At 36.3% G+C, this 72,089-nt stretch overlaps 3 protein-coding genes across 15 annotated transcripts; 1 reads left to right on the top strand and 2 right to left on the bottom strand.

Moving 5' to 3' along the window:
- Positions 1-12,695: 12,695 nt before the first annotated feature.
- LOC148869819 (uncharacterized) lies at positions 12,696-13,085 on the bottom strand. The gene has a single exon (XM_088969938.1). It carries the CDS (start codon positions 13,083-13,085, stop codon positions 12,696-12,698), a length of 390 nt encoding a protein of 129 aa, XP_088826064.1.
- Positions 13,086-19,978: 6,893 nt separating this feature from the next.
- LOC148869818 (acidic endochitinase-like) lies at positions 19,979-20,973 on the top strand. Its single transcript, XM_088972057.1, has one exon. It carries the CDS (start codon positions 20,005-20,007, stop codon positions 20,875-20,877), a length of 873 nt encoding a protein of 290 aa, XP_088828183.1. The 5' UTR covers positions 19,979-20,004; the 3' UTR covers positions 20,878-20,973.
- A 1,668-nt stretch (positions 20,974-22,641) lies between these two features.
- On the bottom strand, positions 22,642-63,183 carry ATG18B (autophagy 18 B-like protein). 13 transcript variants are annotated; one of them, XM_088972045.1, is made up of 13 exons: positions 62,893-63,047; positions 62,569-62,642; positions 61,093-61,212; positions 60,623-60,651; positions 45,268-45,341; positions 45,017-45,126; positions 42,563-42,654; positions 38,727-38,839; positions 37,084-37,203; positions 36,417-36,562; positions 27,205-27,318; positions 26,758-26,829; positions 22,642-23,282 (listed from the first exon to the last, which is right to left on the bottom strand). In XM_088972045.1, exons 3-13 carry the CDS (start codon positions 61,200-61,202, stop codon positions 23,141-23,143), a joined length of 1,122 nt encoding a protein of 373 aa, XP_088828171.1. In that variant the 5' UTR covers positions 61,203-61,212; positions 62,569-62,642; positions 62,893-63,047; the 3' UTR covers positions 22,642-23,140. The 13 variants fall into 13 exon arrangements, with proteins under 13 accessions (XP_088828171.1, XP_088828170.1, XP_088828182.1 ...); XM_088972044.1 differs by having other exon boundaries at positions 36,417-36,565; positions 62,893-63,044; XM_088972056.1 differs by lacking the exon at positions 60,623-60,651.
- Positions 63,184-72,089: the final 8,906 nt, after the last annotated feature.

The raw sequence follows: 72,089 nt of genomic DNA, 5'->3' as shown, positions 1-72,089 counted from the left end.
TGGTCAGAAAATCGTGCGTTTTTTACTTTTTTCGCGGAATTACCGATCAATCAATCATCGATCCGTCTTTGACAAGGTCGTACGTCCCTTCTAATCTGCTCCAACCAATCTGAACTTGACTTCATATTTGTGTGTATAATATTTAAATAATGTAAATTCATATAAGTAGTCAGTACTCATACATCCACGCATCCATAAATGTTCATATTTTATATATTTACACAATTGCAAGTATTTATGTATGCACATATTTATTATATATATATTTATATATACACATATTATATATATATATATATATATATATATATATATATATATATATTAGCGGGGATTCGCAATGGACGAACTTTGTTAAACGAAAGCTAAAAGCTAAGATATAATACAAATACATTGTTTTATATTTTAATTTTTCAAATAATTAATAATTATTTATAATTTTAATAATATTTTTTAAAATACAAAAATAATAATAATCAATTTCAGTAGGAGTATTGTTCATCAAGCCGATGAAACCAACAAACCTAACTCAATTCAATTCGAGTGGTTGATTTTCTAGTATTTTCGGTTGGATTTGGCTTAACAATTTCTTAATCTAATCAGGTCGGGTCAGTTTCGATTTAGCCGTTTGTAAACCGACCAAAATCGAATCAATCTGGCCATAGATATATATTAATATTTCATAATTTAAAAATAATTTTTAATATAGGAAAGTGGAAAAATTCCCACGTTTCTTTATTCTAAAATATTTTATATTGTAAATTTAAAATTTTAAACTTATTTTTTAATAATAGCACTATAATTTTTTTTTAAGTTTATCTTTTGAACTGACTACGGACCGCCCAAACCAAAAACCAACCCAAACCGGCTAGGTCTCTTCATAAAAAAGATGAAACTGGCCAACCGACCAACCAAACCCAACTTGGCCCAAATTGGTCGCTTTTTTGGGATTTCCAGTCAACTTTGGTTCAGCAATAGGGTCAGTTTCGTTTTGACCATTTGTAAACTAATCAACCAAAAATCTATAATAATATTTTATAATTAAAATTATAATTTTTATATATCATTGCAATTTTTAAATTTAAATTTAATTTTTTAAGTTTAAATATTTTGAACTGATTGACCAAACCGAAACCCAACCCAAACCAACTATGCCTCTTCATTAAACCGATGAAACTGGCCAAACTAACCAACCTGACCCAAGTCGACCTATGTTGGTCAATTTTTTAGTATTTTCAATTGGCTTTGGTTCAGCAACTTCCCAACCTGACCTGGTTGGGTTAGTTTTACTTTGGTCATTTCTTAGTCTAAAATATTTTATATTGTAAATTCGATTTTTTTAATAATACTAGTATAATTTTTTTAAATTTAAATTTAATTTTTTTATGTTTAAATCATTTGATTTCAACATTTTTTTCAGATTTTAAAATAATTATTCACTAATTATTTTGATTTCAACAATTTTTTTCAGAATTATTTTATGTAATTGTTTTCAATAATTATTCTCCCCAACTCTCGAAATATTCAGTAACTATTTTGAACTTTTGGGTTTCAAAATAGCTATTTTCATTTTCACTAATTATTTTAATTTCAGAATTTTCTGTATTTTCATATTTGAAAATAATTACTCAGTAACTATTTTAAATTTCAGTAACATTCAATATTTTCAGAATTTTTAATTAATCTGGTCATTATTCAATATCTTGTTTTTTTAAATCAAATTAATTACTTGCCACTTTTAGTAATTATTTTGAAATCTTAATTTCTAAAATTTTTGCATTTTCAAATTTCAAAATAATTATTCTATAGTTAATTTGAATTTCGATAGTTTTCAAAAATTTTAGTATTATTGTAAGTAATTATTTTCATTAATTATTACCTCTAATTATCGGAAATTTGAGTAACTATTTTGAATTTTCAGATTCCAAAATAATTACTCAGCAGTTATTTTGAATTTAAGTAATTTCCAAAATTTTCAGTTTTTTTAATTATTTTTATAATTATTCAACATCTTGAATTTTTAGGTCAGAATTTAATTAATTTTCATTTTAAGAAATTATTTTAGATTCTGAATTTCATAATTTCAGAATTTTCAGTATTTTCAAATTTCAAAATAGTTATTCTGTATTTAATTTGAAATTTAGTATTTTAAAATTAATTTAAGAAATAATTTCATTAATTCTTTTCACTAATTCTCGGAATTTTCAACATTTTTCAAGAATATATTTTGAATTTTCACATTTCAAAATTTTAGTAGCGTTCATTAAATAATTATAGTAATTATTTTTCGGTAATTAGTTTGAGAATTTTAAATAATAAATATGCTTTAATATTAATTACTTGAAAATGTTATATTTTGTTTTGATATTATAATATGAATTAAAAATAATCAATTTGTTTCATGACTTATTGAAGTAAAAATAATAATTATTGGAAAGGTAATTATTAAAAATACTAATTTCTAAAATAACTAAAAATAGAAGCTAAGACCAAAAAATATTAAAATTTGAATAAAAATATTAACATTACTGAATTACTAAAAATAATAATTAGTTACAATATAAAATCTGGGCGGGTTTTAAATTGTAATAAATTATTTCTGAACCGATGGTCTAGACCGGTTTTAGAATACGAAGTAAGAGTGGTTTAGTAGTTAAAACCAATCTAGACTGATTTTAAATATTCTTGTTTATAATGGGTCGGTGTCGGACTATCCAGAGTTTGACCTAAATCAACCATCATCTTAACCCGAACATGTAAACAACGTTGTTCGATATAGTGGACTAGTGGGAAAATAACCAACTCTATGGTGATTTATTAATTGTTCTTCATATCTGATGAGGGGAGATTTGGCCCTCCATTGACATCATGACATGCAGCATCTCAAAATAGCTAGATGACACCCCGACACCATGTAGGCGATGACTTGCCTTAGCCAAAATGATGGAGACCTACCTCTAGCTTAGAAACCTACTAGAGACTTGGAAACCTACCTTCGCCGATCTGACAACCTACCTATAGAGACCTACCTTCGTCAGCCTGGCGGCCTACCTTTGGAGACCTAGTGACCTACCTTTGGAGACACATGGCATCCAAGTAACACCTCGACATTGAGTAAGCAGATCACCCCAGTAGGTCGGCTAGTAGCACCTTGCCTATGGCTGACCTAAGTACCTTGGCTTGGCCGACCTAAAGGACCTTCGCTTGAGGAATGACCTCCTTTGGGTATAAGTGATGACCTACAAGGAATGCTTGCCGACCTATTACATTGATCTGTTATCAAGACCAATTTCTCTAGAGTAATAATGCTCGACCGTTAGGCCGACCTACCCACGCCAGAGTTATTCGGGCGAGCCATAATGCCTGCACAAATCATGTAACCGACGTAATAATTCAGCTAACTATGCAAAAATGGCTCCACGAGAATATGGGACCCGTTACAGGAGGTCTCTATTCCCTTACACCTATATAAAAGCACCATTTTCCTAAGAGAAGGTATGTGCAATTTAGTTTTCACAGTTCTCTATCTCTCTTACTTTTACTTTTCTAAAAAATCTCCAATTCATTGACGTAAGCATTGGAGTGCCCACCCTGGGTAAAGAAACTCGGGCACTCTAATATTGTTTCCCTGCAGGTCTCTCAGAAAATTGCACAACTCTCCAATATATAGCTCGGACATCTCCAGTTCATCCCAATACAACTCGGCTAATATTGTTTCCCTACAGGTCTCTCAGAAAATTATACAACTCTCCGTTATATAACTCGGACATCTCCAGCTTTGCCTAACACAGCTCGACCTAGACAAAGAAACCATCCAAATCAACTTCTGAGTCATCATCCCCCAAGGGAGCTGCCAGATCGTGCATCATAATATCCAATTCACCCCAAAAAGATGTGGGACAAAGTCACTGGCAATAATAGGTCGTGGCTGAAGTTTGATATTGAAAAAACGATGACTGAGAGTGTGAGATTGAAAAAACAATCAGGACTGGTTTGAACTTATACATAGTGGTGGGAAAACCGAATGTGGGGTGGGTGAGATTTTCTAACCATTCTACTCCAAAAAGACGTCTCATAGCGTCCCTGATAATAATAGACGGGACTGTGAGTTTGAGAATAAAAGGAGGACAAATTTCTTAAACCATTCCTACTATTTAACTAATTGATAAATTGTTTAATGACTGTTTTAAACCACCTTTAACGACAATAAGAGCCTGAAGCAGTGAATGCACAACCATTCTATTTTGTCCTTTTCCTCCTTACTTTCACTTAGAATAAGCGAACTGGCAATTATCTTTAAATGGAGGTTGAATGACGCTGCAGTGCAAGTGTTGTATGCTCACAGAATCCTCCTCACACCCTCCTTACAGATTAACCTACTCTTTGTCCAAGCTTCACCGGAATAAATAAGGACTATGATCTGATAATCCTAGGTGCTTCTGATTTCACTAGTAAATACGTGATAAGATAAGCTCTCAAGTTCCTCAATACACCTTCATCTCCCCTCAAAACCATTGCTATAGCAAGTTGGAATCTCCTCAAATGCATCGTTCCCCTCTCTCTCTACTTGCATCACCGAACAACCCTTTCATTCCTTCTTTTTGGGTTTTAGTTTTTCTTTTCTTTGTTTAAGATCAAACACTATTGCCGTTGCAATTTCCGGTAGCAACTATATTTCCGTGAATTTTCTTCACCGCCTATGAAAGAATTATGGGTTTCTGTATATTTGCAGTTGACAAATCGATATAGAAGATCTTTTGTGTCAACCTAAAAAATAAAAGAAGAGAGAGGGTTGGCTTGATTTCTGGGTTTGTGTGTCTTTTCGATTGTCGTTAATGGTGAGCATAGAATGTAATCTCCTATTTGCTCTCCCTTGCTTCTTAATTTCTGCTTTCTTAAACATTTTGTAATCCCCTATTCGACCACGTCATGTTCTCCTATTTATTTTGAAACTAACGGAATTAGGATGCTAACGGTGGTGTGGACTTTAGATTTTATCAAATTTGTTTAACCCCTCCTCCCTTTTCATTCCATTGTTCAATCGTTCCTACTCAAGTTCTCTTCTTCTCCCTCCCCTCTCCATCCACCGCCTCTTTATTGGAGATGAAGTTACATCTGATCCATTGCAAATCTCTCTCTCTCTCTCTCTCTCTCTCTCTCCTCCTCCATCCCCGCCAACATGCTGCGTCACAACATGAATCGCAATCCATGTCTTTCCTGGATGATAATACATCAGTTGTTAATCTCTACTAGAGAGGGTTGTGATTCGCGTCGCAAGGAAAAATAAAAGGAAAAAAATAGAACAAAGAATGTGAACTGCGACGAGTACAGCAGCGTCGATGGAGACAACTAAAAGAGAAACATTTGGTTTGTGGTTAGAAGCCTAAAGGGCTGGAAGACATTGAAATACTACCCATACCTCCACCCTATGATGCTGAAGATTATAAAAGCCAACAACTAAAAGCTTCTTTAGCTCCTGCTTCAAAATTCCAGACCATGAACTCCACGAGTTTAAATGGTAAGCTCTTACAATAACAGAGCTTGAGTTATATTTTAGCATCATGAATGACATTCAGAGCCTTGGGCCCACCGTACTAGTGTATTGGAGATACACCTCCATGTGTATCTCCTTACTGTTGTAGAATTCTGTTAACTCTTATCCTTAGGATAACAATTATCCTTGGTCCTTACGATAATTGTTATCCTAACTTGTTGTAATCCTCTTAACTTCTTTTCTCTGTAAAGCTCCATCTTTGATGGACTTCTTACTGTTGTAACTCCTCACATTATAAATAGAATGAGGTTGATGCATTCATCACTGGTCCTCAACTTTTTGTTCAATCTTTTATCATAACTTGGTATCAGAGTTTTCTTTGACTCTCATGGCTTCCAACAGCTTCAGTTTTGGTTCTCAAAACTCTTTGTTATCAATAACACCTTAGGTTCGAACTCAACCCAATCTAATGGAGTAAATTATCTCCCTATCAAGCTCAACAATGATAATTATTTGCTCTAGAAGGCCCAACTTTTTCTATTCTCTACACGAACCGATTAATGGGGTATGTAGACAGATCGGTTGTTGCCCCACCATAACATATACTAGATCCGAATGAAGGCAGTCAGGTGACTCTCAATCCAGCATACTCAGATTGGTTTAAGAAAGATCAATTGGTGCTCTCATGGATTATTGCGTAACTCACGGAGAATGTGTTTGAGCAAGTGATCGGACATCATTCATCACGCGATGTTTGGAATGTTCTCGTCAAGTCCTTCGCCAACTATTCACACTCCAGATTGCTTCAGTACAGAAGACAACTCTAGAGTCTCGAGAAACGATGTATGACTATTTCTGAATATGTTCAAAAAGCTAGATCTGTAGCTGATAGTATGTCTATAGTTGTTGAACCCATTAACACTAGCGACTTATTTCCTTACATACTTGGTGGATTGGGAGCTAAATCTGAATCTGTTGTGATTGCAATTACTAATAGGTCAGATATAGAGGACCTTGATGTTGATGATGTTTTAGGCATTCTTCTTGGCCATGAGGGTTGGTTAGAACAGAACGCCACTCCTATCGACTCCACCCCCCCCCCCCCCGCTACAAATATACACAGCTCCAGGGAATAATCATGGCAGAGGTGGGGCGTGGTTCTTCAAACAATCGTACAAACATTGGAGGAAGAGGGTGCAACAATTCCATTGTTTGACAACTATGCAATAAACCGAGACATGGGGTTGTGAAATGTCGTCGACGTTATGACCTAAATTTTAAGAATTTTAAGAGACAAAACCAACTACTTACAACATCAGCACCACTTCCACCCCTTCTTCTTTCGAACCAACCTAGTATCCAGATAGCAGTGTCGCGTATCACATGACACCCGATATCGAGAATATATAGATTCAGTCTGAGTATAGAGGAACTGATCAAGTTAAAGTGGAAAATGGTTCAGGTTTGGCAATTAATCATATTGGTTCGTCAACTATTAATACTACTACTCAGTAGTTTGCTTTAAACAATATTTTTCATGTGCCAGATTTGTCTAAAAAATTTGTTATGCGTTACAAGTTTGCTCGTGATAACAATTTATATTTTGAATTTCATGGTGTTTTTTTTTTGTAAAGGATTATATGGGGAAAACACTGATATGACGACCCAATAGAGATGGTATCTTCAATTTCCAGGAAACATGACTAGTATGAATAAACCTTCAGCCTTAGTCATTGAACGGGTTTCTGTCAATGATTGGCACAAGCGACTTGGACATCCGGCTATACAAGTTGTGAGGCAAGTCTGTGTCACAGTTCGGCTTACCATATGAAGGTCAACTTAATTTCGGCTCTAATATAGTTTGTGAATCTTGTCGAGTATGCAAAAGTCATAGGTTATCACTCCCCCCCCCCCATCTACAGTTATTTTTTATCTGTTATATTTGGTCTTTTTTTGATGTATGGGGACCAACCCCAATTTTATACTATGTGATTTTCATTGATGCTTATAGTAAAATTTCTTGGTTGTTTCCTTTGCAAAGGAAGCCAGATGTTTTTGATGTATATTTTTCATTTAAGTGTCATGTTTAACTTTCATTCAATACTAAAATCAAAGCCTTACAATCTGATTGGGGTGGAGAATATCAAAAACTCTATACATATTTGGACTCCGTTGGCATCACTCATCGGCTCACTTGCCCTCACACACATGAACAAAATGGGAATGTTGAACGAAAACATCACCACGTAATTGAAGCTACAACAATATATTTAATCAACCGACTTCTGAGTAGCACTTTCTATGACAAGTCTCCCTTTGAGGTTCTTTTTGGGTCTCCTTTGGACTATCAATTCCTTAAAAATTTTGGGTGCGCTTGCTATTCATTGCTTCGACCATACAATTGGCACAAGTTTGACTATCGCTCAAAGCAATGCATCTTCCTTGGCTACAACGATAAGCACAAAGGTTATCGGTGCTTACGTCCTTCTACTGGACGAGAATATATTTCATGCCTTGTTATTTTTGATTAACATAAATTCCTCGGCATACCTACGGTCTCTACATCAGATCAGATTCAACCAACCAGAATTTATTTATAGTCTCCCATCTCGTCTAGCGCAGCTCCCAGCACACCTCCATCCTTGGTTCCATTATCTTCACCATGGATTGAATCTACTTCAAATTCCATGACTCCTGACAGTTCTAGTAATACCTTGGCAACTTCAAATGGGTCCATCTCCCACGACATTGGACCTCGTGGCACATGTCCACTTCATGATATTCTTGATAATACTGTTCCTATAACACCTCAAAATTCTACAATTTCTCATCAACACACTATGGTTACTCGATCTATGGACGACTCCTTGCCTCATCGCTCCCATCTAACTACCAAGTATCCCTTACCTCAGTTGTTGTTGACTCAATTACATGATGAGAATGTTGAACCTTCTAGCTATTCCAAAGTGGTAAGATCTGTTCATTGGCATGAGGGTATGACAAAAGAGTTCAACACTCTCGTCAATAACGGTACTTGGAGTCTTGTACCATACTCCTCTCATATGCATGTAGTGAGAACCAAATGGATCTATAAGGTAAAACAGAAGGTCGATGGCACCATTAACCGGTACAAGGCCCGTTTGGTTGTACAAGGGTGTACTCAAGTTCCCAATGTTGATTTCATTGCTACATTCAACTTGGTTATGAAACCGGTAACCATCCATAGCATTCTCTCTCTTGCGGTCTCTCAACAATAGTGCATTCATCAAATTGATTTTGACAATGCCTTTCTTAATGGTGAACTTCAAGAAGACATATATGTTAAACAACTCTAGGGCTTCAAAGATCCCTCCAAACCATATCATGTATGCAAGTTAAACAAAGCACTATATGGACTTTGACAAGCCCCTCGGGCTTGGTACTCTCATCTCACTTGTCAACTAATCAAGATGGGTTTTTGGGCTTCTACGACTAATACTTCCTTGTTTGTGTATTGCTCAAAATCCATCACACTCCATCTTCTCATATATGTGGACAATGTGTTGCTTGTAGGAAACTCTAAGAATGATATCAACAACTGCATTATGGAAATCTCTCATCATTTATCTCTCAAGGATCTGGGACATGCTAACTTCTTTCTCGACACTATCACCGGTTTACTTCAGCTTGCTCATATGGATTTTGCTAAACGCATCTCTTCTCTTATGGCAGTCAACACTAAACTCTCTCAATATAGTGGTCACCCTCTTGATTATCCTACTAAGTATAGAAGCATCATAGGTGCCTTACAATATGTGGCCATCACCCATCCGGGGGTCTCCTTTGTAGTAAGAAAAGCATCTCAGTTTCTTTAGTCTCTAACAGACGAACATTGGTCAGCGATTAATCAGATCTTACGTTATCTTAAACACTTTGTCATGCATGGGCTGAACATGTCTCGAGGTTCTTCTTCTTCTTCTTCTCTCTCTCTCTCTTCATGCGTATTTTGACACAGATTCGGCCGGTTGTCTAGATGATTGGTGGTCTACAGGGAGGTTTTCCATTTATTTGGGTCCAAACCTGGTTGCTTAGAGTTCCTGCAAACAAGCTACAGCTAAAGGGGGGTTTGCCATTTCTCCTCTCTCCTCTGAGATCTCGGTGTCACTCTCTCTGAAGCTCCTACTATTTGGTGTGATAACATTGGTGCTACCTATCTTGAAGCCAATCTCGTATTTTGTGCTTGAACTTGAAACGTCGATGTTGACTTCCATTTTCTACGAGATCTAATTTTTGCTTGTCGGCTGTGTTCAGTTTATTTCATCCGGTAGCCAGATTTCTAACATACTAACTAAACCCCTCACTGATGATCGCTTCCACTCCTTACGAGACAAGCTCCATGTACTCGATGAGCATGGAGCTTGAGGGGGTGTATTGGAGATACACCTCCATGTGTATCTCCTTGCTACTATAGAATTCTGTTAACTCTTATGATAACAATTATCCTTGATCCTTAGGATAATTGTTATCCTAACTTGTCGTAATCCTCTTAGCTTCTTACCTCTTTAAATCTCCATCTTCGATGGACTTTAACTCCTCACATTATAAATAGAATAAGGCCGATGCATTCATCATCAATCCTCAACTTTCTATTCAATCTTTTATCATAACTCGGTGGAGGGGGAAAACACTAGATATCTTATGCCAAAAATGAAAAAACCAACCCAAACTGAAGTTTAGATCCTACAAACTTAACGTTGTTATATCTTCATATCTCGTTTATGGAAGATTAATTACCATCAGTTATGTTTCCAACTTTCCATTGCTTATAAAATTGCTTACATGTGTGCAGGAACAGATGAATTTGCTGAAATACCAAGAAGATGCAATGTGAGAAGCCGAAAGTAGAGCCTTCTAGCATATGAGGAGACCAACACGGAAAAGCCAAATAAACTCTTAGAAGAATTGATCAAGTGTTTGATAGAAATCTTACTAAAACTGAATCAAACACCAGCATCTCAGCTCGACTATGAAAGCTCATCTACCGTTCCTAAGTTTACTTTATCTTGCATCAACTCAAGAGGCTTCAAGCCCAGGACATCATTCAATTGTAAGGCACTCATGTCTTTCCTAGATGATAACACATCAATTGTTGATCCCTATGGGAGAGGGTTGCGATTCAGGTTGCGATGCAATGTGTCGGGGGAGGGAGGAGAAGAGAAGAGAGAGAGAGAGAGAGAGAGAGAGAGATTTGCAGTGGCTCATATGTAGCTTCGTTTACGATGAAGGGGTGGTGGGTGGAGAGGGGAGGGAGAAGAAGAGAACTCGGGCGGGAATGACCGAATTATGGAATGAAAAGGAAGGAGAGATTAAACAAATTTGATAAAATCTGAAGTCCACACCACCTGTTAGCATCCTAATTCCATTAGTTTCAAAATAAGTGGGATAACATGATGTGGTCGAATAGTATTGGACGGGGACAGATGATCCAAACTCCTTCACTCAAGCTGTCTTGTCCTCTACAGTCACTTTCCCATGAGTCCTCATCGTCTCTCTATCAGTCGCCATTCTTGTGAATCCTCCTAGGGGTCCACAGTTCGAATAACCGAACTACGCACAATTTTTGCAAATTCATCAGTACCACTGGTTTTTCCATTTCTCCATGCCAAAACCGAATCGATGCCACCGATTAAGTGGTTTTCCATTTTTGGTTTTTAACTGATTCTGTTTGTTGGTTTTTAATATTTATAATATATATTATATAAATATATGTATAATATTATATTATAAATAATAAATGATATATAATATATTATAAATATATATAATATATAATATATTTATAAATAGATTATTATAAAATAATATATGTATATATTTATATATATAATGAATATATATTTATATATCATATATAGAAAATATGTGACATATATTAAAAATATATATAATATACATATAAACATATATCAGTCGGTTCGGTTAAACGTCGGTTTTTTGTAGGTAATTCAATTTTTCGGTTTTTGATGGACACCCCTAAGTCTTCCAGCAGTTGGTTTGAAATAGAAGCCAAAGCTCCATTGGCTCGCCCCCTCACTCCCACTCCTATGTCAGTTTCCATTCCGGTGAGTCCTCTAGTTGCCGATTCTCCAGATCCCTCAAGCTTGCTTCATGCAAGATCATGCCCAATGGTGGATACCGAGGGATCTGAAAATAATTGTTTTTGGGGTCAAAACCGTAGTTTTTGAAATGCTAAAGCTCTGGCATTAGAAATGTGGGAGACTTACAGAAGTGGGACGAATGGGTTTTAAAAAAAATAAAATTATACATCGCGTGGAATTGCATATGTACGCATTTTGACAGAACATTAACGAACGCTAAGGCTAGAGGTAGAGCTAGTGTGAGAAAGGGTACAATTGTCAATTAATTTAACAGTATTTTAAGAAATTTGCTCTAGAAAAACATGACTGTGAATAAAAAAAAACATAACACAACACAAATTGAAAAAGATGCCCGACGACTGAGTCTGATTGCCCAAAAATGATGGAGAGGTTGTGCACCCTAACAAAGAAATAGAGTCGGTTATAGTTGGTTAAAACAACCACGCGGGTTAACATGTCAGGTCCCAGTTATCTTATGTTCTGTCTCTTTCCCCGTACGTGTCTGTGTGTGTGTCAGGTCTCATAAATAGATTGAGTTGGTTTTCTCGATTGCCTTGTTCCAGAAGTTTGTCACACTTCAAAAACAACTGAGGGCTAAGCTCCTGTATTCCAATTAAAGACTAAGTTGACAGTATATAAAAGCCAAATAAATAAATAATTGGTTTAGTAATTAAAACAAAATATGATTTGTGCCTTGGATCTTTTAACCCACCCAATACAACGAATTACGGGTGGCAAATGTAGCATGTTTTGCTAGAAACGAGGGTCTTGCATGCATTGCTACAAACGCATCAAATGTAATATTTTTTCTACATAATTACATTGCTCTTTATTGTCAAAAAAAGCCTTTTAGGAATGCTAGAAGAAAAAAGAAAAAAGGAAAAACGGATGTGAACACAATCACACGTCTCCCATTTAATTTAATTAAAAAACTGTAAAAAGAAAAAAAAAAAAAAAGAAGAACCAAGAAGTAAATTAAGTACTTCTTGGTCTCTGTACATCACCGAAAGAACTTCTCTCTCTTCTTTTCTTAACGGTTTTCTGACGGTTATAACCGTTGGTCGCTACTCCCGCTCGAGACGAGAAAGACTCCTCCAGAACCCAGTCTCGTAGAACCTGTCCCACATCTGCTTATCCAGCTCAATAACCTCCTTGGTCTTTGCAATTTCATCCAATTCCATTTGTGACACTATATGTATCTCAAACTCTGCTTCGTCGCACCCATAGGGGAAAACCTGCTGCTGAGATAACGGACTCCCTTTCTTTCTTTGTTGGCTTCTCTTCTTCATCGCTTTCCGGCAGAGACCGGCCGGTACCCTGTACACTGCCAGGACCAACATGTCCACCACACCACACGGGAAGCAGCAGCATACCGCCATGCATTCTGCTGCCGTCTCGCCGGCTAACTCGCTGAACCGTATTCTGCTGGCCGGTTGTCTAGTGAGTTTAGCCATGGTTTCTTGGCTGCGAGTTTGAAGCGGATCGGACAGGTTAATTTCGAGTTTATTCGGTGGGAGAATAGAACAAGGATTCAAGGCGACAGAAGAATACAAATGAAGCCGCTGAATACCTGAGAGTGAGTCTGAGGAATCAGAGAAAAAAAGCGTTGAGAGAAAGAAATGGCCGATTGAAGAGCCCCCCTCAAATCTATTAACTCAAGGAGAGGAGAGACGTGCTCGGATGTGATATCAGGGAGTGATATTACTCAAAAACTGATATCAGGCTCTCCTGAGTTACGTTGTCCGAAGGGGTGCTCTAACCGGCCACACTAGAGGGTGACGATTTTTCCCCATCTGCTCTCTTCCCCTTAAATATACCATCCAATTAACCCTATGAGCCTAACTGGTCAGAAAATCGTGCGTTTTTTACTTTTTTCGCGGAATTACCGATCAATCAATCATCGATCCGTCTTTGACAAGGTCGTACGTCCCTTCTAATCTGCTCCGACGACCAAGTATGAAGCGTGAAATTTGGTCTTTGTCAGGCACACCGAATGGAAAATGAAGTTTCTTTCGCAAATTCCTTGGTGTAGCAAAAAATTATCTTACTTTTTATGGTTGTATCCCTCCCTCCCTTTTGTTGACTTTTCATAAGGGAAAATTGACACGTAATTAATGAATTTACCTTTTAAATATCATATTTACCCTTGACAAGTATTTTTTAACCCATCATAAAATACAAAATACTTCATCATTTTACCTTGGAACATTAATGCTATGTGCGAAGCGGATCCTATGACCAATCCCCCCAGTGTAACGAGGTTCCTTGAGTGTTTTTTTCTCCTTTCCTACTCTCTCTTCCTCTTCTCTTTCTTCTCTCATCCTCCTTCCTCTCTCTCTCTCACTACCATCTCTCTGCAGTAAGTGAACAAGGGAGGAGGCATATCAGTTCGCCAGTGCTTCATTCTTTATTTCTACCCCTATCATTCTTTCTCTTTTTTTTTTTCTTTCTATCTTTCTCCCTTCTTTTGTCCCCTCTACCTCGCTATTGTAACTGAAACAAGTAACCAGTTAATCACCAGTCATCAAATCAGAGTTGAGCTTGAGTAAGCTAGAGCTCTTAAGTTCCTCCATGAGCATGCAGCCCCAGCTGCTGTTATCCACCACCAGAATTTCAAATCTAGTAACATTCTACTGGATCATAACTTCAAGGCCAAGGTTTCAAATTTTGTTTTATCATATTCAAACAAAATTTGTCAAGGGTAAATAAGGCATTTTTAAAACAACAGGGGAGATTTTTGTTACGATTAAAACATGTGGCAGATTTATATGATTGCCAAAACACACAGGAGAGGTTTTTGTATTTTACCATTTTTTTGTTTTTTTAGTTTCCTCATTTTTAAATTAAAAAAAAAAAAAAAACTCACGTGGCCAATAAACTTAAAGACTTTTGTCTCCTCTCATTAAATCACCATTAACTATCTCTCATCTTTCTCATTAACTCGTTTAATTATTTCTTATTATTAATTAATTATGCCATTAAATCTCTCTTTCAATAACTCAGGTCATTAATTCTCTCTCCTCTTCATTACTCCATTAAATTGCCTAAAACTCATTAACTTTATCTATATCTACATTCATTTTAATCTAACTATAATTTTATATACATTAAATATATTTATATTAAATTATAATTATCAATAAAAATAATAATTATATTGAAATGAAGATATTTGATGATATATTATTAGGCTAAATAATCTACTTCAATTTAAATGAGAATTAATTTTTAAGTTAATTAATTAAGTAATTTATATTTCAAAATAAATATTATTTAATTCACTCAACAAATAAAACCAATGTTTTAAAAGTCAACTTGGAGGATGAATAGTTTTTGCCTCTAGGTCAGGTCAATGGTTCAACTGTTCGGGTTGACAAATCAAACCATGACATATCATCCATCTATATATGTATAATATGATATAATATAATTACATTTTTTGTGTATATATTGTTTTAGGTTTAATTTGTACTTTTTATTATAGATTTTAATTTTTTTATAAATAAAAGAGTCAAAAATTGAAATTTGAGACCACAAATGAGTTTTTCTTTATATAATGGAGTTGCAAAGATCGCTAAAAGTTATCCAAAATTAAGAAAAACAGATCACCCCAATCATACAACTAAGCACATGACTAGATTAAAAGGGTCCTTTAGATCACCCATGACCCAATGACTAGATCAAAAGGGTCAATGGTTTAATCGTCTATGTCAAACAAGTTTTCACCAAATCAATGGTTTTTTACAAAATAATAGGTTTTAAGAACTCATAATTAGAAATAGGATTGAGTGATTGTTTGAATGGTTTAACCATCTAAATTAGGGACAAGTTGAAAACATTGAATAAAACATCATAAAAGTTATAATCCATTTATATATCATTTGAAATAATATAAATTACTTAATCATAATAAAATATTTTATTAAATTACTTAAATAAGATAAAAATTATTATTATTAAAAATACTCTTATTAATATAATAAAAACAAATAAATATTTAAAAAACAATAAGATAAATTAAAAACTAATATCCATTTAAAATTAATATAAAACTAATACAAGATTATCTAACAATTATTAGTTTTATAAATAAGTTTTACTAATGAGATTAAGTTCCATTGAAAAATAAAAATTAATATAATTAAATAAATTTAATAAGGATTAAAATAGAAAAAATAATAATAATTTATTAACCTTAAATATAGTTTATTAATTTAAAATCAATTTACATTTTATTTAAAAATAGGGAAAATTATAAAAACCTCATTGGTCTTTTTAACAATCATATGAATACCTCCTATATATGTTTTGACCTTAACAAAAACCCCCTATATTGTTTTGAAAAAAAGGTGCAAATACTTTCCTCCCATTAGAATTTGAAATAGAGAATGTTGATGTAATGCATTAATTTTCTTTAAACCAAGTTTACCCTTAATCAACTTTATATAGAAATAATTACGAACCAAAAATATTTTTACCTAAAAATAATACAAAAGGAATCATAAATCATAAAATTTTAAGAATTAATAAAAAAATTTAGCATTAAAATAGAAAAAAATAATACAAATTTATCTAGAGCATATGAAATTAGCCACTCTCACTAAAGTGTAACTTGAATTGTGATTTAATAAACTAGGCATAACACAAAAAATTGCTTCAATTGGACTTGAATGAACATCATTTAATTGGAAATGTCATAAAACTTCTTCCTTAATTTTTCTTAATAAAACCCATGCATTGCGCGGGTCCTAACAAGTTTATATATTAAAACGGAATGGTTTGACATGACATCTATCTTTTTTTACTTTTTGTATTTTAACTCTATGTAATTCAACATAGTTTATATTTATATATTAAAGTGACTCTTATGTTCCCAAAACTCCCATCAACCCCAATATATATTTCTTTTGTGAGACTATGAGAGAGACAATTGATCTTCTAAAATGTATTGCTTTTATGTTTTATCAATGCTTTTTTAATCTAACAACAATTGTTATAATCATGGTTTTCAAAATCAGACTGGACCGGAAAAACCGAGAACCGATCAGGTGACCAATTCCGATTTTCTTCAAAACTGGATTTTCCATAAAAACTGTTGATTTTGGTCAACAAATTGCTGACCCAGGCGGTTAACTGTTTGAACTGTTTTGACTGGTTTTCATTTTTAATTTTTTTTAAATATTTTTATTTTTTTGTCAGATCAGGCCAACTATTCGGTTCAAACGGTCCGACCGTTCAACCCGGTAATCGGACCCCTGACTGGTTCAATCTCCAGGTTGGTTTTAAAAACCATGGTTATAATAGCTCTTGAAACTCCCTATAAATATTAAACCCATTTCCCATGCTTCTTATCTTCTCACACTATCTCTTAAACTATGAGATGAACTGTTACAATGTCTTAAACAGAGAACAAGAAGAGGAAGGGAGGAGAAGATGAAGAAGAAAGAGAATAATAATAATAATAAATTGGTTACAAGTTTCTTTCCTTTGTTGAATACATCACGTTGGAATTATTTGTTGATTTATATCTACTTATTTTGCAAGATTTTTATATCACTCATAAAATTGATATTAAAAATTCTATAGAATGAGAATGAGACTATCGTTATGATCCTAGAGTTATATTCTTCACTCAGCAATGGCTGAAATAATAGTTCTAGGAAAGCAAGACCAATTTGTCATTAACGATGCCAATCTTCCTTTGTAGGTGTCTTCTCTTTTCTATTCCTTGGCACTATTGATTCAATTTCTTTCTACTTTGAAGGTGGTTGATTTAGCAAACTAGCAAAATGGTTTTATGACAAAATAATACGACACATAATCAATGGGTGCCTCGAGACTTTAGTGAAGGATCAAATGACAGTGATTGGCTTGGCATGCTTGAAGATGACATGGTTCTCTTACTTCAATTCACTTAATGAAGATGTCGTGGTTTTGAGTTTCCCTAAAACCCATTGATTGTTATTTGTTTTTTGCTTATTAATGACAAAATTTTATATATTGCACTACCAACACAAATACTTTAAGATGATATGTTTGTACAAGTTCTTCCATTTTGTAGTAATTCATTTGAATTATACATTTCAAATAATAAATTATTTACTTCATTTTTTCTAATTAATCTAATTTCACTTTGCATATTTTCATGATAAGATTTAAGTAAAACATCTACACTAATATCTTTTTTAATACGATCTAATATTATAGCTAAACAATGCAAAGGAGAAATAAAGAAAATGTGGAATTCCACCTATGTTGAACATCTAATACAAGTGTTTTAAATGTTTTTCTCATATAATTAAATTCTTATTTTCTTGTACCAAAAATTCTAATATGCGTAAGACTTTCTAATTTTAGAAATGTGTGGTGAAATAATATTTAAAGATTCATGTATACAAAAATTTAAAATATGACATGCACATATAATATGAAATAATTTTTATTTAACAATAGTTTTAATTGAGATTTTAAAATATTTATAGTATATTCATTATTACTAGCATTATCAAAACTAATATAAAAGAATTTATTTTCAATACAATAAATATGTAAAGTATTTAAAATACTTAAAACAATTATGGAGATAGTATGTGGCCATTAAGTCTTGTAAAACTTAAAATTATTTTTTTGCAAAAGCCATGATTCATCAATAAAATGCCTAGTGACACAAATATAACTAATACTATATTCGAAAGTCCAAATATCAGAAATAAGTGTAACTTTAAAATTAAGATTTGACAAAGTAGAAATTATATTTTATTTATTTGAATAAAATAATTTTATAGTTTCCATTTTTAAAGTATTTATAGAAACTTTTTTAAATTAAGGATTTACAAATTGATGTAAAAATCTTTTTGTCTTAGGATCTTCAAAACATAAAAAATGGTTGTTTTGTATGTATAATATATTTTACTAGTTCTTGTCTCAACTTTTTCTTGTGAATATTGAACATTACCAAAAAATACGTGCAATTTGTGTTTTATTTGCTTCATCAGTTTTTCTCAAATGTGATGTCATGTGTCTACCAAAATGGATGGTGCCGTCTTTTGCTCTGATAGCTAAAATCACTTTTACATTTTTGGCAAACTACTCTCATTCCCTTTCTCTTAACTTCTACAATAACATTTTCCAAACTTCACTAGTCTTTTCTTGCCTCTCCTAGTACACTAGGAGAACCTTCATCTGTAGTATCACTAGCACCAATATTGATGCTATCATTTTGTGATTGAACCTCATCAAAAACATAGGAAAAGGGAGTTTGAGAAGAACTAACCATTTTAATAAATGTGAAATATTAAAACCTTAAAATTTAGAAAAAAATATTGAAACTTAACTACTGCTTACCCAGATTTAGCATCCCAACTTGATATCAACTAATGAAGTTTCTAAGTCTTTTAAATTGTTAACTTGAAACACTTGAGACAGCCTCCTTGTTGAAACTTGAAATAAATTTAAGAATTAAGGACTAGGGAGTAAGAAACTAAGAGAATATGAGAGTGTATGCCATAGTATGAGCATTGTTGTGATAAGAATGAGGGTAAATCTCCCGCTCCCCACCCCACCCAAAAGAAATAAAAAACAAAAGCAGATGTTATGATTCCCAACGGCTATGTTCCCTTGGGCAGGCCGGCATGTACCAGCTCCGTGCTGGGCATCCATCCGGGCCATGTCGGGTTGGGGCCGTGGGCCAAGCCGACATGGGCCAATTTGCCATGCCACACATGCCGGATCCTGGGCCTCAAATCCCCTCACGTGGCATGGCTCAAGGTTTCGGGCCATGCGTGACATGACCCAGGTACTGTAACAAGTGGTTTGAACCGGCCCACGGGCAGCCCGACCCATTTTACAGCTTTTCTAGAGCTGATAGTTGAGTAATAAGCTATCTCCATCGGTATTTTCATCGTGTCAGACAACAATGCTTAAGATACAAAAATATTCGGTAATGACCCATCACCCATGTACAATCTAAGGGGAGGAGATGAGCTACAAACAAATTAATGGCGTGTACAATTTGGACCACTTTTTCATTCTAGAATGTTGAAATGGAAGACTTACACCAACGAATATTAAAGTCATTTGTTTTCTTCTTTGGTCATTGCCTTTATTTGTCGTAATCCCATTTGCAGTTGAGAAATTTTATCTACAAAACTGTATCAGTCATCATCTCCTATTGTGGAAATGTGAACACTTGGACTTCTTTAATGCTCCATGGCTCCATTAGTTGCTCCCCAATAGTCAAGGTTTTAAAGCTCCATGGCTCGATTAGCTGCAGTTTCTTCCACAGCCGTGTGGACCTTGGCAGCCCGACAGATATTTTCTACGCCTATAAAAGGCTGCACCTACCTTCGCTAGAACTCACTCCAGAAGCTAAACATGGCAGTATCATCACTACCATTGCTCTCTCTCTTCCTATTTGCTCTAGTTGCAGGGTCCCAAGCCGGAGGAATTGCCGTCTACTGGGGCCAAAACTCAGGCGAGGGAACCCTGGCCAACACTTGTGCAACAGGCAACTATCAGTTTGTCAACATAGCTTTCCTGGTTACTTTCGGCAATGGCCAGACTCCCCAGCTGAACTTAGCTGGCCATTGTAACCCAAGCATTAACGGTTGTACCGGATTAAGCAATGATATAAGAGCTTGCCAAAGTCGAGGCATCAAAGTACTGCTTTCCCTCGGAGGAGGCGTCGGAAGTTACACTCTTACCTCGCCGGAAGATGCCCGGCAGGTTGCCAACTACCTCTGGAACAACTTCTTAGGGGGACAATCGAATTCCCGTCCATTGGGCGGTGCCGTTTTAGATGGCATAGATTTCGACATTGAAGGTGGTGGAACTCAGTACTGGGACGTGCTTGCTACGAGCCTCAATGGGTTTAGCAGGCAAAGGAAGGTTTACTTGAGTGCAGCTCCACAGTGCCCCTTTCCAGATGCTCGGTTGGGTGGTGCCCTTAACACTGGCCTCTTCGATTATGTCTGGGTCCAGTTCTACAACAACCCTCCGTGTCAATACTCTGGAAATGCCAACAATCTCATACGTGCATGGAATCAGTGGACTTCTATTCGAGCTGGTAAGATCTTCTTGGGACTTCCTGCTTCTCCGAATGCGGCGGGCGGAGGCTTCATTCCGGCAGCTACGCTGGTGTCTCAGGTGCTTCCCTCAATCAGGTCTTCCCCAAAGTATGGAGGGGTGATGCTGTGGTCTAAATTTTATGATAACGGTTATAGTTCTTCTATCAAGAACAGCGTTTGAGGCCAGAAAATGAAATAAAGAAGAAATATATACGGTTGAGGTGATTTTCTAGTCTTATTCACCTCGCACTAAATAAATTACATTTCACTTGGTTCCCATCTGATCTCCATCTCCATGAACTATGCACTGCTATATACATGAAAAACCAATACTGCATTTGTACACATGGGAACTCCAATCTCTCTCTCTCTCTCCACACAAGAATCCGGATATCATGCACTCGATTTGTCTGTGGGGTGCACTACCAATCAAATTGAAACACGTTATAATTTGCACCAGAACCCGTCACATGTGCCAAAAATATAATTTTTTTGAACTTAGGCCTCCTTCATTTGTAACAGTGCATTTATCCATGTTTTTTCGATTTTCCAGATTCACAGGTAAATAACAAAATGACATTTCTATTCATAAAAGATAAATATTAAAATGGGCAAGGTGGTCTTATCATGTTTTGTAAAAGTTTCTCCTTATCCACCCAGAAGATGGATAAATTTTATCTATGAAAGTAAATGTAACTTTACTATGAGGCCCGTTGCTTAATACAAAAAAAACATGGAAAAGTATTTATCTTCTTCCCCAATTCGCCCCAACTCGACAACAAGAGAGTGGCTTTAGTCTTCATCAACACCCCTATTCCTCTCTTTTCATTTTTTCAACACTAAAAAACCACATGTAGTACGGGTCTGAAACAAAGATCACCATGAAGTCTCAACTAATTCCAGGATGAAATTATGGATCTAAATTTAATGGGTTTACCTGGTAGTTAGATCTGTTGGAACTGTAGGCACAACTACATTTTAAGGAAACTGTGCAAGGCCTTGGGATATTAAAGTATTAACAGAAGGAAATGAGTTGAGATTATTGAAAATGTATTTATCACAAAAATACAATAAATAATTACTAAAATTTGTTTATTATATTTTTCATTACTTCAATAATATTTAAAAAAAAGTAAAGTATTTATATTCTATATTCTTATTATCAAATATTATCAAATATATAATAATTATTTTTGTGGTTTAAATACAATTTTTTAAGTTATTACATAATTTCATTATTTAATCTATTTTTTGTTATTTAAATAACATTTAAAATATTATTTAGTTATTAAATTTATAAATATTTAAAAATTTACAATTTAGTTATTTAAATAATTTCTTTGTTAATTTTGCTAAATGTGAAGTTATGATTAATTCAAAGATAATGTAATCTATTATAATTATTTTTCAATTTTTAAGATTTTTAAAATTTATGACATAATTATGTTATTTAAAATATTTAAAATTTAGTTATGTTAAATATTTCTTTATTTCAAATATTAGTGATTTAAGTGTTAAAATTTTTCGTAATTTAAATTTTATTTATTTCAAAATTATTACATAATGATAATTATTAGGTACTTTTAATGTTTTGTTATTTAAAATATGCGTGTCACTTGGAGAGAGAGCCTGTAGACAGCACAGGCTGTCCAACGTGGATACAGAAGTTCTCATATGAATACACTGTAAAGCTCTGTTTGGATACAGGGGAACAGAAAGTAATAGAGAATCATACGCCTCCTGATCAGTTCGTCGGTTTTGAATGACTGTGACCCTGGGTGAATGTTTTCCACTAGAACTGAAGAAAACAGAGCAACAAAAGTTGCTAACTAGTTAAAAGAAGGGAAAACAGAAACAACGACTAACAGCAAGCCAAGGGTTGTTTACCAGTATGTATGATTTTTTATAAAAGGAAACAATTGCCATATCAGTGGAAACAACGACATAGTAATTATTTTTGCATTAAAAATAAAATCATAAATATTGATGAACACCCCCAAGTAGTGAAAGATTAAACAAAGAGTCCATACACAATCAATTGTCTTCCAATTTCTGTTTTTCCTTCCATGGAGGCTTAAGGCCTTTTACAATATATATAACACAACCACTAAATTGAATACACAGCCAAACTATAGCCTTGAGCTTAGATCAATATACAAAACAAATGGTAATAATACCTATTTCATTCTTCCATAGCTTGATGTCAGAAAGCAATCTACATTTCCTGCTGGTTTTAACCAATTGATCATGGGGGGGTGGGGGGGGGGGGGTGCACTTCTTGCAATATACCATTTTTCTTGCTAGAACCAGCTTGGATACATAATGAACGGTACAGATAAGCTAGGATAATTACTAAGAATATTTCTTGAATCTTACACATATTCACAGTTCTTCATGCACTTCAACAGGATGAAAAGAGTCGGAGAAAGTTCTTCATAATAATATCAAGCATCGGTTAATTTATCAGGAATTGCTGTTAACAGATTAAATTCACGCTCCAAACCCCACGAAGCTTCATTTGTATCATTGATACTTAAACTGTACTCCTGAAAGTATCCGTTGTATGTGATAATGGAAATACAAGCTCTGCAATCAAAGAAGCAATAACTCATTCATCAATAAAACCAAAAGCTTATGAACGTGTGAGCAACTGACGAACTACTGAATAGAAGAATATTTCCTAATGGAGAATGATAGATTTTGCTCACATGACATGTGAATATCATTTCTAAACTCCAATCCAAGAACCAACAGAAGACAACAGCGATGATACTAGGTGCACAACGGACCACAGAGAAGACCTTTTAGGTGGAAAAAAAGGTCAACTTTTGGCAGGAGGTCCATTGCATGATGTTAGATGATCCTAACCCACTACCAGTGCAGTACTGGAGCTAGGAAGGCCCCATGGCATTGTTAATCAAGAGTATGGGAATTCAAACAGGATAATAATAGATTTTACATGGTAAATGATGTACAGGTTAGAATTTTTACTTCTTACAGACAAAAATGCCCATTGTGTGGAAGGATTCAACTATTCAGAAACAAGTTCAATAGCCAAAAATTTGTTAAGTGGTTATCATATAAACTACCATACCGTTATTGATCCAGATTCATAACATAATTATAGTCCTTCAATTCGAAGAGAAGAAAATATTTTCTAAAATCCTGACAATCTAGAAAGGAGCCTTCTTTTAAATGAATGTGAGGTATTTGGGATTGAGCCCAAAAGACAGCAACAAAAGCAAGTATAGGTAAGCAGGATGTTGCTGAATCTAACCAAAAAGCAGGTGTATATGAATGTGAGGTATTTGTTTGGGTATGTTCAGTCGTCTAGTCTAGAGTGTGAAAGTTGTCAATTGGAAAAGTTGTTCTGCATTTGATATTGTTTACATTAATGTATGGGAGCCATATCATATTTGTTCCATGGATGGCTACCGTTATTTTCTTTTGTTCATGGATGACTACTCTCGTTTTTGTGATAAATAATAGATGACTAGTTTTGTTATTCCTGGATATATTTGATGACCTATTCTGGTGTAACAGTTCCATCAAATGGTTCTCACACAGTTTGGGGTGAGGACTAAGGTTTTCAGATCAAGCAATGCTAGAGAAGGATCTAGCCACATATTTATTGGAGCTTAAGGTGATTCATCAGAGCAATTGAAAGAGACAAAGAAATGATTTTATGTTACAAAGTTCTTGTCAAGGATTAAATCTGGGTATAAGTCATTCTTTTCTTTTTTGATTGGTAACTGAAAATTTTTTACAGAATTACAAGTATCCCCCTATTCTTAAATTACAACTGAAGCTAATACAAATAATCCCTCCCCACCCCTTGTTTGGCTAGGGTATCAACCAAAGCATTAGTTGACCTTTGTACAGGAACTGATTTTAATCCCTATGTCTTTTATTAACATTTGGACTTTTTAATTTCATTCCTATAGGATAAAATGACTTTCTTCTTTTCAAAAATCCAGCTTTCGATGACTATAGAGACCCCTTCAATGATTTTTTTTTTCACATTTAATTTGCTTGCCTGCTGAATTCCCTTCCTAATGGGACCTGAAAAGAGTGCAACAACATTCCCTTCCCCATTTCTAAAGACACCTCCAAGGTTCCCAATCCATTTTCTGGTGATGTCCATCTTTTATGTCGCACTATCTTTTTTGTAGTCATTCCTACCATTTCCTTGTTACTTCATTTGATGAGAGGAGTGAAAATATTTCTAAAGAGTTCACCCAATGAGCCACCCTGCAACCTTTCTTGCTCTTTAAACATTCTTGCATTTCTTTGTTCCCATAATGTCCAAATAATAGCAGCCCTTGTACATTGCCTTGTTCTTCCCCTCTTCTTCAGCCACGCCAATGTTAAAGGTGAGGATGAACTTGTCATACTTAACGGGATGACTCACCATTCCCAAACACAAGAAAACAAATGGATAGGAGATTGGTAACTGATAGCAAGACTCACCATTACCTTAGCAAAGGGAACACCAGTCGGGACATAAACACCTATTAGGCCTCCTTTTTTATAGCAAATCTGATGTAATGAAATATCTCTCAACAAAAAGCTCCAATCTTAGGTGGTATTGGTTTAAACCAAATTTCCTTCACGGGGAAGGGCTAGAAGAGGACTAGTGGAAGAGGTTAATACCCTGAAAAAAAAGGCAAACATGAAAGAGCCAAAAGGAGAATGAATCCAAATGCAATTATCAGTCTTGAGGTGATCCAAAAAAAGATGTTTCCAAGGATTTGCAACAGGCTCATCACAATGGAAAGCACTGAATCCCTTATACCCCTTCTAAACCCAAGGTTCCACTCAAACCCATTACCTAATGTTGTAGGAGTAAACAAAATTTGACAAAAGTTCACTTTACAGAGATGAGAAAGGCATAAAGGTTAAAAAACTGATCTCTCAGATTCTTGGCAGCACTGAATTATCCTCCAGTGAGGATATTTTGTTGACTTCAGATACTGGGATTATTAGTCACATACTACTGTACCTAACTTTTCTGCTTTAGCAGTTTCTGAAAGTAACGGTCAAGGCAATGGTGGTGATTTCCATGGAGGTTGTGGTGTTAGTAGTTGTGGAGGTAGTGATACAAGGGGAGGTTGTGACCATGGTAGAGCCACGAATGGCAAGTTTTATACTCAACTTATAAATTAGGGTGTCATAAAGCGAAGTAAAATTACACGTATACCCTAGCTAGATTACACAGAGTACACTTAAGAATATAAGACCACTCAAACAACAGACAGAAAACAAAAAAAATGCTGAAACGATATGTGCTGATATTGGCATAATAATCAGATGCTCCTAGAGCTTCCTTGGGTTCCTGATTTTGGTCTACTTCAATTTGGATTGATTCTCTAGATGGATATCTTGTATTAGCAGCAGAGGGTTTCTGCTTTTTTTCTTTGTTGTTCTGGTAAAAATTAAAAACTTCTACTGCTTTTCTTTGTTAGTCAAGTTTGTAGCTCTTTGTGATGGGGTACTATCTCATTGCCCCTTTATTGTACTCTCTGTTTTTATTTAAGTGGTATTCTTTTACAATACTATAAATGATATTCTATTTTGACTTATTATAAAAAAACCATGTGAACTTTCAGGGATGCTGGATGTTTGTGGATACCCAAACAGTATTTTGGCACCACAGCCACAGAGTGGTCATTAACAGTTTATGGCTGTGGATTTCATGCAAATTTCCACCAATATTAGTGTAATTTTGATAAGAAAGAGTATATAAGCATATTTTGTGTTCACCATGTAAGGTTATGTGATACATATACCATGCTTAAGCTACCTTTCCAAAAACTTGTAGAAACTATCTAGGAGCAAAGACAAGCCCTGTATCTAGGGCAAGCATATATGTCCTTATCTAATTAGCATTTTATTGGAACATCCAGTTCAAGCAATTTGGAACAAATTGATAGTAATATGTTTGTCTTGAGAACAAAATATTGCAATCCAAAGCTACATACATAAAACCTGCAGACATAGTTGTAACCCAGTGTATACAGCATTCCCTTCAATGATGGGGAACAAAAGCCATACAACTCACCTAGAAGTGGAAGCCTGGGACAGGGTTATAGAAGTGCTGACAACTTTGTCCACACTGCGGATCACAACATAGCTGCACATACCAACAAATGTTAGGAATGAATGTTCTAAAAGAAAATATACCAAATGTGTTCTTTTATATCTAAACAAGGTTAGAAAACGTATTTAAGTGGCTTGAAGAGTATATGTCAGGACACTTCACAGATGGCTAGATGGGGAATAATGGGAAGAAAGGTAGAACCAATGGTCAAATTAGTGGATCTGCTAAATGAAAAATCAATCTGATTGGAAATCCCAATCTGAAACCCGTAACCTATTTCTTTTCTGATCATCCATAACAATAGAACCGCAGATATAACCTGCTAAATGCACCACTAATATTTCTATTGATAATACTATCCTACAAGTACCATAGACATCATCTTTTTGGATGTGACAATTGCTTCACCTTTTGACTCCAGCTGGAACTGCATTGTGGAGCACATGATGATGATCAGCTTCAAAAGCATCATTTATAGAGTCAGGTATCAGTGATCCGAGAAGATTACTTGATCTTAAACTTCTGGTAAAGGTGGAAAAAAAAAAAAAAAAGGTATCAGATTATAGTGCAAAAACTTAACACAAACATGAGTACATCCAAACAAGATGATAAAATTGCTTCAGAGATAAAACAATGAAGAAGACATGAGACCAGTATTACAGAAGTCAAAAATAATTTAATTAACGCTTAAGATACAGGTGTTCGTAATTACTATGGTGGTGGATATAAATGTGATTTGGGTTTCTAGACCAAGAAGAAATGCAAAGGACTGGGAAGTGCAGTATTTTTTTTTTCATTTTCCCTCATCTTTAAAACAGTTTTGCATGGACAATCCTAAAATGAAGTCTCTGTTGGACACACTTCAGAATTCAAAACTCCATAGATTTTGAGAAAACTGCTACTTGACATTTCATTTTTATCTCTGAGCTTCTGTACCACAAAGGAACAACTAATATACAAAGGCAACGGCTTTTCCAGGTATATAATGCAAGAGGCGTAAGCCTCCCGAACACAAGGAGGCATAAGCCTCCTTAAGAGGAGGGGGGTTAGGAGGAGGATGAAGAGGAAGGGAGGATCTCATTTTTTTCTTTACTTTTAATAAAAATATTTTATATTAAGAAGAATAAAGATGCATAACATTAATTGAAAGGCGGGGTATTGTTGAAACGGAGCCGAGCAAGCAAAGCAAGCTCACCGGAGCGGGGGGCGAAGCCCCCCAGCCGAAGGGGCAGGGGGCAAACCACTTTCTTTCCCCTTACCTTTTCTTCCCTTCCCTTTCCTTTTCTCTTTTTTTCTTCTCTTTCTTTTTCTTTCCCTTCCCTTTCTTTTCCTTTCCTTTCCTTTTTTTCTTTTTTCTTTGTTTTTTGTCTTTTTATATAAGATGTGCACGAGGTGTACGCCTCTAGCACGCCTCATGAAAAAAGTGCAAAGTGTACGCCTCAAAGGTGTCAGCGCCTCTGGTATACACCTCAGGGCGTTTTGGGAGCACCTCGCCTGGAGGCGCTTCCAGGCATATGCCTCCCACACCTTTTAAAGAATCAAGGTTCAAAATATCACACATATAATACCATATAGTATGATACTATCAGTTTTCAGGGTCACCAAAATGCATAATATAGAGATTTAGGAGGTTTCTATGGGTTTAGACATTAGCAAACCTTTTAACAACACCATTCCCGAAATATCAGACAGAAAATAAAGAATATCGTATGTTTTACACACTCAATACTCAAGTGTTTCATTACTTTGAACCTTGGTTGGAATTCAAAAAAGTATGATTTATTTTAATAGCATGTACTTTCCAATTCCATGGAGGCATGGACGTGTCTGTGAGTCCATGTTTTCTTATAAGGCTGAGTCAGATACTTTTCTGACAAACAATTTGTTTTATTAGATCAAGGAAAAATATAGATAAAAGAATCCCAATCAAAGTACAAATGTGCCCAAAACAACCTTTCCCTATTTGCCCCTTGCTTAGCTAGAAAATCAGCCACTTGAATTTCTTAGCTTCATTCTTAAAGCACCATATACAGACTCTGGGTTCTGTAGCCAACCCACTACCACCTTGGAGTTCCCTTCAATCAACAGCTGTTCCACACCTAGCTGAACTGCAAACTGTACACCTTGAAGGGCAGCTATTAATTCTGCCCTAGTAGAGTCCCCAACTATGCTGAGTCAGATACTTGGTCACACATCAGATTCCAATTCCCATATTCATGTCTATGCAACACTGCCTTATAGTTACCACCTAAGATTTTTTTTATCAGTGAAAGAAAATTCCATTAATATGATGAAAAGGTACAAATTATGAATACAGATTGAGTAGCCTCAGCTACCCCACTAAAACTTTCCATGTCAACTTTCAATTTTAGTTTTTCACCCTTACAACTGAGCCCAAAAACAATGATCCCTGTTAGCCCCTTGTTTTGCTAGCTGGTCTGCAAATCCATTAGCCGCTCTTAGAGAACACTGAGTTTTAATAACTGCATATCCTTGGATAGATTTTTCAATTTCTTGATTTCATTTCTGAAGTACCAGGGTATTCTTTCAACTTGCTTTAGCCATCTTATCACCACTTTGCAATCACCTTCCACAACAAGCTTTCTCACCCCCAAATCTTTAGATTTTTGTATCTCAAAAACCACTGCCTTGGTTCAGCTCTAGTGGAATCTCCTATTCCAATAGGGCCCGGGCACAATCCTCTTATCATTTCATAATATTCCTCCAACTCCAGTATCTACCTGGATTACTAAAACTGCTTCCTCAAAGTTTAGTTTGGGAAATCCTAATTCGGGGTGTACGCCTCTAGCACGCCTCATGAAAAAGGCATATGAGGCGTACACCTGCCTCAGAGGTATCAGCGCCTTTGGCATACGTCTCACAGCGTTTTGGGGGTCGTTCGCCTGGAGGTGCACCTCTAGGCATATGCCTCCCACACCTTTTAAAACACTGGTACAGACTACAGACATCTTGGTATCGTAGTTGACCACTCTCCATCAATCTCTATGCAAGAAAATGTGCAATTTTTTATACAGGAGGGATTTTCACAACAAGATCCTATGACCTTATCCTTATTGAAGGAGAAAGCTAGTTACCAGGATGGTTCTTGACTTCTTAAGGAGTACATGCATACCACAAAAAAGTAGCTTCTAGCTGTCAAACATCTTGTTTACTACAACCTCAATCCAGAATGAATGAATCATATGTAGGGAGAGAGGGTAAAGAATTGGCTCCACATTAGATTATGATGTCCCTTTCACTTATAGGGAGTAATCACATTCTGCCTCCAGGGTAAGGCTAGTAAATCCAGCACCAGCAGCCTCAAGGCTCAAAGACTCAGTCCATGTCATTTCAGTCATGTGGTCGTATCTGTTTGCTGAAATAGGGCTGTCGAATGAGAGAAGAGGAAGAAGAAGAAGAAAAGAAATGAAATGGGCGGCAGAATTATGCTCAGCCAGCCCTAATCTATTATATATAAGGACATTACATAATGTTACATAAATAGACAAGAATGCCCCTGATTAGTGATGGGACACCTAGTTAAAATAAACACTAAATAAGATTAGGCCCAGTAATTAAGGCCCAATAACTAATGACTTAAGACCCAACAAAGATAAACATACAAATTAAGTCAGCCGAACCAACACTCCCCCTCAAGCTAAGCCTCAATCATGTTTAGCTTGCCAAGTAAGTCCACAAATTTCACTGTAGCTAGCCCTTTAGTCAGAACATCTGCAATCTACATGTCGGAGGGAGTATAAGGAATGCAGAGTTCTCCTAAGACAATTCTTTCTCTAACAAAGTGACGGTCTATCTCAATATGTTTTGTTCTATCATGTTGCACTGGGTTATTTGCAATGTTGATGGCTGCCTTGTTGTCACAGTACAACCTGAGAGAGCACTCAATCTTTATTCCAAGTTCACCAAGTAGGATCTTCAGCCATAAGAGTTCAGCAACACCATGAGCCATAGCTCGGTACTCGGCCTCTGCACTAGATCTATCAACCACATTCTGTTTTTTACTCCTCCATGTAACTAAATTTCCTCTAACAAAGGTATAGTACCCAGAAGTAGACTTCCTGTCCCCAACAGAGCCAGCCCAATCTGCATCAGTATATCCTTCAACTTCAATTTTACTATTTTTCCTGAACAGAATTCCTTTCCCCGGGCAAGACTTCAAATATCTGAGGATCCTTTCCACAGCTTTCATGTGAGGGATTTTAGGAGTGTGCATGAACTGACTGACAACATGTACAGCATAAGCAATGTCAAGGCGAGTAAGGGACAGGTAAATCAACTTCCCCACCAGCTTTTGGTATCTTTCCTTATCAAGGTAGTCCTCTCCTACTGACACATGTAGACCATGATTCTGTTCTATTGGAGTATCGGCTGGCCTACACCCCATCATGCCTGTCTCTTGAAGAAGATCAAGGATGTATTTCCGCTAACATATATAGATGCCCTCTTTGGATCTTGCAACTTCAATCCCAAGAAAGTATCTCCGTTGGCCCAGATCTTTGATCTCAAATTCAGCAACCAAAAACTCCTTTAGTCTTTTAATCTCTTCCTGATCATCCCCTACAATTACCATATCATCCACATAGACAACAAGTGTCGTAAGTTTGCCATTTCTCTTCCTTATGAATAGGGTATGATCTGCTCCACTTTGAGTGTAACCCCCTTTCTTCATGACTCCACATAGCTTCTCAAACCAAGCTCGAGGGGACTGCTTAAGGCCGTATAGGGCCTTTCTCAGTCTACATACCTTCTTGCCAAACGCATAACCTGGTGGAGGATCCATGAACACCTCTTCATGCAGGTCGCCATTCAAGAAAGCATTCTTCACGTCCAACTGATGTAGCTCCTATGAGAAATTTGCAGCTAATGATAATAGAACTCGGATTGTGTTGAGTTTTGCCACCGGAGCAAATGTTTCTTTGTAGTCAATCCCTTCTTTTTGAGTAAACCCTTTTGCTACCAGTCTAGCCTTATACCTCTCAATGGACCCGTCCTCCCTATGCTTCACAGTGAACACCCACTTGCATCCAACAGTGCCTTTCCCTTCTGGTAGATCCACTAATTCCTAAGTCCTTACTTTCATTAAGGCTTTCATTTCTTCATCCATAGTCTCTTTCCATTTTGGGTCAGATACTGCCTCAGTATACCTGGTAGGAACATGCACAGAAGATAGAGCAGACACAAAAGAACAATAACGAGGAGACAACTGTGAGTGAGACACAAAATCAGCAATGGGGTATCTGATAGTACAAGAACGAGTAGATTTACGAAGGGCAATAGGAAGATCTAAGTCAGAGGAACTGATAGGATTACCTTGAGTTTCTGAGACAGGTTGATCCGAGTCCAATTGGTCGCTGTCATGAGTTAGATGACCCTTCTTCCTTCTGTTATAGGTGATTCTAATATCTCTTTGTAGCCTGCTGGAGTCTTCAGTAATATTTGCAACATCACAAGTAGTAGCTGGTACAATGGGAGCCTCACTAGATTCACCCAGGATACCACAACTAGGTGGATCAAGAGGAGAAGATGGAAGGCCTGAGGTCGAGAGAGGTACAAAGAATGGGGGAACAGAAGAATCCTCTTCCATCCCACTAATCTCTCCCTGAAGAGGATTCTGGGAAGAGTGAAAATAGGATTGAGACTCAAAGAATACCACATCCTTTGTGACATATTTTTTCTTGGTGACTGGATCATAACACTTGTATCCCTTCTGAGTAGGGGAGTACCCCAAAAAGATTCCCTTTGTAGCCCTAGGATCCAATTTGGTCTTCTTCGGATCCTTGACATGTATAAAGCATACACAACCAAAGACTCTTGGTGGAAGAGAAAAGTTAGGAAGATGAGGGCAAAGAATAGAGAAAGGAGTTTTCATCCCCAATACCTTGGATGGCATTCGATTTATCAGATATGATGCAGTAAGGATTGCTTGAGACCAATAGCTTTTTGGAACTTTGTGCTGAAATAGTAAGGCTCGAGCAGTCTCCAATAGGTGCCTATTCTTGCGCTCAGCAACCCCATTCTGTTGGGGGGTACTAGCACAAGATGACTGATGAATCATTCCAGCATCCTCCATAAACAGATTCAAGGACCTCTCAAAGTATTCTATAGCATTATCTGACCTGAATTGTTTGACCTTCGTACCAAATTGTGTTTCAATCATTTTGCAAAATGTCATGGTTACCCGTGGCACTTCTTCTCGTGCTTTTAATAAGTAGATCCATGTGCATCGAGAATAGTGATCAATAAAACTGATAAAGTATCGAAAGCCATCAACAGAAATAATGGAAGAAGGGCCCCAAACATCTGAGTGGACTAAGTCAAAAGAAGCTTGAATTTCATTACTTGAAGTTGAATAAACAGTTCTACATTGCTTTGATAGTTGACAGACTTCACAAACTAACTCTTGACTTGAAACACCTTTGAATAATTCTGGAAACAACACTTCCAATGATGAAAAAGGTAAATGACCTAGCCTAGCATGCCATAGATGTAACCTAGCTATTGACTCCATATTGGACTGACTACAAGTAGCAGATGTTTGCAAGGCCGAACTGATGTCTGCATCAAGGTAGTAGAGACCTCCACACTCATGACCGCTCCCAATCATTCTCTTCGTCAATCTGTCTTGAAAGACACAATGAGTAGGAAAAAAGGTTATGCTACAATTCAAATTTTTGGTAAGCTCTGAAACAGATAAGAGATTTGAAGAAAGATTGGGAACATGCAAGATAGATTTTAGTGAGAGGTCCTTGCTTAGGTCAACCACTCCCTTCCCAGAGATGGTAGAGAGAGAACCATCAACAGTCCTCATTTTATCTTGGTCAGACATTAAATGATAGGAAGAAAATAGAGAAGACATGTGTGTCATGTGGTCAGTTGCACCAGAATTAATAATCCAAGAGGCAGGATCAATAGAACTAGTTGCACTAAAGGCAGAGACAATACCTGATCTGGCAAGGGAGGAGGATGGAAGAGAATTGGTCCTTAGACGGGCTAGGGCCCAGCTAAGTACCTCTACCTCATCGGCAGTAAAACCCAAGGACCCGGTTCGAGGGGAATTAAAAGTTTGTCCCATGGAAGAGGAAGTAACTATAGATGAGTGTTTTGAACCATCATCACTTTGACCCGTAGCCAAATTCACACTTGCAGATTGACCCTTCGGATGTTTCTTATCTTTCCTCAATGCAGTTGGCTTCAGATGCGGATGGAGAACCCAACAGGTCTCTTTCACATGCCTTTCCCCTCCACAGTGGGTGCACTTCAGATGTCTCTTGTCAGAGTACCTGTTTCCCCTTTGATTTGTAGAGATTAAGGCCGAATGCTCCACAGACTGTTCAGCTAGTTTTGTTTGAGTATCAACCTGCATCTCTTTTCTTCTCACCTCTTCATTCCTCACAAGGTAGTAAACATGATGTAAGTCTGGCATTTCATCCCTTCCCAAAATTCGGGATCTTATGCTCTCATATATAGGATCTAGGCTAGCCAGAAACTTAAATGCTCTACCCTCTTCAATTTGTTTGTCATGCTTTTCTTTGTCTCCGGCACTCTCCTAATCAATAATAAGGTGGTGATCTAACTCTTCCCATAGTCCTTCTAGTGTAGCAAAATATGTTGCAACACTCATATCTCCTTGCCTCAAGGCAGCAATGTCTTGATTCAGTCTGTAAACTCTGGCATTATTCTTTTTCTGCCCATAGGTTTTAGAAACCTTTTCCCATATCTTGACAGCTATAGAGAAATGTTGAACAGTCCTAGCCACTCTTGGAGTCATTGAGGCAAGTAGCCAGGACATAACTGTGGCATTCTCTTTGCGCCAAGCTGCATATTCAGCACTCCCCATTTCTGGTTCCTTCTTCTGCCCGTCCAAGTAACCAGTGAGTTCACGGGATGTGATGAAAAGCATGGCTGAGACAGACCATTCCCTGAAGTTGTACTCATCCAACAACACACTTGTGATCTGTAGGCTGTGCAGATTTGGATTCTCCAGATTAGGAGACCTCCCACAAGCCCTAACATCTCTAGAAGACACTTCCCCGGATATGGAAGACATCTTCACTTACTTGTAAATGTCAAGACTGTAAATGCAATATATAGAGAACTGTTTCACACTTAAGGAACTTGCTGCACTGTATACTCAGTCCTGATAACCAGACACAGAGCTGAAACACCGAGTACTACACTGCACACTGTGCCCTAATTACTGCTGTCACAGATTATACTCTGTTGTGCTCCCTTCTGTTGTGTTCTAAATACTGCTGCCGCAGCCTGCAACTTGCTGTGTTGGCTTCTACTGTGTGCTAAGCATTGCTATCGCAGGTTATAACCTCACCCACGAACAGTTCTAGGACTGCTGAGATCAGTCCTTCCGCCTAGATCTGTTCTACAAAGATCTATCTTAGCCGAATTGCTACAGTCTGTTGTACTGCGTCTATTAGGGCATCAGCCTCTGGGTCTAACTCCCCTTGGGCCCTACAACCAAGGGAAACCCTAGATGTAGGTCTAGTTGTGTTCTACGACCAACCCTAGGGTTTCTTTGCAGCAACCAACAAGAAAGATGGGAGAGTTACCTACGAGTAGAAGAAGATGCGGCTGTTGTAACCAGTCGAAAGATCAGTGCTCTGATACCATGTTTGCTGAAATAGGGCTGTCGAATGAGAGAAGAAGAGGAAGAAGAAGAAAAAATGAAATGAAATGGGCGGCAGAATTATGCTCAGCCAGCCCTAATCTATTATATATAAGGACATTACATAATGTTACATAAATAGACAAGAATGCCCCTGATTAGTGATGGGACACCTAGTCAAAATAAACACTAAATAAGATTAGGCCCAGTAACTAAGGCCCAATAACTAATGACTTAAGACCCAACAAAGATAAACATACAAATTAAGACAGCTGAACCAACAGTATCTATTGGGAACCTCTCTGGTTTGCAACTCCTAGGACTTTTTAGGAGTGACATTGGCATGCATTTGATAAAGGTAAAAAATATGCATGAGTTAAGCTATCGGCAAAATCTTCAGCACAAGATATCTTTGAGATTCTATTTTGGTGAAGTTTACGAGCTTCCATATCCTACACCTTGAAAGTAGGACAAATAATCTTTGATCCTCTTCTTGATGCATTTCCTCTTTCTGTCTTTTTTTTTTTTTTTTGTATAGATGATTAAACACTGATCAGATGTACACCTTTTGCATACTGGTCTTGGCACTTTTCTCAGTGTCAACTATCAACATAATTATTCTCAGAAAAGTAATGGAAAGAAAGAAATCTTAAAAAAGGATAACAAAAAAAGAATACAATTATGGGAAGAGAATCTACAAGATGATACCATATTGCCAATCATAGGAAAAGGTGCATGCTCTATTCAGAAAGAAAATAAGGGCTTAAAATGGAGGGCAGCAACAGAGAAAATTGTCCACACAGCAAATTTGTACAAGTCATACGTGGAGTGTCTTTATGTACAAATGAGTAGTCCAAAAGAGGCAATGGCCTCAACATATACAACAGTTCCGATAATATTTACAAGATAAACAAGGATGATTTAAAAAACATCACAATTAAAAAATGATGATATTTTCTCTGTAACAGAGATCTCTCACCTTTGATTCAGGATAAATCCAAGACGAAAAACATGAACAGAACCAGAAGAGCTTGTAGCAACAAGAATGTCTGGAAGGTGCATTGATGGACCAAATGACAATGTGTATATGGTTGATGGGGACATCCCTCTTCGGAAACTATATGACTGCTACAGAAAGAAGAGTTAGGTTCCATATACTGCAGATACCTGAAGATTTAAAGAAATGTGAGAAACAATCAGTTATAACCAGAACATCATATACAGGATGTTGGCTTCTGGAATAACACATGGATGCAACTACATAAAACCTCTACAACACTATAGAGGCTGTTCAATACTTGTGCACCCATTTAACAGGTCACTGAAACCAGATTTAGTCACCATCTTAATTATCAAATCCCTGCACTTTTCTTGATTTGTTAGCAAAATCTTTCTAAGTTCCAAAAGAACATCATACGTTGATGACATTAACAAACCCACTCACATACATTTGGGGGAGAGACTGTAAGTAGGACCTATCAAATGATGGGTCACAACCCCCTCAATGCATGAAGGAATATAAATAACTTCAGTAAGCTTCATATTTGATTACAAGAAAAAAGAAACCCTCAATATTATCAATCTAGAAGGTATGGTAGATTATAAATGGTTAAGACTAACAGATTGAATGATGAGGCATGTCTCACCTTGGTTGCTTGTGAAACCATATGAACTCTGATTATGGTGCCCTGCTCAGAGGCTGTTGCTATGTACATTCCATTTGACGAAAGGACAATTGCAGCCAATGGTGAACGATGAGCATCTATCTACAAAAAAGTATTAATTTTCATAAAAATGTCAGAATGTGCAACATATAAAGCTAAGACCAAATGAGCTAGCAAGAGATTGGAAGGAATATTTGATCCATATCCTATGGTAGCAATATGTAGTTTCAGGGTAACACCTTTTCTCCTTTGAATAGAGCAAGAGACACTTTCAAAACAAACATAAAATGGAAATCAAAATGAATAACAAAAGACATGGTTAAATGGATATGTAATTTGACTTAAAACAATATGCTTCAATTTCAAGAATGCAAATTATGTATATATTAAACAGTACAGGGCATGCATATTACACAACTATAATATTAGGCCTAAAAATAAATACAACATATAAGACAACAAAATATGGAAGCCATGAAAGAGAAACACGACCATCCAACCTTTTACACCTTTATCTAAGTACATGTGCTAAAAATGGAACAAACAGGATAATATTTGTTTATGATACTCATTATTATATAAAAAACAAACAATCCATTTTAAGTTGTATTTTTTTATCAATAACAGAATTTCATTAGAAGTACTAAAAATTACAAGATAGGGAGAGGTAAACTATCTTAACTCTCCACAAACAAAAACACTGTTACAGCAGAGCCCAAAACAACTGGTTCCTCCCCACCCCTTGGTTTGCTAAAACATCAGCAAAACCATTTGCTGCACTTTTAACCCAGCTGAACTATACTTCCATATCTTGAATCATCCACTTGCATCTCTTTTTTCATTATTGAAGATCCAAAAGCCTTTAGCTTCCTTTTGCAACCACTCCAATTTCCAAAACCAACTTTGAATCACCTTCTCCAATCAGCTTTCTGACATTCAGATCTTTTGCCTTTTGCAATCCTTCCATAACCGCCATAACCTCAGCCCTTAGGGAGTCACCTATTCCAATCAGGCCTGAATATAGGCCAATGATCTTGCCTTCACTGTCCCTAAACACCTTCCAATACCAGATGGTCCTGGATTCCCATCACTACTCCCATCAAAGTTCAACTTGATGTAGTCAAACATTGGAGGAGACCAAGCAGGGATTATATTAAAATCGTGGCAATCAGAACTAGCCACTTCCTTCCATTTTAAGTTATATAACAAAATAAGGGCATGCATATGATGCATTACCGAGTGACCAGTAAGATTATATAAAAAGGGCCATTACACAATGATAGTCCTGGATATCCAGGACCTAAGGAGGGGCAGAAACTTTTGGCACAAAGTGGCTTCTCTCAGACAAGAACATTTATTCTCATGCTTGTCAGCCCAAGATTTTATCATTGCACCGAAGAGTAGTCCCTAGGACCCTACCAATATGCATTCTGTACTTGATAATGTGTGAATGACTTTGGGTATACTGCCCAGTGCCCACCCTGGATATTAGCATATTGCCAAGGAGACAGGGATCTAAAATTGCTTAAGTTTTTCCTAGTGGCCATGCAATATCTGCCAGAATCAGTATGGTATGATGCCATTGTTAGAAAGGTTGAAGTATTCAGGTATTCCAGGATACCAACCTCACAGTGTGAATGGAGTTCCATTACATTGTAAACCAACACAGATCCTTTGGTTGTACTTGCTGGAAGTGCCAAATAGCAGCCATCCAAACTAGGGGAGAATGCACAAAGTCCTAATACAAAAAAGAAAAAACAAAACAAAACAAAATTAATTAATTTAACATCTGCTGAAGATTTTCTAGTTTTAACTTCAAATGCAGAAAATAAAAAAGAATGGGAGAGCAACTAAACACGAGATTAGAATGCTTGTGAAGATAATTTTGTCCAGAAAACAAAGTATTCTCTGAACAATAAATGAAACATCAGAGTTGCAAAGAAATATTTTGTTTTGTTTCTCAGAGAGTTAAATCACATTCTCATGCTTATCAGCCCATAATTTTGCAATTATACCAAGCAATGGCCCTTAAAAGACCAGCTAATGAACTAAGTTGCTTCCACTTGACTGACACCACGAGTGTGAAATATTATATGCTAATGCTAATTGACTCAGTAAACTTCTGAAGTAGGAGCTTCAGTGGAGCCATAGAAGAGGATTAAGTTCCATGGAAACATGCCTCTTCATGCAGGATAACCACCCAGGCCCATCTGGGCTGGATAGGTCCAGCTATCTCTTTTGGGACCTAGACCTTGTTGATGCCAAAGAAAATGGAAGATGCCAAAGAAAATATTCCAATAGGATGCTTGGAAAATATATTCTATTTCTGGATTTTCTTAGTGATTTTATTAGAAATGTGTAGTAATAGGTGATAAGAGGAAGAAATGTCAATTTAGATAGTTTGATCATATGCATAGATGACTAATGACTTCACAAGTGGAGTGACTTGGTGCAAGTAGAAGGCTCTAAAAGAACAAGTGACAAAAACATGGCTCTTGAAGCATTGCAATGGAGGAACAGGAATCTTTTTTTTTTCACAAGGTAAATATTATTAAACTAAAAATATTACATATGATGTGTAACAAGGTGCCACCACTCATGAGAATCCAATAGCTACAAAACATGATGACTCAAGACCAACAATTATACATCCTCAAGAACAATATCCAAAGTAGACCAGAAGTTAGAATTCAAGGCTCCTCTAACAACATTCCTGAACATTGACTACACCAAAACCACTCCAATAGAAATGTCAACTACAATTCTCCTTATAGGCTGATGCTTTCATTAGACTTACACTTATTTCTTCCTTTTAAAATGGCCGAACAAGTAGTGAATGGAATAATGTTCCAAACATTCTTTCCTTTGGCAAATAAAGATTATCTTGACAATCTTTCATATGGCTAAGAAGGATTGAAGTTTGATATTCTAAACAATCCAAGGAAATATGACCAGAAGATTTCCACCACTCTGGTGAACAAATAAATTGCAAAAATCTTTCTCCCATGTTTTTAGGCAGAAAACAAAGACTTATCAAATGATGTTTGTCAATATGTTTTTTTATAAGCAACAGTAAATTTCATTAATGAAGAATGTTTTTATAAGCAACAGTAAATTTCATTAATGAAGAATCCACTACTCAAAAAGCAGTAGGAATAACAACTTTTCTGGAATAAGCTTTTAATCCTCCTGATGGACTCTTCAGTTGTTCCTTATTTTTTCAAGCTTTTAATCCTACCTAGTACCCAAGGGGTGGGCTTCACGATAAAAGAAATATGGAATAAGCCTATCCCACCAGAAATTCAGGCTTTCTGCTTGGAAATGTTATACTTGTGATATGCTGCTGAAAAGAAGGCCCTTTCATTTCCTTTCTCCTCATATGTGCTTCCTTTGTAGGGATAGTGGAGAATCCTTATCCCATTTATTAATCTCCTGTTCCCTTGTTTCCTGTATTTGGGAGTCTTTTTGTTCTCTTTTTGGCTACATGTGGGTCCCTCCTCAAGAGGTGGTGGACATTTTCAACCCAAATTTCCTGAGGCAACTAAAGAAAAGGGGGAGATTAATGTGGAAAGCAACTAAGGCAGAAATTATTTGGGTGGTTTGGGAAGAGAACAGAATATTCAAAGAAATGAGTAGATCTGTGCAAGGTTCTAAATATCAATACGCCCAATACGCCAGTAGGGGCGTATCAGGCGATATCGATGGTGTTTTTTACCTTTTTTTTTATTTTTTTTCAAATCTGGTTCAGGGGGACGGTTTAAGGCTCCTCCACCCCCTGAACCAGTCAGAACCCCGATACACCTTCTGTAGGGGCGTATCAGGGAGCTCCCAAAACGATACATATCGGCTGATATGGGCCAATACATGTCGATACTTTGAACCTTGGATCTGTGGAGGAAGTAATAGAGGCCATAAATTCAAAAGAGACCTCTACGCATCTATGCACCACAGAAAAACAAGACACCCAAAAAAGAAAACATCACAATAAGAAAATCAGTGTGTATTGACAGATCTCCCCAGCGAAAACTGCTACTCTCTTGGAGAAAAAGCTGAGGGATTTCCTGTGGAGAGGGTGGAAGGAGGAAAACAAATGTCACCTGGTGAAGTGGAAGTCAGTCTGCAGACCCAAAAATGTTGGTCTGAGAATTAGAAAATTAAAGGAAGTCAACACTGCAATGCTAGGAAATGGCTTTGGAGGTTTAATGATCAGCCAAACAGTTTGTGGAGGAGGCTCGTAGCCAAGTATGGGCCTGCAGCAAGAGATTGGGAGACTGGAAACTCTAGATCCTCATATGGTTGCTCAATCTGGAAGGCAATTCAAAAAATTGAATCACAATTCTTACAAGGAACAAAATATGAGGTTGGGAATGGTCAAAGAATTCTCTTCTGGGAGGATTTTTAGTGTGAAGATGGCCCTCTCATGGACAGATATTCTGATCTTTTCGAGATAGCAGTGGACAAGAATGCAAAAGTGGCAGATTATTTGGAAATGCAGAATGGAGCCCGTGTGTGGAATCCTCAACTGCATAGAAATCTGAATGATTGGGAGGTAAACTCACTCCTAAGTTTGCTGCAGACTTTATACAATGTCAGATTGAATGGAGCTTTGGTGGACAAAAGAAAATGGAGGTTCGAAAACTCAGGAATTTTCTCTATCAAATCCTTCTATAACAGCCTAACAAGGGAGGAGTTTTCTGTTTTCCCAGACAAGAAGATCTGGATAAGGAATGTCCCTTCAAAAATGTATTTTTTGGTATGGTCAGCGGTACTGGACAGAATTCAGACTAGAGAAAACCTAGTTAGAAGGGGCATTCAAGTGCAGGATGAAAGGTGTGCTCTGTGCAATAAAAGCACAGAAGCCTCTAATCACCTTCTGATCCACTGTGAACTCACCCACTGGATTTGGGGGGGAAATTCTGGAATTGTTCAGGGTGAAGGTGTGTTTTCCATCTGATGTGAAGAGCTTTTTGCTTGCTTGGCTAAAGGGTCTAGGTGAGGCTGGAAGAATTGCTTGGAACACTGTTCCTGCAGCTGTGTTCTGGGCATTTTGGCGTGAAAGGAATCAGAGAATCTTTGAAGGGCATCAAATTTCAAAGGAGGAAGTTCTTAAAAATATTACGGGCATGCTGTATTCATGGTCGGCTAATCAGTCACTTTTCAAATCTAGACACAGTTTCTTTTTTCAACAAAGAGTTTATTTTTGCATAGTTTTGTCTGTAAATGCCTGCTGGCTCAATTGTTGTGCTTTTGAGTTTCTGGGATTTCCTTAGTACAGTTTCCCATTGTACAGGAATTGGGTTGATTGTATATCTTCTTTCTTTTTGCAGTTTAATACAATACCTTAACAACAACAACAACAACAACAACAAACTCGCGAGACCAGTGCCACTTTTTTCTTTTTTGTAATTGATCAGAAAGACAGAGCAATAGAAAATGAAAATAAAATGGTTTGTGAACTCACCTTTTATATTTGGCACTATATCAAATGTGTCCAAGATTGCAAGACTGTTCAAATCATATATGTATGCCTTATCTTGCAATATAACAACAAGCCTGCATGCAAATCATAGAAAACATCAATAAAATAGAAGAAACTTAAACAAAATATCCCAGGAACTGATCTCGTTGCTCAAGTTATCATCAAAAGTGTGCTATACAATTGAGGCAATGGGTTCAACATTGCCTAACACCAATAAAAAAAAAATACCAATTCCCGATGCTTAAGGACCAAGAAGAAGTGCACATCGACAAACATGAAATCAATAAATGAGGCCTCATTCAGATCAAATGGCATCAACCACATAAACCATGTTGTGCCATTTAAAACACTGGAATAGGACTCAAGTAAAGGATATGGGAAACATGTTATCTAGGGATGCAAACGGATCAGATCGGATTCGAATCAGATCCAATACAAAGATCCGACCAGATCTGATAGGACTCGATTTGAATTCAAATCCTATCGGTAAGTCAGATCTTTAGATCTGATCCAATCCAAGTTGTTTTCTTTAAAAATTAATAAATTATTAAAAGAAAAATAAAATATACTAATTTAAATAAAGTAGAAACAAAAGATACAAGTATTTTTTAATTATTTTCATAATATATATATACATGTTTTTTTATAAATAAATAAATAATATAACAAATTTATAAAAATATATTTATAAATAACATATATATATTTATAAATATATTATATATCGGATCAGATAGGGGTGATCCGAATCTGATCCGATTTTTTATCGGATCCTATTATCTGATCCAAAGATCCAAACAGGGGTGATCCGAATTCAACCAAATAGGATCAGATCGGATCATGATCCGATCCATTTGCACCCTGATGTTATCAAGGTTTTAAGTATCGGAAATGCAAAGTGCATCAGAAAGACAATTTTATGAGACATCAAGATACGCTTTGGATACGCATGATATGGATGAAAAACCAAGATACGCATGGATATGCTATGAAACTCAAATAAATCATAAAATATATATTAATAACAATAAGAACAAGGTATATATGACCATATACACTTTAATGGTTTACATTAATTTTGTAATAGATCAGGACGCAATCGGTAACGGTTGAAAACTGACAGAAAAACTAAAATGTGTACATATATATCTTATCTTGATTTTCAGAAAATCAAAATAACGCCTTAATATTTGTTAATATATACATTTTAATAATCAACTTTAGCATGGGTGATCATCTAGACCCAACCCAATTCTGAAATTCCAAGTTTGGGCTTGGGTTTTTGTTTAGGCTTAGCCCAATTCATATATTTAAATATATGTATTTTGTATATAAATATTATATAATATAACACTTATAATATATATAATATTTAACATATATTATATAATGTATCAAAAAATTATATTCATATTATATATATATAAGACTTAGGCTTGAGTAGACCCACAATTACCCCAATAAACATCCATTAAAACAAAATGTTTGTTTAAGGACTTTAGCGGAACAATACTTATCGGCTGATACGGGCCGATACGTTGTGAAATTTTGAACCTTGTGTGTTATACTTATCATCAACCTGATGCAATCCACCAAATAGGATCACAAAGGTTATTGTAAAAGAGGATTCCTAACTAGTTTCTCTCCCCTCATAAAATCTTTCTTTGCAATGCAAGTGGAGAATCCACCCTCCCATATACTAATCTCCTATTTCTTAATCTCTTTGGTGGTAAGTAGTCCCCTCCTAATAATATGAGGGGGTTATTTTTGACATCATTTTTCAATCCAGCTAGGAAAAGGGGTAAGATGCAGGGATGCTATTATTTCGAGTGGTTGGGAGGAAAAAATGCTAGAATCTGTAAGGAGAAAAATCACTCTAAACGGAGGGCATCATAGAAAAAAAAAAAAAAAACAGAGGATGGCAGGTTGTGGGCCTTGTGGCACATTCTTCCATGGCTAGAACTAGATTGCCTAGGAAATGGATTGCTCCAGAGGCAAACCAAGTGAAACTCAATTTTGATGGGTGTTCATTGGGCAATCCAGGCAATTTGGGTTTTCCAGGTGTGGTTAGAGATGGCTTTGGGATGGTGATGGCTTTATATGCAGGCCCTATAGGCTATGGACTCTCTATGAGCGGAGCTGGTGGCAGTTCAAGAAGACCTAATGTTGAGTAAAAGGTTAGGCTTCAGGAATATAGTAGTGGAAGGACACTAATAGATGGTGATTTGATGGTTAAGAAATAGCAGCCAAGCCATTTGGCAATACAGAAACAAATTAAGAGAGATCCACAGCTTGGTGAGGGATTTGAGAGTACCAATCCCTTTAACCACATCTTGCTATAGTCTCGTATAAGGCCTGTAGCATAAACAACTTAAAGAAGTTTGTAATTGGATAAAGGGCAACATAATTTGTAATGTTTAGCACTAGATACTTTACCTTTTCCTACTCATGCGAACAGCAACAATTGAGGTCAAAAAGTTTAGTTCTCTAAGTGCAGCGCCAGTTACAGTGTTGAAAAGACAAAGCCGACGTGGTGATAGTGATGGCTGTTGCAATCAGATTGAGGAATATTAATCAACTAACCAATCTGTATGAGAGCTTAAGAGAGTAATGTACATTATGGAATATGAAAATAACTTGATCTCATCTGTAACAGCATATGTACAAATAATAATATAACATTCTACCTGCTCTCCTGCTCCAACTATGGCAAGAAGGCTTGAGTTGAACAGCATTTCAACAAGGCTAAATGCTCCAATAGCTAGCTAGCAAGAATTCAGATTCCATAAGGTTCAGTGAAACCTATCATCTCAAATAACTTTATTTATATCTCAATTGTATAAACTTAAGTCATATCATTAAACAGATGCTTCTAATGGGCCAACCAACAGTGTTACATTACATCTACACCCAAGTCCAAGCACATGCAGGCTAAACAAGTTGCAATATGATAAAATAACTTATTACCAAACACTGCAATGATCAGTAAAGGTCTGTATGTAACCAGTGTGGCAAAAGTAAGAAACACAACTAAAGCACAAGGAGTTCCTAGAGCCTGATGCACAAGGCACAAAGCAAGGTGCATATTTGAATGAAGTTGGGTGCCACATCTACATTATATCTATTAAAATGAAATGATGTATGGTCAAGGCCTAAGCATGCAAGAAATAAAATCACAAATCAACTGCTTTTATAATTGTTGTTAAAGTTCCCATTATTTACAATCATGCCACCATTCGACAGAAACGCACAGTAACCACCTTTTACAATCATGCCACTATTCGGGCACATGAATATGACAGGTAGCACGTCTCTTGTTGTCACTTCCTCCTCTCCTTTCCCTGCTAAGGAGATTTGGTCTCGGCCCATCCCTCCTAAAGTCGGTGCTTTTTGTTGGAAAGTTTTCCATGGTTCCATCAACACCAGTGACTTGCTTCAGAGAAAAAGACCAAAGTGGTGCTTGTCCCCAAACTGGCGCTCCTTATGTAAGCTGAATGGTGAGACTGCTTTTCACCTCTTTATCTCCTGTCCTTTTGCTAACTTTGTTTGGAAATGGTTTTCCTCTCTGTTTGGTTGCAGCTGGAATCCTCCTGCTAATCTGGAAGATCTTTTTAGCTTCAACATATTCAGGTGCTCTAAAAGGAGAGGCAAAGTGATGGGAAAATGCACTAGAGCAGTAGTGGCTTGGATAATCTAGGAGGAAAGAAACCTGAGGATATTTGATGAAAAGGAAAGAGGTAGAGATGCTGTGATTGAAGTGATAGCTACAAGGGTGGCACATTGGGTGAAAGCTTTGAAAATATTTGCAGATTTTAAGACAAGATTTCTTCAAATCATGGGGAACAATTGCAAACATTTCTTCTAGAAGACCTATTGTAACTGAATTTTGGTCGCCTCCAAATGTTGGGTGGAAGAAACTAAACTTTGATGGTAGCTGTTTGGAAAACCCTGGCCCATCAGGCATTGGTGGAGTAATAAGGGAGACAATGGAAATATCATTGCCATGTTCTCAAGCTCTATCCAGCATGGTGATGTGGTGAATTCAGAACTGAAGGGAGAAGTATTGGTGTTGAGAAAGCTGAAAGAGTTGGGGATTAACAGGTTGATTATTGAAGGGGACTCAAAAGTTGTTGTAAACTCGATGAAAAAAGAGGAAGGAGCAATCTGGAGATTAAGAAATGAGTTCAGGCGCTTTAAGTAGGCTTCTAAAGACAAGGAAATTCACATAAGATGGATTAGAAGATCAGCTAATATCGTAGCTGATGGTCTAGCTAAGCAAGGAGTACAAAGGCAATCTATGCTCTGGGCTATACGATAGCTAGTGAATATCCTTTGGGTCCTTTGGGGCTTGTCTGTAACTAATGAATTTCTTTGTTGGGTTAAGTTTCGGTCTGTATTGTAATTAGTGGAGTTTATGTGGACTTTTGTCTACCCACAACTTCTTGCTGTACACATTCTTTTAATTTAATGAATATTTTCTATGTTGCTGATCAAAAAAAAAAAAAAAAAAGAATATGACAGGCAACACGTGTGAGATTTTGAAACCACCTGAGCTGCGAAGTTGCCACGTCGCTGTTTATTTTATACAAGGCAGAAATAGGGGGTGGGATTCCTTTTTCTGGGTCTTCTTCCTCTTGGGGCTTCGGGAAGCTCCACTTTTTCTTTTCTATTTTTTCTTTAATGACAGTTCTGTCCTTTCCTTTTCTCATATTGCAGCACATTACAGTCATTATTTTACTTGCCAAAAGGACTCTCGGAGTAAAGCCCTATGTGGTAGGCCCTACCCACCACCCTTGAGATTGGAACCTTTCGCTTTCTCAACTGTTAGGGAATTAAAATTGGTAGGGAATTAAAAGTCAACTTAATTTGTATTAACCATGAATATAAAAGGCAACTGTGTCTCATTGACTCATTACTCATCTTTATTGATCAAAAACTGTTAGGGTATTTCTAGAAATAACCAGCCTGGGTCCCAAGATAAATCAATTAGCGTGGCTGATGTATAAATGCCATGCCAAACATGGTAACACCATGCCATCTAGGTTGTTTTATTGATCAAAAACTGTTAACAATCAACCATTTATATCTCAGCTGTAAGAACACAACCCAGGTTAAAATACACCACCAACACGATACAGAATTAATGGCGCCCAAAGGCATACAGTGTTTTTGGATACTAGAACCAGTTACAGGAAGATTCATATCATCTGCAGACCCAAAACCAATTATCCAGAATCAAACAATTTCCAAAACTACTTTACTCAAATATCATCTCCCCTTCTCTATTCTCCCGCTCCCCTGGAGCCATTGCCCATTTCTTCAAACTGATGGCTTCTCTTTTTTCTTCCTCAGATTGTGCTGGGGTTGCTTCATCCATTCCTCTCACAGTGGTTGCTGCTTCAATGGGTTCACCTGTTTGGCTGTGGTTTGGTTGACTAGCCATTGCTTCTGTGTTCTATCTTTTTTTCTGATCAGCAACAGAAAAGATTTCATTAATTAGAAGAAATATAGATACAACAAGAAGTTGTGAAACCCAGCTTTAGAAACGCCTTTCTGAATGGAGACCTTGAGGAAGAGGTATACATGGTTCAACCTCCTGGCTTTAGTGCCCTAGGCAAAGAGCAGAAAGTGTGCAGACTAAAGAAGTCTTTGTATGGTTTGAAGCAATTACCGAGAGCCAGGTTCAGCAAGTTTCATCTGGCTATACAGCAGATTGGCTACAAACAATGGAAGACTAACCGTACTATATTTGTGAAAAGAGGGGAAGGAAAGATTGCAGCCTTGATAGTGTATGTTGATGACATAGTGATCACAGGTGACTGGAAGGCTGAAATTCAGAGACTAAAAGATTTTTTAGCCACTAAATTTGAGGTGAAGGATCTATGTTCCCTTCGATATTTCCTTGGAATTGAAGTGGCCTGCTCTCAAAAGGGGATCTTCATCCTAGATCTGTTACAGGATACAGGAAAACTAGGGGTTAAGCCAACCGACTCTCCCATTGATCCAAATCACAGGCTAGGTGACTGTTGTGGTGAAGTTGTCAAAGATGTAAAACAATTCCAGAGACTTGTGGGAAGGATCCTGTATTTATCCATGACCAGGCCAGACATTGCTTATGCAGTAGGTGTTCTTAGTCAGTTCATGCATGCTCCTAAGACCACACACTTAGAGGCAGCAAAAAGAATAGTCAGATACCTAAAGAGGTTTCCTAGAGCTGGTTTGTTATACCAAAAGAATGGTCATTTGAAGATTGAAGTATATACAGATGTTGATTGGGTTGGATCAGTTGATAACAGAAAGTCTACTAGTGGGTATTGTTCCTTTGTGGGAGGAAACCTAGTCACATGGAGAAGCAAGAAACAAAATGCGGTGGCTAGGTCTAGTGCTAAAGCTGAAAATAGAGCAATGTCCCATGGGGTGGCTGAAGGCATGTGGATAAAGAATCTGTTGAGCGAACTAGGTTTTCCTGTTGATGGCCCTATGTCCTTGTATTGTGATATCAAGGCTGCCATCAATATTGTAGCCAACCCAGTTCTTCATGATAGAACTAAGCATATAGAGGTTGACAAACACTTCATTAGAGAGAAATTTGTTAATGGGGAAGTGGGCACCCCATATGTCAGTTCCAAAGAGCAACTGGTAGATATATTTACAAAAGGCTTACATCACTCGCAGCACGATGATTTATGTGACAAGTTGGGCATGATTGATATCTACGTCCCAACTTGAGGGGGAGTGTTGAAATAACTTAGTTTTATTTTAAGTTTAGTGTCGCAAGGGCACCTTTGTAATTTTCTCCTTTATTTTTTATGTATGGTCGCCCTAGTATATATACCAAAATAACCTGGTGCCGCTAGTTAACTTTTGCCTCTTTCAATTTCGTCTCTTTTCTCTCTTCTCCCTTCTCCTTCTTCTCTTCTCTCTGTTCTGGAATCAAACCATCCCATCTTCATCTCTAATAACCCCTCGTATGCCTGATGGGCCCAGATTCCCCACATAGCTCCCGTCAAAGTTTAGCTTCTTCCAACCGTCTATTGGAGGAGACCAATTATCTGTCAATCTTCTAGGTTGAGAGAACACCAAAAGTTTCAGGGGTGTCAAACAGAACAATCGATGCCCACCCCCAAAGAGCCTATATATCTTATTAGTTATAAGTATTTACAAAGAGGCCCTTGAAGGGATGAAAGGTAAAAAAGAATAATTACAAAGAGGCCCTTGGAGGGATGAAAGGTAAGAAAGAAAAAGAAATGTTATGGTACAACAGGGATCATAGAACAACATTACATCAAGTATCTCTACACTCCCCCTCAAACTGATGCTGAGATATAAGCATCAATTTGCCCACAAGAAATAGATGTCTCAATCTCGTCATAAGCTTCGTGAGAATGTCAGCAATCTGTAAGTCAGAAGCTATATGAGGAAGGGAAATAGAGCCAGCAAGAAAAAGATCCCTAATGAAGTGACAGTCCACCTCAATGTGCTTGGTTCTCTCATGAAACACTGGATTAGATGCAACCTTGATAGCACTAGTGTTGTCAGCATAGAGAGGAATAAGCGTGGGGAGTTGAACACCAAGATCAGCAAGAAGAGATTGAACCAAACAATCTCACTACATACCGATGACATAGCCCTATATTCAGCTTCTGTAGATGACTTAGAAACTGTCTATTGTTTCTTACATTTCCAAGAGATAAGGGAGTCACCCAAAAAGACACACCAACCGGTAGTAAACCGTCTAGTGTCAAGACAACCTGCCCAATCTGCAACAACATAAGCTCTCAACTGAAGAGGAGATGAAGAAGAAAAGAACAATCCCTAAGACAAAGTGCGACGAACATAACGGATAATCCGGTGGACAGCAGTCATGTGGGGCTGACGTGGTGCGGAAACGAACTGACTAACATGAGAAATGTCCGGACGAGTCATGGTGAGATAGATGAGAGACCCAACCAATTGTCGTTATGGAGTAGCATTAGGAAGCAAGGCCTTATCAGATTTAGACATCTTGACATTGAGTTCCAAAGGTGTATGAACCTATTTGGTGTCTGTAAGGCCAACAAGCCTAATAAGATCACATGCATACTTGTGTTGACAAACAAAGTAACCACATTTGCTACAATGCACTTCCAACCCCAAGAAATATGTAAGAGAACCCCAAGTCTTTCATATGAAAGTAACTGTAAGTTCCTGGATTCCAACCCCATCATCCCCTATCAATAACATATCATTGACATACAACAAAAAGAGGGTAATGCCTAGAGGTCTGGACATGTTGGATTGATGGTACACTTTCTTCAAGTATGCATCCTTCTCATGGGTACAACAATATGAGAATGAGAAAAAATTGAATTGAATATCCAAGAGACTAATTTCCCATTATCCAACTTCCATTGTGAACATCCTTTGATATCAATTTCATCCAGCTTAGTAATCTTCCCATCCAAATATCCTTCTAGGCCTTTCCCTTCAACAAAGAAGTCGAAATGGAACTTCCACATGCTGTAGTTAGTTCCATCAAACTTTACGGAAATGATATCAGCCTTCTCAAACATTTCGAAAGCCCAAAATAAGTTAACAGTGTTAGGTTGAAAGTTTTCATGTATTGATGGTTCAGCTGATAAGAGTTCTTATTAGCTTGTATTTGAGTTTAAGTTGTTATGTATTGGGCCTGTGTTAATGGGCCTAAGTTTGTTTAGTGTTTTAAATTGTCTGGGTGTCCCATCACTAATCAGGGGCATTCCAGTCATTTCCTATAACATTGTATTGTACTCTAATATAAATAATAGTACTGTCAACTGGGTCATTCAGTTCGACATTCTCAGCATCTCTTGGTCTTCTCCTCTCTTCTACTGCTTCGGCTACGTCATTTCAGCTCTCATGGTATCAGAGCATTAAGCACCTTCTTGGTTACAGCCGACGCCATCTCCTCTCTCTTGCTGTCTTTCTTTTCTTTTTTATTTGGGTTGCTGTCGTGAAACCCTAGGGTTGTAGGAGAACAACACAAGGTTCAAACCTAGAATTTCCCTTGGTTGTAGGGCGCAAGGGAAGTAAGACCCAGAAGCTGATGTCCTACTAGACTGTTTCTAGTAGTTAGTAGCTATTCGGCTACTAAGAGAGGTTTGTATAGGACAGACCTAGTTGAGGACTGATTCCAACAGTCCTAGTATTGACCGTAAGGGGGAGAACTCTCTTTACAGTTGCAGTACTCAAAGCTCAAGTGAAGTCGGCATAGCACAGTGGTGGAGAGCCCTCAGTTTCAGGTCGGTTACCAGCCCAGAACACCTCATTTGCTGCTGTAACTGAACTGCTTCAGAACTGTGACAGTCTCGGCAAGTCTGAAACAGTGTTGCGAGCTGTCAGAACCTTCTTCAATTCTGCAACTAGTCTCTTTTTCAGCACTGTGATCTCTTCGGCTCGTCTTAAACAGTGTCATCTACACTGAGGCTGCAGTCAAGATGTCTTCAATATCCGGAGAGGTTTCTTCTAGAGATAACATACCTGCTGCAAGGTCTTCAAATCTGGAAAACCCTAATCTGCACAGCTTGCAGATTACAAGTGTGCTGCTGGATGAATACAACTTCAGGGAGTGGTCCGTTTCTGCAATGCTTTTTATTACTTCCCGTGATCTCATAGGCTACTTAGATGGGAACAAGAAGGAACCTGAGGTTGGCAGTGCGGAGTATGTTGTGTGGCGCAAGGAGAATGCCACAGTTATGTCCTGGTTGCTTGCCTCTATGACTCCTTGGGTTGCCAGGACTGTTCATCACTTTCCTACAGCAGCCAAGATTTGGGAAAAGGTGTCTAAGACCTATGGACAGAAGAAAAAAAATGCTAGAATCTACAGATTGAATCAAGACATTGCTGCCTTAAGGCAAGGGGATATGACAGTTGCAACATATTTTGCAACTCTAGAAGGTCTTTGGGAAGAACTTGACCATCACTTGATATTGGATTGGGAAAATGTCAGGGACAAGGAGAGACATGATAAGCAGATTGAAGAGAGCAAAGCCTTTAAGTTCTTGGCTGGCCTGGACCCAATGTATGAGGGTATAAGGTCACAAATTCTAGGGAGAGATGAATTGCCCGAGTTACACCATATTTATTATCTGGTGAGGAATGAAGAAGTCAAGAGAAAGGAGATGCAAAATTGACTCTCAGACTCAACCAACTGAACAGTTTGGAGAACATTCAGCCCTGGTATCTACTAAGGGAAACAGACATCCAGACAAGAAGCACCTTAAGTGCACTCGTTGTGGTGGTATGAGACATGTAAAAGAAAAGTGTTGGGTCCTGTATCCTCACCTGAAGCCGACTGCATTGAGAAATGACAAGAAGCAACAAAAGGGTCATACGGCAAGTGGGAATCTTGTCACCAGCAACAATGGTGACAACTCAAAGAACATACCAACAGTGTCTTCTTCTCCTATGGGGAAGGTTGTTGATTCCTCTGGAGCTGGTGCTTTGGCCTTCACTGCTAGTGAGGTAGAGGTCCTTAGCCGGGCATTAGCCCGTCTAAGGAATAATTCTTTTGCTTCCACCTCTCTTGCCAGATCAGGTACAGTCTCTGCCTTTAGTGCAACTAGCTCTATTGACTCTACTTCTTGAGTTATTGATTTCGTTGCAACTGACCACATGACACATATGTCATCCTTATTCTCTTCATATCATTTGTTGTCTGGTCAAGATAAGATGAGAGTTGCCGACGGGTCTTTCTCCACCATCTCTGGAAAGGGGGTGGTTGACCTAAGCAATGACCTCTCTCTTAAATAAGTTCTACATGTTCCCAGTCTTACCTCAAATCTTTTGTCTGTTTTAAAACTTACCAAAAATTTAAACTATAGTATAACCTTTTTTCCTACTCATTGTGTCTTCCGAGACAGATTGACAAGGAGAACGATTGAGAGCGGTCATGAGTATGGAGGCCTCTACTATTTTGATGCAGACATCGGTTCAGCCTTACAAGCATCTGCTGCTAGTAGTCCGGAGAGTGTGGAGTCAATAGCTAGTTGCATCTGTGGCATGCTAGGCTAGGTCATTTGTCTTTCTCTTCATTAGAAATGTTGTTTCCCGAATTGTTTAAAGGCATTTCAAGTCAGAATTTAATCTGTGAAGTATGTCAAATGTCAAAACAATGTAGAACTATTTATCCAATTTCCAGTAATGAAATTCGAGCTCATTTTGATTTGATTCATTTTGATGTTTGGGGCCCTTCACCCATTGTTTCCATTGATGGCTTCCGTTACTTTATTAGTTTTATTGACCACTATTCTCGATGCACATGGATCTACCTGTTAAAAGGACGGGATGAAGTACCACGAATAACTATGGCATTTTGCAAGATGATTGAAACACAGTTTGATAAGAAGATTAAGTAATTCCGGTCAGATAATGCTGTTGAATATTTTGAAAAATCCTTAAACTTATTCATGGAAGATGCTGGCATGTTACATCAATCATCCTGTGCTAATACCCCTCAACAAAATGGGGTTACTAAGCGCAAGAATAGACATCTATTGGAGACAGCTCGAGCCTTACTATTCCAGCACAAAGTTCCCAAGCAATACTGGTCTCAAGCTATACTTACTGCATCATATCTGATAAATCGGATGCCATCTAAGGTGTTGGGTATGAAAACCCCTTTCTCTGTTTTGTGTCCCACTCTTCCAAACTTTCCTCTTCCTCCACGGGTCTTTGGTTGTATATGTTTCATACATGTGAAGGATCCAAAGAAGACTGAGCTGGATCCTAAGGCTATGAAGGGAATATTTTTGGAGTACTCTCCTACACAAAAAGGGTACAAGTGTTATGATCCTATCTCCAAGAGAAAGTATGTCACCAGAGATGTGGTCTTTTTTGAGTCTCAACCCTATTTTCAGTCTTCTCAGAATCCTCTTCACGGGGAGACTAGTGGGATGGAAGAGGATTCTCATTCTCCCTCCTTTTTTATTCCCCTATCTGCCTCGGGCCTTCCATCGTCTTCTACTCCTAGTTGTGGCATCCCAGGTCAACCTAGTGAGGCTCCCACAGTGCCAGTCACCTCTCTTGATGCTGCAGATGTCCCTGAAGGCTCCAGTAGGCAACAGAAAGAGATACTCACATACAACAGAAGGAAAAAGGGCCCTCAACCTCATGACAACAACCAGTTGGACTCGAATCAATCTGTCTCTGCAATCCAAGGTAATTCCAACTCACATACTTCTGATTTGGACCTTCCTATTGCTCTCCGTAAGCCTATCCGTTCTTGTACCACCTTGCACCCCATTGCTAATTTTGTTTCTTACTCACATTCATCTCCTGCCTATCACTCCTTTGTGCCTGCTCTTTCCTCTGTACGTGCTCCTTCTAAGTACTCGGAGGCCATGTCTGATCCAAGGTGGAAAGAAGCTATGAATGAAGAGATGAAAGCCCTAATGAAAGCAAGAACTTGGGAATTAGTGAATCTGCCAGAGGGGAAGAGCATTGATGGGTGCAAGTGGGTGTTTACTGTAAAGCACAGGGAGGACAGTTCCATTGAAAGGTACAAGGCCAGACTTGTGGCAAAGGGGTTTACTCAAAAAGAAGGAATTGACTACAAAGAAACATTTGCCCCAGTAATAAAGCTCAACACAATTCGGGTTCTATTGTCACTAGCAGCAAATTTTTCATGGGAACTTCATCAGTTGGATGTGAAGAATGCCTTCCTAAATGGTGACCTTCATGAAGAGGTACTTATGGAACCTCCACCAGGCTATGACTTTGGTAGAAAGGTGTGTAAACTGAGGAAAGCATCATATGGTTTGAAGCAGTCTCCTCGTACATGGTTTGAGAGGCTTTGTGGGGCCATGAAGAAAGTGGGGTACACTCAAAGTGGTGCAGACCATACCTTGTTCATAAGGAGACAGGATAGCAAATTTACGGCACTCATTATTTATGTGGATGATATGGTGATTATAGGGAATGACTTGGAAGAGATAAAAAGACTGAAGGAGTTTTTAGCTTCGGAATTTGAGATCAAAGACTTAGGCCATTTGAGATATTTTCTTGGGATTGAAGTTGCTAGGTCAAGAGAAGGAATCTACATATGTCAGCAGAAGTATGTTCTTGACCTCCTAGAGGAAATAGGCATGATAGGGTGTAGACCAGCAGATACTCCAATGGAACATAATCATAGCCTATAGGAATCAGTAGGGGAGGACTACTGTGATAGAGAGAGATATCAAAAATTGGTAGGGAAGCTGATATACTTATCTCTCACTCGGCCAGATATTGCTTATGCTGTGCATGTTGTCAGTCAATTCATGCACTCTCCAAAGATCCCTCATATGAAAACAGTTGAAAGGATTCTCAAGTACTTGAAGACTTGCCCAGGAAAGGGAATTCTATTCAGGAAAAACAATAGAATTGAAATTGAAGCTTATACTAATGCAAATTGGGTTGGTTTTGTTGGAGACAAAAAATCAACTTCAGGATATTGTACATTTGTGGAAGGGAACCTAGTCACATGGCGCAGTAAGAAGCAGAATGTAGTTGCTAGATCAAGTGTGGAAGCAGAATATTGAGCTATAGCTCACGGGGTTGCTGAACTCCTATGGCTCAGGACCCTTCTTAATGAGCTTGGCATTAAAGTTGAGGGTCCTCTCAGATTGTATTGTGACAACAAGGCTGTCATCAACATTGCAAATAACCCTGTGCAACATGACAGGACAAAACATATTGAGATTGATCAACATTTTGTTAAAGAGAGAATAGTCTCAGGAGAACTTTGCATTCCTTATACTCCATCTGAGATGCAAATTGTAGATGTATTGACTAAAGGGTTGGCTATAGCAAAGTTCATGGACCTTCTTAGCAAGCGAAACATGACTGACATCCATGCTTAGTTTGAGGGGGAGTGTTAGGTTGAAGGTTTTCATGTATTGATGATTCGGCTAATAAGAGTTCTTATTAGCCTGTATTTGAGTTTAAGTTGTTATGTATTGGGCCTATGTTAATGGGCCTAAGTTTGTTTAGTGTTTTAAATTGTCTGGGTGTCCCATCACTAATCAAGGGCATTCCAGTCATTTCCTGTAACATTGTACTGTACTCTAATATAAATAATAGTACTGTCGACTAGGTCATTCAGTTCGACATTCTCAGCATCTCTTGGTCTTCTCCTCTCTTCTACTGCTTCGGCTACAGCATTTAAGCTCTCAAACAGGTTTCAAGAGAGGGTAACAGTCCAAGAAATCAGTGATTAATCACCCAAATAAAATCAATAGCAACTCCACAACAATACTGAAATAATACTCCACCAAAAGAAATTGAGATTCTGCTGCATAAATCTCAAAAGAGGGCTGAATCAATCTCAGTCCTAAAATGGTAAGTTTCAGGACTGTCAACAACAAGATGGGACCGAAACCTTATCAAAACTGATTCAAACTTCAAGATAGAATGATGAACAGATAAAGAAGGCCTGGATGACACCAACTACAAAGTTCTAGGCAGATTGAATCGGCCAATTTAAAAGAAGAAGAAGAAGAAAATCTAACCTGCTGGGCGTCTTTTCCAGGAAAAGGGATATCAGCTTCGTCTGATCAAAACAGCATTTAAAAACTTCAACCAGGGTTTGGGCGTGGTCGAAACACTCCTTAAATAGTCTACTAATCACCCCAAAACTCAAACAAATCAGCAGTTGAAGGATATGGCCCGCTCTGATACCATGTCAACCTTCTAGGTTGAGAGAACACCAAGAGTTTCAGGGGTGTCAAACAGAATAGTCGACCCCCACCCCCAAAGAGCCTATATATCTTATTAGTTATAAGTATTTACAAAGAGGCCCTTGAAGGGCTAAAGATAAAAAAGAATAATTACAAAGAGGCCCTTGGAAGACTTGAAAGGTAAGAAAGAAAAATGCTATGGTACAACAGGGACCATAGAACAACATTACATCAAGTATGGAGGCGGCAATAACTCTATTCTATCTTGAATGTTCTTACCCCCCCCCCAACTCTAGCTATTTTAGATCTCTAGAAACAACAAACACAACGCTCAGTCTCCTAAAAAGGAGAGGCAGAACTGCTATACTGCTTTGCATGTTATAGCCAAGCCATGGCAAATGGTCTCAGATGGTGAATTGTGCCTTCATTTGTTCTTTTAAAATTTTGAGTTTATTAATTTCTGCTTTGGTTAACTTTAGCAATTTTTTTGATAAATAAAAATAATTAACTTTAGAATTTTTTTATTAATTCAGGAATGTTTGTTCCACTTTATTTTTCACAATATTTTTTTTGTAAATGTGCGCTGAACTAATTTTATCTCCCCTATATCTAACAAAATGTTGTCTGTGCTCAGCACAAGCTTGCTGCTAGTATAGGGGTAAAAAAAAAAAAAAAAAAAAAAAACACTTCAATATATAAGAATATGGAAATCTTTCAAAAAGCCTATTAGCTCAAATGGTTAAAATTCTAGTGTTCTTAACATGAAAATTATACCTTGGACTTTCAAGTCCTATAAATGATAAAGATTTCTTTTCAGTTACTATCAAAAAAATTACTACATAGTTAAAATGTTTACACTCAAAGCATCACATCTAGAGGTGTAAATCGGGTTATGCCACCCACGGCCTGACACAGCTCGGCACGACAGCCCGTGGGTCGTCCCAGGCCCAGCACGATCATGTGGGTCGTGCTAGGCTTGGGGTTTTAGGTCCGCGGGTCAGGCCAGCATGGCCCATATATATATATTATTTATATATTTTATATATATTTATATATTTTATATATTATACATTTTTATATATAATATATAATATATTATATATTATATAAATTATAATTATATAATAATGTATAGTATATAATATATTAATAAAATAAACAATTGTTTTCAATGTTATTATACTAATTTATTTAATTATTGTATATATCAAAATTCATATAAAATTAAAATTTTAAGTTTTTTTTTTCAATTTTTTTAAATAAATAGCTTTGGCCCAATCCACGGCCTGGCCTGGACCAAGGCTTGGCCCACAGACCAGCCCAGCCCATCGCACGGCGCAAGCCCACATGGGCTTGGGCCGTGGACTATGTCGGGCCGGCCCCCATGTTATCCCAAGGGAGGGCAGCACAGCCCATTTTACACCTCTAAATTCACATCTACATCCTAAAATATGGTAATTATGTCTCAATATTGGTTTCTAGTAAGTTGGGTAAGAAGGTCAGCTAATGGCTTGGCAGATGGTTTAGCTAAGCCAATGTTTTAAAAGCGCAAGGGCCATTTTGCACCTGTGGCACAAGGCGAGGCGTGCGCCTTTTTGAGGCAAGGCGCACAATTTAAAAAAAAATGCAAAAAATTCAAAAATATCAAAAAATTATAAAACATAATATTAATAAAAATATTAACTTTAAGTTTTAAAATAAATGTTTTAAAAACCTATTATCTAAAATTAAAATACATAAATATAATATGTAAAGCATATTCAAATGAGAATTTAAAAATGAAATCAAACATATAAAACATTTTCAAGCATATAAAACCCACAATCTCTTTTTTTTTTCTCAATTGCATCAAGTAGCTAATGTGATATATTACATTCCTAATTCTACGAGCCGCCCTTGTGCCATGCTTCTCGAGGCAAGCCCAAACAAGTCCATGTTAGGGTCTTAAATTCTTAGATTTCACACAAAAAATAATTTTTTTTTTTGTGTGAAATCTAAGAATTTAAGACCCTAACATGGACTTGTTTGGGCTGACCTTGAGGGGTGTGGCACGGCGGCCCAGCGACCAGACTCAAAAAAAGGGAAAAAACGGAAAATTTTCAAAAGGCGCATGCTTGGGCTAAGGTGCAAGGCACACCAAGCGCACGCCTTTTGAATGGGCTGCGCCTAGGACCTGGGCAAGGTGCCTACCCTAAAATGCGCCTCACCTGAGTGCCTGGGTGCACCTGAGGCGCACCTTTTAAATCACTGACCTAAGCAAGGATTTTTTGGTGGGATGTCAAACAAGGTACCCAACTGACACATTAAAAAGGCTATCACAGGATTGACCTTCTGAAATTTAGAGGTTCCATTAGCTTTAGCATACTGCTAAGAAACAGATACACTAAACAAAAATTAATTCTGTAACTCCAAGTCCTTGGCATATTTTTTGCTGCATCCCATCTCGTAAAGATTAAACCCTTTCTGGTTAATCAGCAATCATTTCTCATCCTTTGAGTGTTTTATTAAACTCTTATTCTGAAGTGGGATGCTTTTGTCATTTAAAACACATGATTAGCTGTCGATCTCATTGGAGTGTTTTGATGTCAGGACCATCATGTGATTGTATAGCTGAGATTAGATAATATAAGTTCAACGACCACAACATTTAGAAGTCTTACTGTTTCTCTGCAGACTCTTTTGTAATGTCAAAATGAAGGAATGGGATCTGAAAATGTTTGAGAAACCATGTCCAATTTAGGAGATTCTATTTTCCTTCTTATAGTTTAATTCAATTTCAGCATTGACTTAGGGTATTTCAATGAGATTTTTCGACTGACTTGTTAGCATAATGATGAACTTAACTACTAAATTGTCTTTGTGAAATCTCTGCAAATACGGATATCAAAGTAACATTGTAACAGCTTATCATTTTTAAAACTAACATATTTTTGCCAATTACTTTCTGAAATTACAATCCCATCCTTTTTTTGGATTAGCAAGAACAACTCCTTCCTTTTGATTAATTTTATTTGCCACTTTAAACATTCATTATTGACAATGCTCTAATCACCGGCCCTAATTATTTGAACAATAAAGTAATTATCAAAATGATTCGCAATATCAATGAGACTGGGCAAAATTTCCCTGAAATCTCCCCAGTTTGCTAAGGGGTGATACTAAATTTTCCAAGAATCTTTTTTCCTAATATTTCCGATACATTGCCAATATGTCAAACATTTCAAATTTCATTGACAGACTATACATTAAAGTTCAAAATTTTAGAATATCATCAAAAGCTTTCTGATATTACTAAAATCATCATAACTTTATCGAAAAAAATCCTACAAGAACAAATAGGCATTCGGTGGTTGGATAGTTGACTTACTATTTTGGCATGATTCACTTATTAAGTCACTACAATTCAAAAGAAAATGAATAAGGTACACAAATATAAAAGAGGATTCTCAATCTAAACAAAACATAATAACAAAAAATAACAAAAATGACAACTGAATGACATAATGTAAAGAAGAGAGGATGGCTAGGATACTAAAAGCATGACAAATGTGTAATTATTTTTCTTCTAACAATTCCTTTAAGGTTTATTAACTAATTCCATGGGTGTAAAAGTTGTGAACCATGATTATGAACATGGATAGATGGAAAATATCACTTAGTCATTACCAAACTCACCATAGTTTAATAAAACAAGCTTTTAAGTTAATTTAAATTTTAATATATAAACATTCCACGTTTTTTTATAAATATATGGGGATTATATTAAATGAAAGGGGGGGGTGAGGCACCCTTAGTTAACTGTTAGAGATGGAGCCATCCAAGACTATGAAGCAATACCAGAAAAAATATAATTGTGCCCTCTTATTCAGCGAAGGAAAAGTCAAAAATGAGATGCAACAGACTTTCAAGCTTTCCAATAATTGCACCCATTGAGGACTCCATTCCATCGAATTCTGCCTGAAAGAGAACATCTAAGAATAACCAGCAAGGCAGCAAGACTATTTGCCAGTATTAAAGAAAATGTTTAAACTCATTACTTGCAATCATCCAAGAGTTAAAGAAGAAGAACACTGTTCTCTATGTGGCTTCATAAGACTTGGACTTGGAATTGGCACCAATAAAAAATTAAGATTTATCTCAATTCCAGGAACCAAACACAACATCAATGTATTTTGACATCAAAGTTTCAAATATGGTGACTATTCTATTCTTTATAAGGAAAACAGAGGTAAATCCTCTATTCTTGTTTGTTTATAAGGAAAGCATTTATCTCTTTTCTACTATCTTTTACTTTCTCCCATTCTTTTCACAACTAAACACAATATTAATCATAATAAGACATTGACTAGGTTACACTAACTACTACCATGAGTCTATAAATAAGGCTGGAAAGCTTAGTCCAGGGGCGAAATGGTAATAAATACAGACTTATGATGACCCTTTTGCTTTTCTCATTTGTTATAAGCTCCAAACAACTAGATGGTGCCAAATCATTGGAAAAAAAAAAAAAAAAAAAAAAAAAAACCTATTAGGTTCCACTACCCACTCCTATTAAGCCTTTAGCTTCCAAATCCTACAGATTGCTAAACTGATCCTAGCCTTCCTAGGCTGTATATTTGTCCCTGTTCTCTTAGCCTACAATTATATTCAATATTTCAATATCATATTTGACATTTTCGTTATCACTTATCACATAATATCTTCTGCCTAACATGTCCTTTTACTTACATCAGAAAACCATCAAGCAAGAGGTATGGATGATTGGATTCATTATGCGTGTGTTATATAAGATCTAATATTACATATTGTTTGATCCTAGGTGGAGTTGCAGACAGTCGAGCAACTTCCAATACATCTTTTTTTCCTTTTGGTAGGTCATTACAGTGAAAAATCAATATATGACCTTTTTCAACCCTATTTCATGATATCGTATAAACATTATGTGATAAGAAGAATGTTCACCAAAATCAAAGATAAGGTAAAGAAAATAAGAAAATTTGGAATTAAGTTTTATTTTTACATTGTTGAATTGTTTACGTCCATCCATTGTAATCAATCCAAAAAGAAAATTTTCCATATTTCTCTATAGTCTAATTGAAATTCAACTCAATTGACTTATAGTTTCTCATCTCTCCAGGCCTCTACATATCATAAGCTAAAACTCATAATTAACCTTTTCAGACTGTAAAGTATGCCTTTTTCCCTTTAGATATTTCAAATTGTCAATTACGATTAATTCAAGACAAGCTCTATAAATTAAATTTTAAAGAGATAACTTCTAAAAACTATATACTGTCATCACAGTTCAATCACCTTTTTCGTAACAGAGCTTCCCAGTACTCGAGTCAAATATCTTGAATCCATCCCTCGTTCCTATAGCAAAGCAACTGCAATTCCGAGAGTATACAGTCAATTGCCACCAAAAATAACTGAACGCGCCGAAAAAGGAAAATAGAGAATCTATACATAATATTCATCGATTTCCATGATAAAATCCACTCCACCGGAATGATTTCAAATTAGGAACCCTATAAACCCTAATTGGAGAACAAAAAAAAATATCTATCGTTTACTCTTATTTTGGTTGTAGAATTTGGTGGGGGAGGATGAGATGCTTTGATTTCAGGAAGTTTCCACCTGTTATCTTGATTGAAGGAAGCGCAGAGGATAGGAGAAGCTGAAGATTGATTTGCCATTTGAGGATTTCTCCTACCCTTTTCAGCCAACTTCGATATTTGCAGGTCCGAGCAGCGAATTTGCTTTGATTTCACCGTAACGATTGTTTTCTCGTTGGGTTTGCTTGCCGCATGCTCTTCTTATTCATTACGCATACAACAGAAGATGACAAAGAAGTGCGCACGAGACTATAAGTAGTAATTGCTATGAGCTCGACCTCATCTTATGACTAAGAGAAACGATGAAGAAAGAGGTAAATGACTGTCACCTGTATGTATTATTAGCGGGGACTCGTGCGATGTACGGAAAATCCGAAAGATTTAATAATTTTATTTATTATTAATTAATATTAAATTAATAATCAAAATTTATTATTAATTAATTAAAAATATTCAAAGTTATTGTTAATATCTAAAATTTTAATAATTGTATTTTCATTTTATGTTGATTTATAGAAAATAATTATTGTTAATTTAATATAAATAAATATTTTTTAATAAATTTAGTTTTATTAATAATTTATAGTAATTTTAATAAATTTTATTATTTTAAAATAAAACCTTGATTAACTTTAAATAAATAAAAATAATTACAAAACCTAGCATTTTTATTAATTTCACTAATAATTAATAATTATATAGGATGACAACGGGGTGGGTTCATGGTAGGGCACCCCATCCCTGTCTCTGCCCCATAGCCAAGACACTCTACCACATCCCCGCCCCATCCCCAGTGTCAAGCGGGTTCAAGGCAAGGCAACCACTCCTCAATGTAAGGCGGGTTTAGGGGCAAGGCACCCCACTCCTCATCAAGGATGGGAAATCCTTGAATTTCTCCGCCCCGTTCCCAATATTGGGCGGATTCAAGTAGATGTGTAAATTGGATCCTATTGGGCCGAGCCTTAGCCAGGCTAGGCTGCGGACCGGCCAAGATATGAGAGGTCCATTTAGAAAAATTGAAAAATATATTTCAATTTTTATTTTATATGATTTTTTTTATGTATGCAATTGTTTATATATACAATTCGACCTATTCATGGGCCAAGTGGTCCAACGACCCGACCCAACTTGACCCGTTATTTTTTAGGCTTTGACAAAATTTTAGGCTTGTGGACTAGAGCTCAAACTTTCTCAAATAAAGTCTACTCGATACTAATACATATAAAAAAATACTTATGTTATATATAACAAATATATATATATATATATATGCTTCTTAAATTATTAATAATATCATTTTACTATTATGAAATATAAATTAGTTTATTAATTTATTAAATAATTACTAAATTAATATAATATTAGTATAAAAGTATATGGAAAATAAGACATTTTGTGTACAAATCGGGCTTCGGGGTCAAGATCTAGGACCGATAGTCGAGATGGGCTCGGGCTTGCACATTTTCTGTTGATAAAGAGGCTAGTTGTTAATTATATAACTATGATTTTTTACAAATTAAAAATTTTATTTAATTCTAGTCTAACATTTCTATATATTAATATAAATTTGTTATTTAAATATTATATAATAATATTTACCATATATGCATATAACTTCCAAGTTGAGCTTATTAGGAGTTGTTTAGCTTAAACCATGTCTGCTAAAACTATCATTGGATTCTAAAAGTTTTATACCCAATTAGACTTCGGATCTGATTATCCTTGATAATGTATGGGCATGGTGCATATCTCAGCTAGACCTAACTCAAAAGAAAATAGTTGCTTGAGCTTGCAAATTTATAGATTTAACCGGGTTAGGTTAAGCTATAAATGATTTGTTACTTTTTAATATTAATTATTAAAATATTGTAATTATTAAATTACAAAATTTATTTAAAACATAGAAATTATCATATTTTCATAAATATTGTTAATTTCTTGGCTAAAACTAATTAATGTAATTTTCTACTACTTATAGCTTAAACTAATTAAATGCAAAAAGTTCAGTATTTTTGGCAATAAAATTAATTAATTTAATTTTTTTAATTATTTTAATTAAGATTTAGGTATTTCAGAATTTTTGAATTTTTATTTATTTTTTTGTGTTTTTTCATTATTATTCAGTATTTTTTTTTGCATATGAGTATTTTTCAATAATTTTCAGTATTTTCAGCATTTATTTTTGCATATTAGTCATACAAAATTAATTTGCATTTGTTTTTAGTAAAAATAAATCAAATAAGTCAATAAATACCATAGTTAATAAAAAATACAGCTAATTTTCAATAATTTATGGCTTAGCTACTTTTTAATAATTTTTGGTATTTTTAATAATAAAACACTATTAATTGTACTTTTAAATATTTTTAGTAAATACCCTTATTAATATAAAATACTGTTAATTTTCAATATTGTTTAATTATTTTAAGTATTTTAATTATGTTTAGGTTTTTCAGAACTTTTTGGATTTTTAATTAATTGTTGGTATTTTAAAACAATTAATTAATATTTTTTATTAGTGTTTATTAAGGTCTCAACTCACAAGTTATCTAATAATATTATTAAAACTGTCAATTAATATTTTTATATTTAAATTTCTTATTTTTATTAGTGTTTATTAAGTTGGATTTTTAAGTGGAATTGAAACTCAATTTTAATTTTTAATATTCAAAACGGGACCACTGGACTGGAAAAATCGGGAATTGATCAAGTGATTGGTTCTGTTTTACCCCAAAACCATTATTTTTGCCAAAAACCATTGATTTGGTCAGCAAACTACTGACTCGGGCAATCAAACTGTTTGAACCATCCAACAATTTTGGCCATTTTTATTTATTTTTTATTTTTTGTCAAAATGGGTCATTTGTTCGGTTCAAACGGTTGGATTGTTCAACCTGGGAACCGGACCTCTAACCAGTTCGTTGTTCGGTTTGGTTTTAAATACCTTGATTTATATTATTACTATTCTCTCTCTCTCTCTCTCTCTCTCTCTCTCTCTCTCTCTTAAATGTAATAATAACATGCATTAAAATAAGAGACATTGGAAAACCAAAAGGCCTCTCTCTAATAGTGTGCAACTTTATTAATATAATCAAAATAAGCAATAATTATTGTTTTATATTTTTAAAACAAAGAAAATGAAAAAAATGAAAAAATGGAGAAACATGTTGACATGGACAATCCAATCGAATCGATGGGGAGAAGCTTGGTCGGGCCCAAGTCCAATTCGAGCTCCGATAAAGCTCGAATTATCGGGCTTCAGTCTCGGTGTCAATGGACCTTATGACTGTTAATGGGTCGTGTTTACTTAATGAATTAGGTTCAGATTGGATTGAACAAAATATAAATCTAATCCGATTATTGAAAACTTGCATTTGAATCTAATCCAAAGTCCATTTTGGATTTGGTTTTTCATTTACAAAATAAAAAAATAAAAAGTTAATTACTTTTCAACTTTTATATATAATAACTTAATATAAACATAGCATGTTGTATTTATTATAAATATATAAATTCATATATAATATAATTTATGAAAAATATATTTTATTATTTCAAATATAATTATATAAATTTTATATATTAAACCCACTAAATATTACAATATAATTGAATTCAGATTTTAATTCAAGATCGAACAAAGTCAAATTTGAATTCAATTCAATTATTAATTGAATGTAGGTTGCAAAATCTAAATTATAGATGTGTTCAATTTTTTTCTATAATTTTTTTTATATTTCTATGTGTAAAAATAATTCTGATATGTCACACTTATTTTTTGTTTAATATGATAAATATACAATATTATACATATGCCCAATTTTTTACAAAGTTTATGTATTTTTTTGTGTTTTTATCTTTTATTAACTTTTATTATTTAATTATGACATTAAAGGTCAACATATTTGACCCAAAAGTAAATAAAAATGATTTCATTTTTATTAACTATTAATCTCCACCAAATAGGAAAATGATTTTATGTTTTGTTAGTTTTAGATTAAGTATTTCATTTTCATAATTAATAAAAATAATTCTTGGTTTTTTTTATTTATTTTGAGATGGAGGAAAGTTGGTTAATGGTATTTTGATTCCCATTTACCAAGAAACTCATGTTCTTTTTTCAGATTTATATGATTGATCACGGAAAGTTTATTTTCCTGGATACCATTTACCTAATAAGTGATACATAAATAACTTTTCCACCCGGGGGGAAGTTGCCAACACCTGAATGTGACAAAAATGCCCCTTTTGATATTATATTTTTATGGCTAAAATGGTCATTGCCTTATTTACATAGAAAGTACAAGAACATGGATAAATGCACTTATCTGAATAAGTATTTTGCCTAGAGAACATTTACCCGGATAAATGCACTTACATGAATAAGTAATTTAACGAAAAGCAAATGGAGCCTAAATAGTATTGATGAGAGGAATCACTGGGCATGATTGTAATGGCTTAGTATGCATTTCTTGCCCACAATAACTGTCATAACTCTATGTCACACTTTGGCCCATCATAAATGCGAGGCTGTTACTGACATGCCAAGTCAATTTGCTTGTAACGGTTGATTGTTATGAAGTCACACACATTATGGCAATGTTGTTGGCGAGTTTGCCATTTTTTCCTCCAATATAGTCTATGTGGCAACTTTTAATTGGAAATAACTCTCTAGCTTGCCATTGCTTCATTGCAAAGTTTCGCATGTGGTTGTTTAGAAGTGGAAGGTTTGGTGGTTCTTAGTATCAGCTCACTTTTTTAGCCTCTCCATGTGGTGGATGGATGCTTGTGTCTTTCTAGATTGAGAAGACTTCCTCCAATCACTTGGAAGGGCAAGGAGAAGAGCTAGGATGTCGATGAGAGAATCTCAGAGTTCGTGGTGCAAAGTGTGCTAATAAAGTGTGTTTCGTACCTTAGAATGCATGGCTATTTTCGTACCTTTACCCGTTAGGTGAAGAAATCCGGTTGAACCAGACACAAAAGGACAAAAAATCCTAAAACACACTTGTAATTTAATTACATTGGATGTTCGATCTCCCTCCTATTTTCGACTCTCCTCCACCGAGCCCTAGCCTAGAAGCATCCACCGGCGTAACAGTATGATTTTCGGTTGAAGTTCTGGCACCAACTTCTGAATTCTGAACCAAATAACGATAATAGGAATTCATAGCATTTAGATCAAAGATATGCTCATTCCTTGATCTCCAAATACTCCATACAACAATATCATTACCATACATAAAAGGGTTGAAATGCAACCCATGAGCACCTTGTTCAGTAGACCACCACAATAACTTGAGTCGAGTTCATCTCCTCTCTGCATATTGCACAAAGGGGATCAATGTGGGCAGCTCTCCTATGAAGGACATATCCTTTCTGGGCAGGATTTGGAGGCTATGCATTTCCAAAGAAACATCTGAATCCAAGGAGGAAGCCAATTGTAGTTCCAGAACTGTCTCCAAGACTGCCGTTAAGGAACATCCCAGTGGTTTATTAAGGATATATTTTAATAATATAACCTTAATAAAAACGGAAAAGTATACTTCATCATGTTGTAGAATTCTGAATTCCACTATAACCCTATATAATTCAAAATGACAAATAACTCCACCTTAAAACACTAATACTTGCCTGTGTATTGGCATCAATTCTGAGTTGACACCTACCCCAACTGTACGATGAAGTTAAAAATTCTTAGAGTGTGTTGAACAGTCATTCTCCCTAATAAAAATAATTATATATTGTCTCTGAGGTTTACCCTTTTAGATATAAAATATAATAAAAATTATAAGAAAATTAGAGGAACTTCATATATTATTAATTATATAAGCAGTTTCGAATAAAAAGAACCGGTCCCAATCCAATTACTAATTGGGACAAAACCAATTGACAGTCCTACCAGTCTACTGCACTAGGGGTGATCATGGGTTGGGCTGGGCTTTACACCTGTAATAAGGGCCATAGCCTAGGTCAGCCTAGTCGAGTTTTGGGTCTATGTCTTTTGTATATAAAATATTATAAATATATAGTATTTGTAATATTATAAAAACATATAAATTTATTCTGTATAATATAGAATATAATATAGAACATCGAATACCAAAAAATATATATAATATAGAACATTGCATATAATATATATTAGAAGTTTCGTATTATAATATCTATATATAATATATAATATAACATAAAATAATACATATATATTATGTATAAAATACATATATTTAAATACATACGGGTCAGATGAGGCCCGAGCTGGGGTTCAAGTATTAGGCCCAGGCCAGGCCTGAATATAAAACCTAAGGCCAAAGAATTTTTGGGCTGGGCTGGAATGATCACCCTCTACATTGTCAATGCTGATGAGCTTGTGAGGGCCAAAGGCCCATCAGACACCAACAACCAAAAAAAAGTAAAAATAAAATAAAAGATGGAATGTGGAGAGAAGAGCTGAGAGAATCTTAAAGGCCCAAATAAATTACCACGTGGAAAATTAATGAACTATCCACGAAAATTAAGGAGATCAAATCAACCCCCATAAGACTCCCCCCCATACGGACGTTGTGGGGGGCTGATTTGAACTCCAAACTAAGCAGACCACCCGGCTGAACTACGTGTAGCAGAGCTAATGAAAGGAAAACTGGTAAAGCTGACGTAGCAGAAATCAGGTTGCCCAGGAAACAAGGACAAGGACGAGGCATGCAGCACGCTGTTGGGCACTGTTCAGCAATGTCGCTTTCCGTAATCATACAAACCGCCCGCATGATTGCATTCCGCCCATGAGCCATGAAACGGACTAAACTGAATTGAATGACTTATTTCTATATTCACAATAAGTTCATTCAGTTCAGCCACTTCAGTCAGCTGATCCTGCTGCTTTGCACGGACTAACAGCCCGCGTACCATTAGTCTTGTACGGTTATACAATGTAACGGACAAATATCTCTCTGTCATGGACACATTTCTAAGATGTAGAGGGAGTGTGGGGAAGTATGAATTAATGTTCGGATTAAATGTTTGGGCTCTACTTGATTTTGTTACAAACGTGAATGCAAAAATACAATGATTAAGAGGTTAAAAATGTGTTTTTGGACAGTTTTGCGCCATAAAGAGAGAGCATTAATATACTTATTTTTAGATATATTATTGTACTTTTATAATAAGTGATGCGTTTGACCAAAAATTTCAAGACATTTAATGATGGGTCCATGCTTTACACCGATTTCAACGAACAATAAGAATGTAAAAAATGGGTTACACTGTAAACCCATTTTGTATTTTTGAAGGTATCTATGAAAAATACATAATTGTGTTTGCATCACAACTGGAAAGACAGCCTTGTTTGCAATGGGATGCAAATTTTGCACTCCGTCCACTTTTGTATAATTAATAATTAGGGTTAATGAATTGGTTCTACTAACAGACCAATTATATTGGTACCGATTTTTGCTTGTTCTAAATCAATTATTTAGTTAATAATATATAAAGGTTTTTTAGATTTTTTTTTTTGTAATTTTTTCTATTGTATACCTAAAGGGTAAATTTGTAGATAATATAAGATGAATTTGGTTAGAGACACTTGATTTAATAACAGATAAATAATTTACTTTTTGCATCCAAAAATTTAGATGCAAAATTTACACCACCATCCTCTCAAGGGTGTCAATGGACCAGTTTTGGATTGGATCCCGTCCAATCCAAAATCAATTTGGTTGGATTGATAGACTAACAAGACATATTGGATTGGACCAATCTGGTCCAAAATATTTATTAGATTGGATTGGGTTGGATTAAGCCAATATTTGATCCATTGACATAAGATAAGAATATATGTGTCAATGGACCGGGTTTGGGTTGAAACCAATCTAAATCAAAATGAATTTGAATAGATTGGACGGTCTAGACTAGGGTTGCAAGTCGGGCCAGGTTAGGTCAGGTTGTGGCCAACCCTAGACCAACCCTAGGTTCTAAACTCCTAACCCAATCCAAACTTCAACCCGACCAACCTAACCCTAACCCTAACCCTATCTAAATTCCTTTAACCATAACCCAACCCAACCTAACTCGAAGTCAATTTCGGGTTGGGTTGGGCTCAAGTTAGGCCCAACCCAACCTTCTTCCTATCCCTTAAAACCTCATAGAATTTCTCGATTTTATGACTTACGATAAATCTTTTATGGGTGGCAAACAACAAAGAGGAGATGAATAATACAATTTTCAAAAAAGATAAAATAATGTTATTAAGGTTTTAGTCTTTATGATTAGGATTAAGTGAAGTGATTATTTTAAAAGAAATACATGATACTATGTGGTGGGGGCTATACAAATATCATACATCTAAACAAGTCATTGTATGTTATATATTACATATAACATGTATTTATATATGACATGTACTATAGAGTCGGTTTTGGGTTAGGTCGGGTTGCATAAGGGGTCAACCCTAACCCAACCCGAAGTAAAATCGGGTTTATGAATTTCAACCATAACCCTGACCCGAACATCAACCCGACCCAACCCAACCTAAAATTTTCGGGTTGGATTCGAGCCAATCCGACCCAAGTTGCAACCTTAGTCTAGACATTAAACTAGACTGGTCCAAATTGCTCCAAAACATCCATTGGATTGGATTGGACCGGTCCATTTATAATGGACTCACATTGGATTGGATCAATTGGACCAAATCCAATTCAATTGACACTCCTACATCTTCCAACCTTAATTCTCTCTCATATGAGGATCATATCTTCCCATCTTAGTCTAGATTTATTTCATGGTTCAAGGCTCACATAATCAATAAATATACTTAGTTTTAAGCTTTAAGTTGATTCAAATAAAACGGTGGTAAGAAACATCCTACCAAACAGAAATTTGTGTATAGTACTATTGATACGTTTGCTTAGTTGGCATAAATGCTACCGAACAAAATTCATGGCAGTTTTATTAATTAGAAAATAATAATAATATTAAGTTATTTTCTATGAAAATGAGAAGAAACAACAATGATACCAAACACCACCCTAATGTCATAAAAGAATATGTATAAATAATATATTAAACGCATAGTTACAAATTAATATGTATAAAAATCAATTGATAGCATTGTTGTTTTATAAGAAAACGGTGGTAAGAAACACCCTAGCAAACAGAAATTTGTGTATAGTATTGCTTACATTTGCTTAGGTGGCATAAATGCTACCAAACAAAATTCATGGCCGT

Source organism: Nelumbo lutea, chromosome 2 (assembly GCF_056320005.1).
Source record: "Nelumbo lutea isolate HS-2025 chromosome 2, American lotus-T2T, whole genome shotgun sequence".
Lineage (NCBI taxonomy): Eukaryota > Viridiplantae > Streptophyta > Magnoliopsida > Proteales > Nelumbonaceae > Nelumbo > Nelumbo lutea.
The sequence above is the reverse complement of the archived record's forward strand: the minus strand, read 5'-3'. Positions and strand labels throughout refer to the sequence as shown.

Coding starts and splice junctions, on each gene's coding strand:
- LOC148869819 (XM_088969938.1), bottom strand. CDS start 13,085: ATGGCTAAACTCACTAGACAACCGGCCAGCAGAATACGGTTCAGCGAG.
- LOC148869818 (XM_088972057.1), top strand. CDS start 20,005: ATGGCAGTATCATCACTACCATTGCTCTCTCTCTTCCTATTTGCTCTA.
- ATG18B (XM_088972044.1), bottom strand. CDS start 61,202: ATGGAATGGAGTCCTCAATGGGTGCAATTATTGGAAAGCTTGAAAGTC. Junction 45,127..45,267: donor TAGTTGGAGCAGGAGAGCAG/GTAGAATGTTAT, acceptor TGATTGCAACAG/CCATCACTATCACCACGTCG. Junction 42,655..45,016: donor GTTCGCATGAGTAGGAAAAG/GTAAAGTATCTA, acceptor ATTTGCATGCAG/GCTTGTTGTTATATTGCAAG.